Raw genomic sequence first — 72,089 nt, forward strand, 5'->3', positions numbered from 1 at the left:
ATTCAAAGTAAAAATAATAAAGAACAAAAGAGAATTGGTAACCTAGTTTGGTGCAACCTCACCTATGTCTGGGGGCTTCCAACCCAAGAAAGGAAATTTATTATCAATAGAATTAGTATAAAGTTTCTTAGATGAACAAGCCCCGTGTTCAATTCCCCTCTTCTTAATTTTACCCCGTGTATTACTATTTAGGACTCCCCCTAAATATGAGACCTCTCTCACTTTCTCTCAATCACTAACCTTAGTGATCAACAATAATATTTAGAATGATAATGTTATACCCCAAATTTGTCCTACCCCTTCTCAATCCATATGGATTTTGTTAAAATCATTTTCATAATTCATTCAGATCATGCATTTAACATACCAGTAATCACATTTTGCATGGCACAATCATTAGGTCAAAGTTCAATGATTTTGGTTTTAATCGGTCCAAAGTGAGTTTTTAAGGCGGACGCTATCCAATAATTATTCGGGTTTATTTCTCATACTTACTCATAGTGTGTATCATCTCTTTATTTGAGATTCATGGTTGTCAGAATCATCACTTAATTCGGGAATCGCTTGAATTTGAAGAAAATGGCAAAATTGGAATAAAAGGAAATATTTCATTCGTTGGAAATTCAAGATACATTATGAATCTCTTGGGATACAAGTCATAATAGGGGACTACAAGGAAAAAGGATTAACAAAATTACATTTTTGGCACGTTTGACTTTTGGTCAAACAATTGACTTTTCGATCAACTGTTGATTTTCGGTCAAATCTCCACCACCGACTCGATTTTTTATCCCTAATTTTTATAGACATATCCCACAATGATTCAATCAAGCATTCACCATCATTCATGAGAAATTGACTCATGTCATGATTATGTTACATGAAAATTTCCAACAAAAACCAACTTCCATCAAGCCTTCTTCCCATGCCTCTATCTCCACTCTCCGACACCCGTTCGAGTTCATTCTTCCGCCATGATATTCATCTTGCTACAAATAAGAAGACATATCAAATATTCAGCAAGTATCATGAATTAAAGTCATTCAAAAGTTGCTCGAAAGTCAAGGAAAAATTTTGCATTTTACACTTTAAAAAATTTGGCATGGTAAGGTTTGTTTTTGCAACATTCTCCAATTTTTGCTCAAGCATAAAATTAGAGTTCAAATATCAACCAAAAGTGTTTATCCCCAATAAAACCACTTCTCAAACAAAGAATTCATAGGCATGGCTTAATTCACAAAAATTCAAAGCAAAAAATTGTGGAATTCAAATGCAAATTCAATACAAAATCAAGCATTTTCAAGTGATATGTGACCATTACTCTTACATTGAGACTTGATATTTATGCTAAACCCCAACACGTCTTGCCTCTAACTTCCTCCAACTACCTATTTATTCCCAAACTCATACATTTAAGCATTAACCTTTAACCTCCCTAACTAACTTCAACTTCCTTAAAAATTCCAAAATAACACAAAATCAAACAAATTTTCTACCAAATTCTCATGAAACCTCCACCATTGATAACACTTGATCCAAAGGTCTAAAATGGTGATCCGCAACTAATCCCCAAATTAATTTCTAACTATTAATAAAGTGCTTACTTGGATCATAATCCAATGATCCATAATCATCTAAAAAAACTATGTAAACTATCAATTTTTCCAATTTTGGGGGGCTTAACCATTTCTACCATTCTCACCAATTTAACCAATTTTCATTTCTCAACCATTCTTCAACAATTCACAATCTTTCTCTAGTTTCTAATCTTCAACACTTTTCCACCATGTCATCGCCTTCACCAAAGCTCACTTTTCATTACCCTTTAAGATTTCACATTGAAATCCTAATCTTGGGGGAGCTTAGCCCCAAACATTCAACAATTCATCTATAATTTACATTAAGATTCAACATCGAGAATACAACAAGTTCTATTCAATTTCCATCTATTTCAACAATTCAAGAATCATCACATTCATCAATTCAAAATTTGAATTTTATCGATTTTCTATCATCATCAATCTATATTCATCTTATCACCAAGCAAGAATTATTTGGAAGCTTAAAGGATTACCTCTTAAAGTTTTTTGAGTTTCTTTTTGCTTAATTTTGACGGTAAAACTCAACAACAATCGGAGTAAATCTCCGCTCCGTTGGTAAGCCTTGGACCTTCACCTTTTGTCATGCCATATTCATGAATTTTCTTATATGAATAGATTTGTTGATTGCATGTGGTAAAGCACTTAATTTAACGCCAAAAATCACAATTCAAGTAACTAGAAAATCAACCAAAACATTAGATCGAGCACCTCACGTGCGATATCGAAATCTACTTTTCTTCAATTCCATTGGTAATTTCTCTTCGATTTCATCTTCATACGTGATGTGTGCTTGCTAATTATTGTGTTCGAATAAAGATTTCCATAAAAAACATCCAAAATCGTATGTAATTCAAACCCGTAATTATGTCGAAATCGAAAAATGACAAAATTATACCTTAACCGTTTTGCAAGAGCTCATATACCATTTGAAACAATTTTTTACGCTGTTTATGACTATGTAATTAGTTTTGTGTTTGAGTGTGTATTTTTTCCAATCCGATCATTTGTTTGCACGAGTTAGCGCTACTTTTCAGCGCTCTTTTGTTTTTTTTTTCAATGCTTGTTTTGAAAAGCTAATTGCATATTTGAATTCTTCGTAAATTCCAATTTCTATAATATATTAATTTGTCAAATTCGATTTTATTTAGTGTCACTAAAAAGTTGTCCAAAATTAATTTTATTTATACAAATGTGGCTACTATTTCTGTTATTATATATATTATATATTGTAAAAACAAAAACGAAAAAGTAGTATATTATAAAAACTAAATGCTCGTGATATAATTGAGACTTTAGAATCCAACATAATTTTTATTATTACACCACACTTATTTGTGAATACATCTTATAAATTATCTTAAAAAATAATATGAAACAGTCCAGTGTGTTCATCTTTAATTTTTAATAATTAAAATATTTTCAATTAAATTTTGACTTGAATCCATTTTTAGAATAGTTTTACTAATTGGGATTTACTATTATTTTTTAGTTTGAATTCATCTGATTTAACAAGAGCACCTTTTGAGTTTATTTGACCCAACTTTTTTAAGTCTTAAAAAGTACTTTAAAGTTAAAGTTAAAAATAATTTTTTTTTAAAATAAAGTTAAAGTTGTTTGGTTATGATTACTTTTTAAACTTTAATGTTATTTTTATTTTAAAAATTTTATCGTAAAAGTTATATATATATATATATATATATATATATATATATATATATATATATATATATATATATATATATATATATATAAATAATGCGTAATGATTAATTGTAGTATTAACACCTATAATTTAATATATATATATATATATAGTATAAGAAATTAAAATATTATTATTAAAAATCATTATATAATAAAACAGGATATAATATACAAAACAAATAAAAAGTTGGACAATATTATTATCTACAAAAATGATGATGTAAACAGAAGAAAAAAAAACAATAAATAAAACATAACTTTAGATGTTATTAATAGTAGGAAAAATTGAAAAATTGTCGTCTATAAAAAAATATTTGTAGTCCCTATAAAATTACTAAAAATGACTTTTAGTCCCTATAAAATTACTTTTAGGCGCATTTTTAGGTATCGTTTGGCCGAGCTTTTTTCGGTTGTAAAAGTTACGTTTAAGCTAAAGTTTAAAATAAGGTTAAAGTTGTTTGGTAATATTTATAATTTTTCAATTTTAAAAATACTTTTAAACTAAATTGTTTGATATATATATATATATATATATATATATATATATATGAAAATATTTTATTCAATATATAGATGAAATAATATAAAAAGTTTTAAAATAATAAAATATTATTTTTCGTCTAATTTTAATATAATTTTTGCAGTGAAAGTACTGATTTTTATTCATACTTTTAAAAATTAAAAAATATTATATATATGTGTGTGTATTTTACACAAAAATGAGTACAAATTAAAATAAAATACTACTATATTACTAAAAGATATAAAATATGTTAAGAAAATTAATTGAATATTTTTTTTAATAAATATTTGAAAATATGTGAAGATAATGTTTACACATGAATGAATAATTTTTTTTGAATTAAATAAAAAATAAATTAATATGAGAAGAATTATAAAAATGTATGTCGGAGTGAAGAATTAAAAAATTATTTATAATAATGTGATAGTATAAATTGTATTTATCGGTATTCGAAGATATATAGTTATGAAAATTTGAAAAGTTATTATAAAGTAACTTTCAACAACTTTAATAAAAACTCCTTAAATTATATTTTTATTCTTAAAATAAAAATTATTTTTTTTATAAGGAACTTTTTTAAATTATGTTTGGCTCTCCTTCTCATTTAAAGTAGAAGATAAGTCAACAAAAAGCCAGGCCAAACGGTACCTAGGCTCTGTAGAGAGACTAAAACTGCGTGCAAAAGTAATTTTATAGGGACTAAAAGTTGATATTCTTTTTACAGAGACTAAAAATCCAAATTCAGATATTTATAGGGACAAAAAACATATTTAACCCTAATATAATAATATAATGAGACTATCAATTTTTTAATTAAGAATGTCGTCTTATGTCATTTTGTATTTATCAGCTAGTATAACAGTTAATTTATTAAATACTCAAATTAACTTATCAGCTACCAGCTACAAATCATCAGCTACAGCTAGTTTTACTAAACAGAGCCTAAATTTTTCTATAATTTTTAAAATAAAATAAAAATACTTAAATAAAATTTCTATATTTTTAAATGTCTTTTCAAATAGTAACAGTCACTTTTCATCTATATTTTGAAAAATAAATATCTTTGGTTACACAAAATTCATGAGACCATGTATTTTTAATTTTTTTAATATATACGCTCTCTAATGAAATCCTTGACTGAGATAAATAATCAATAAATAGCATTAACTTTTCTATATTTATAAAATAGTAATTCAAACAAATAGTTATTACCAAATAAAAAAATGGTAATAACAAAATCTTACCATTGAATATAATTCAAACTCCTTCATAAAACAAAAAGTTAGTTGATCCAGTTAGTTGATCCTAGATAATTTGTTTTCTTTTTCTTCAAATTCTATTTTTTAAAGGATAATGCTAACTTATATCTAGGTGTATTCATATTCATAAATTGTGAATAACTGTTTCAATTTAATTTAATTTAAACTATTTTATGTTTATAATTTAAAACTAATATTTTAATTTCATAAAAAAATTTATATTAAAAAACAATAATTAAAGAATATTTATTTTCTAAAAAAAATATTTTTGTTTTTGGAAAATTTTTTAATTTTGTAGGGAAATTTTTTTTTTGAGATTTTTTTTTTTTTGCATTTTTTATTTCCAATTTATTTTCGTATAATTTTTGAAAAAAACTATTATGTTTCCTTTTTCAGAATTTTTTAGTCTCAATTGATTTTTTATGAAAACCTAATTTATATAATTAAACTAATTTTTAAAAAGAAACTGATTCTGAATTTGTTTTAAATTAAATAATTTAGTTTATTAATCATTTAAATGGTTTAATTTTTTTATGATGCAATGCATTCTAATTAAATATATAATTTTATTAAGCGTTAACCATATTTTTTATGATGCAATGTATTCCGTTCAAGTATACAAATTGTTGTAAAGACACAAGTTAAAAAACTCATTTATAAAAATTTTATATTATAAAATAAAAAATTAATTTTATATTTTATTAATCAATTTCTTCAATTAATTTTTAACTTATGACTCTATAACAACATTATTTTTTTAAAGAAAAATGCTTATTAAAGAATGTTAAATAGCACTACTCTTTTTTGTAAACTCATATAATAGTATTATTTAATGACACTTTTCAATATTTAATACAAAGAATGTTAAATATTATTAAAGAAAATTAAATATATTCTGTAAAGTCTGAGTTAACCCAAATTGATAAACATGAATATTCTAGAACAGATGAGTGTATGAATTTATAGCTGACTATTAATATTATACTTTTTAACAAAAATGTACGTAGTTTAAAATTCAAAGTAAATACATTTGAATTCTTGTTTAAATTGAGAATCAGAACAGAAACCATCATCACAGAGTCACAGCTGTCAAGTTTTGGGAAGGTAAGAGCTTCTTCCTTACCACAACAGCCCGCTTCAAAATGCAACTGTTCCGCATCTCACCACCTTTCTGTACCTTCACTCTCATCACACTAATTCCACTTTTCGCACCTCTCTTTTTCACGTTGCACCTCACTATTATTTTATTACTACTTTGTTGCAGTATCATTGAATTGTAACGATAATCAATCATGTCGAGCGATAAGAAAGAGAACGAGTTTTTTGTGGACGCTAACGAAGAAGAAACCGATATCGAAGCTGTGAATTACGATAGCGAAAGTAGTCATGAAAATGATGGTGGCAGTTACGATGAACTCGATCGCAATGACGGACAGCCTGAGTCTTTCTCTTCTCAACAATGGCCTCAAACTTTCAAGTATTCTTCTTCTTCATGTCAAATTTGTTTAGGTTTTTTTATTTTTTTGATTATTTGATTTGATTTTGTTATAATGTTTATGATTTTTGTTATATGATCATGATAGTGAGGCTATTGATCCTTTGACGATCAATGCTCCGAATCTTGGATCAATTCTGAGAGCTCCGAGTGTGCTATACTCGAGCTTTGTGAGTCGTTCGTCGAGGAGTTATTTAGAGTTACAAGATGGAAAGGCTTCTTTTCTGTCTGGGAGTCAAATTCAGGAAGGGGTTCCTAGACAGTCGACATGGTGGGAAAAAGCTTCAATTCAAATGCACGTTCCTGAGGAATTGCCTCCTGGTTATGGATGTACCTTCACTCAGACTATATTTAATGGTAACTTACTTCATTTCATTTTAGTAATTCATCTATAATATTTTGATGTAAATTGTAGTTCTGCTAACCTTGATATCGCAGCACGATACAGCGTCCGACTATGTAGCACTGACACCTCTGAAAAAATGTGTTTGTGTCTTACGGACACCTGCACCGACATTTGTGATTATGTTTAATTTATTTATTTTTTTAAATTATTATCGGTGTTGCTGTGTCAGTGTCAGGGCAGGTGGCCGTGATTGCTATTGTGATGTTGTTGGAGAGACCTCTAAAAACATTATATCACAACTGCAATTGTAGCTGCTTGCTGACTGCTGTTTTGAATTATAGTTTCAATGTTATGTACTTGTGCTGAATAGCCGTTTAATCTAAAATACAGCTGCAGCTAATTTGTAAACTATAAAGCACCAACACAACAACACTAATAATTTGAAAAAATTAATAAATTAAAAGTAATTGTAAGTGTCGGTGCAGCTGTTGACTGTTGTTTTGAACTATGATTTCAATATTATTTAATCTAAAATACAGCTGCGCCTATGCCATAAACCTTGATATTGCAAAAAAATTGCCGGAAAATGCGGCTTATGTGGCTGCAATTGTAACTGTGACGTTGTTGCAAAGACATGTGTTTTGCATGAGAACGAAATGATGATCGGATACACTGGATTGATTGCTGCATTGCGGTTGTTCTTTGACTCCGATGTGGTAGACGGAACTGACCTGCAAGGTTAGCACTCCAACGCCCAAATTAGTGCAGGAACTGAACATTGAAATTTCAAATGGAAGTCCAAATGCTTGAAAATGGTGTGCTAAATCACGAGTAGTGATTTGGATCTCAGAGTGTGAGATGCGGACGACCGTATGATAAATCTGATGACCTTTATTGTTTATCTCAAAGGAAGTCACGAGTAGTGATTTGGATTTTCTTTAGTGTCTTTTCCATGCCCTGCCTCCCTTGATGTTGGGGCCTTGTGCCCTACTGGGCCTAGGCGACTGGCCTAAAACAACATGTAAACGTTATATCGCGATTATAATTGCTGGAGCTACGGACAAAAAAAAAGTATTTTGTTATTTGGCATACAAATTACTATAAAATGTGCTTCCTTTATTTATATTTGTATGGGATCATTTTATGAGGTAATGTTGTACTTGGCTAGGGATTAATGTGATGGCTGGAGTTGGGCTCCTATCTACACCTGATACTGTGAAGCAAGCTGGGTGGGCCAGTTTGTTGGTGATGGTTATTTTTGCAGTTGTGTGCTGTTATACTGCAGAACTAATGAAACATTGCTTTCAAAGCAGAGAAGGCATCCTTAGCTACCCAGATATAGGAGAAGCCGCATTTGGAAAATATGGCCGAGTTATTATATCAGTAAGAATGTTTCTTCTTTTTGATTAATATTTGGAGAGAACTTGCTTGTTTTTTTGCATAATCTTTCTTAGTATAAAATTCCTTAAAGAATTGTTTTCTCAAACCCTTGTCTTTTTTAAGGGTATAAATGCTGATTCGAACCCTTTTAAGAGTAAAGTTATGTTCTTCTTTCTGTTATGTTTTTGCTCACGAAATTGTTTTGTTCTTCCTACTTTTGGTTCAGTTCTATTATATCAGTCATTTTGCTCTGTACTTTAGGTTCTTGAATTATTAAGCATGAAGGTCTCTTTAATTTTTTGTATTTATATTTATATTTACTCTTCACACTATTTTTTATCTTTGCAATAGCGGATATGCTGCTAATCACTATACTACTATAGCATTTTAGGGAGTCGGTGCTACACGACGCTATCTGGGATCGAATACATGGATACTTATACAAACACACTCTAAGTTTGTTTCTTTGTTGGAATTCAAGTGTGAAATATTAGTCTTACGTTTGCTAGGAATGGCTAAATAAAGAATATATAAGAGACAATCCATATACGTAATATCTTAAGTTTTTAAGCAAAGAAGTAGCGTCCTAATATCTCTGCGGTCCTGGTCATTAGCTTATTGTTTCTCCTGGTGCACTTTGAACCTCCAACACATGTTTCTTTAAATTAAATTTAAATTTGTTTTGTATTTCTTGTTACTTAATTGGCCATTTTGCTTTCCTCTGTTTTTTAGGCCCCATGATATGATATTTCTCTATTTCATTATTTTCGACCAGTGCTAAAGAATGGTGACATACTATGAATTTTCTATTGCATAGCGTGATTGTTTAAATAATATGTATACTGACATTTTATTTTCAATTTTTATCTTGTTGCAGATCGTTTTGTACACCGAATTATATGTAAGTGCTGCAGTGCATCCATTTCCTTTTGCCTTTATTACTCTGCACAATCTATATGACACATCAATTGTTTATGAATGCAGTCATATTGTGTGGAGTATATCATCATGGAAGGTGATAACCTTACTGGTCTTTTTCCTGGAACATCCTTGCATTGGGGAGGTTTGGATTTGGATGCCAAGCACTTATTTGGAATTTTGACTGCACTTGTTATTCTCCCTACTGTTTGGTTGAAGGATCTTCGAGTAGTTTCCTATCTCTCAGGTTAATGGTTTTGACGATCCGAAAATATGAAGTTGTGGAGACAATAATAATAATAATAATATAATTTATAGTATATGTAGGAGCAGCTAGTTTGAATCTCTCAATGTCTATTGCAAATACCCATCCTTATTTTAAACCTCTTTTTTGCAAGCATTTACTGAGATAACTTTTGATGGTTCTGCAGCTGGAGGGGTTATTGGTTCAACTTTGATCGCTATTTGTGTGGTTGTTGTTGGGACAAGAAATGATATTGGATTCCATCAGCCTGCTCCATTAGTGAAGTGGAGTGGCGTTCCATTTGCTTTTGGTATCTATGGGTTTTGCTTTGCTGGACATTCAGTTTTTCCCAATATATATCAGTCTATGGCTAACAAAAGAGAATTCACAAAGGCAATAATCATATGGTATGCTATGCTAAGTAACTTTCTTTTTAAGTGGCAACCAAGGTTTTATTAATTTTTATTTAAAAAAGGTCCGCGACTAATCTGGGTTGCGGCATCGAATTTTTTGGTGTCTCTGTGACTACTATTCAAAGATCCAGATGTAGCCGTTACCGCAACTGCAATTTAAAATCTTGATAGCTACACATGTTTTCTTATGTGTTTTCATTTACCTCTACACTTTATTCTTGTACAGTTTTATTTTGCCCATGTTGTTATATGGAGGTGTTGGAATCGCGGGATATCTCATGTTTGGTGAAAAGACATTGTCTCAGATAACATTGAATCTACCACCAAATGCCCTTGCTTCCAAAGTCGCTTTGTGGACTATAGTAAGAAATTTTTGGGGCCGCTCTGCATTATTTTTGTATAATTTTTTTTCTTTCTTTCAAGGTACTTTTGCATTGTTTCTAACTTTGTTTGTTTTCTCTTTCAGGCAGTTATTCCGCTAACTAAATATCCTTTTCTGTCATTAAAGTGGAACTATGCTTGATCATATTATGAAGGCATTATAGAATTTCAATTTGCTTTTTTTTCTTTTTTTCTTTTCCTTTTCCCTTAACTATCAACAAATATGCTTTGATGATGAACCCGCTGGCAAGAAGTGTAGAGGAATTGTTGCCTGCTAGCATCTCAAACACCAATTGGTGTTTCCTTCTTCTAAGAACAGCATTGGTTGTATCTACTGTTTGTGCTGCTTTTATCATTCCATTTTTTGGTAAGTATTAACCTCTGTCTCTAACACAATACATTTCTATGTCTTCACATTCAGCATACACTGAAGAAAATTATAACCACCATAGCTATAAATGGTCGGCCCTTTGCAGGGCCATACTACAAATATCCAATACTCGGTTAGAGCATCAATCATGCCGCATCATGTTCAACTACTATACCAACTTTCTATTCCTTCTATGAAACTATTTAAGAATTTATAATGGTTCCCACAACTTCATATAGTTCAAGTCATAGAAATTATATTTTAATATTAAGAACCAACCGATTGTTATGTTCAGATATTGCAAATATGATTAATGTCTGTTAGGATTTTTGTATGATTTTGTCTTGATTATACTTTCTTTTCTTAGTTAATAGTCTCCCTGACTCTTGGGATTGTTTAGGAGGCTCATGCCAATTATACATGTAGATTCTCCTAACATAATTTAGACAAGATATTCAGTCTTAGTTAATCATTTCCCTAACTCTTGGGATTCGAACAGTTTACCTGCAAAATATGAGCACCAAACTATTGCATCATCAAACAATTTATATAGAACCAGTGATATACATTTTACTCAACTCTTTGGCCGCTGTCAAAAAAGCTGGTGAAGCTTTGTCATTGCTCTTTAAGAACCAGTTCTTATCTTGGATCATTGATGACACAGTAATTTTTTCTTTAATTTCAATTTTTTTTCTCATTGTGGGGATGACTATTAGTTCATCAAATAGGTATTGAATTTTTAAATTACACTAATACAGTAATCCTAGAATTAATTTTTCATCTTACAGCTCTTATTGTCCTTAAAAAATCTTGAAGTGCTAATTGCTAAATACTAATTATATATTTGTTTATCTGCATAAGAAATGTGATTCTATGTGTGTATATTTAGATGAAAACAATTTTATTATAAAATCTGTATTAAAAAATCAATACTGGTATAATGTGTCAGATGGATAATATGGTCATGACTCATGACATCTTTTATTATAATTTCAGGGCTAGTGATGGCTTTAATTGGTTCTCTCCTCAGTGTTCTTGTGGTAAGCATATAAGTTAAATATTAGTTGCAGTCAATATCTTGGAATGTGTAAGAAATTGCACTTACTGTTTTCTTTTAAAGGAATAGGATTTAAAGGGAAAATACTACTTTTATGTATGAACGTTAAACATCTACAATTATCTCTTAATTTTTTTTCCTTGCTATTTTGGACTGAAATGCCATCCCCTCACTCTAAACTTTTCTTTAGGAAAAAACTGATTTGTCATCCCCTCACCCTAAATTTACCTTAGAAACTAACCGATTTACCTTCTGTTGTTCTGTATTTTCTTATTTATCATTTTGCTTGTTAGCATTATTGTATAAAGGCATCCATTACTTGTCATATCTGGGGTAAAGTTTCTTGCGTTGTATTAAAGATTCCTGAATGCTCTGCCACACATCGATCTTATGCTAAAATCTAACTTGACTAGCAAATAGGCATGGTATGTATGGTTATAGAATGTTAAGTTTTAGGTCTGGATTTAAAATGGAAGCCTTTGTATGAGTCCAACATTGATAATAAGTAATCGAATAATATGTTTAGCAAAATTTAGCAAATCACAGTATATTGGGTAGTGAAATATTCATATTTGTAGTCTAGGATTTGCTCTTGATTTTTTTGACGTATATACCTTTACAACTACCTTTATTGTCCACATAGATTGGTCATTTGCTTCAGCTAATATTGAACATTTAATTCATGTAAAACTGCTACATAATGTTGCATTGCTATATTTTTCAGGCAGTGATATTGCCAGCTTTATGTTTTCTAAAAATTGTGGGGAAGAAGGCAACAAATACACAGGTATATATCAGTTCTGCTGACCTTGTTAGTTTTATGTTTTTCCCAGTGCAATGGTCTTGTTTATGAAAATTGTTAGGGTAGTAAATTCTATTCACCAGCTTCAATTATTAACTTCAAAAGAGGGTCCTTTAGAGGGCTCACAAAAATAACAGTTGAATACATGTTAGTACACCATAATTATGAATAAATTGTTCATGTTAGCTGGGCATAACACAGCTATGAGTCTATGAAAGTTCTCTCTCCTTACTTATTTTCATGGCATCATCTGCAGGTTGCTCTCAGTATTATAATTACTGCATGGGGTGTAGTTTGTGCTGCTTTTGGATCATACTCATCTCTATTAAAGATTTTGCAGCAGCGCTGACACTTTTTTAATTTCAGCAAGTGGACAGTTACTTGTCTTTGTAGCCATATTGGTATATTCATGTCCCATTGAGTTATACTCATGTGGTGTCTTCTTTTGACTGCACTCATTGAAAATGGAGTTAAACTAAAGTCGGTTAGATTGCTGTTTGAAAGCAATGTTTTTGAGCATTTTCTTTGTGATAAGCAGTTAACACCATGGATGGCAGCTATCTCATTAGAATTTCTATTTTTCTTCTTACTTTGTGAAAGTTCATAATGAACTTAATTTTTTTAAACTAATGTCGATTAACGTTGCAGGAATATTTTATAGCATGTTAGATTATATGAATAGAGTTGTGTTATTTTTACACAAATTTGACATAAAAATTTAACAACAATTTAGATGATAACATAATTTAAATATGTGATTTATTATGTTATACAGATTGTTAATGAATATAACAAGGTGTCACATTCATTGATTATCAACTGAACTCAATTAACTACATTTTTGAGCACCACCAACTATAGTTTTCACTCAAACACATACATATTGTATTTTTTTTTTGTATTAGCAGTATTCGACCCATTAATCAAAATCATTTAGAATATATTTATGCAAATTAGTTCGTGTATTATTTTATAACTTTTGAAATATATTAGAAATGTTTTTCTACATGATATCACGAGTTCCTGATTTTAAGAACATTGCTTCCGGTAAACCCTATTTGTTGTCTTTGCTGCGTTTTTTTGTTCTTTCCAATTTTTTTATCCTGTGGTGTAGATTAGAGAGAATGATAGTGTATATGTATTTGTAATTCTGTTTTATGTTTTTCATTGATTATAATGCTTGAAAGGTGAACCCACCATAACCGCTTACTATTGACAGTGTCAGCCACTAAATAACAAACTTGCTGTGAGTTAGTTATTCAGTGTTACAATGAGATATCTACATACTCTAGTTGCTACTTTACTTTATATCTCTTATACTCTAGACACAATCTCAATGGGGACTGGACTGTGAAGAATGGCTAGTAACATTGAGTTTGTGAATTACTTTTAATTTGTCCTTGAACTGAAGACATTTTGGGGGAGAAAGAGTGTTGGTAAACAAGTCTGGCCACTGATCTATGCTTAGAATTTGGACATAATATAGCATAGACATTATGTCAATCTCCATATGCTTGGTCTTGACATGTTAGATAGGGTCGTGAGCAAATAGAACAACTAATTGATTGTAAAAAAAAAAAAAAACTAGAGGTGTATGCATTAGATAAATATACATGCCACCTCCTTTTTTATACTTAGCACCCTTTATATTTTTTTAATCTAATTTTACCCTTGTTGAAAAATGTCGAGATATAAAGAATTTTCAATATGCACTGTCAAATTTCCGGTAAAACATGACGGAACTTTCAGTTATAAGAAAATTTCCGGTAAATCATACCAGAAATTTTAGTTAATTTGCAATTTTTGGTATACTGGAAATTTCAAATTTATGATATCACAGAATTTTTTATTTTTGCAAAAATTACCAGAAATTACGAAAAATTCTGTAATTTTTTCAAAATTTCCGGTATTTTTTTGAAATATCTGGTAAAAACTCACAGAAATTTTTTAAAATCCGATATTTTTTAGAAATTTCCAGTAGAAACGTATATTTTTTGAAAATTAGTGACTTTAGGCAAAAGTATAATGGTAAAAATATAGCATTGGAGGGGTGACATGTTTAATTTTAAGGGTGGCATGTAGATTCCTTTATGCATTGGTACACACAAATCTTGGAGGAGAGTTTGAATCCTGACATGTTTAATTTTAGGAGTGGCATGTAGATTCCTCTATGCATTGGTACACACAAATCTTGGAGGAGAGTTTGAATCCACATAAAATCGAATGTAACATGTGCAAGTCTCCTATATATTTCCTTAGTAATGAATCTTTCTTCAACATGTTGTTTTCTATATACGAGATTTGTAACACCTCGATATTTAGATTTAATTATCGGTTTAAATAGTCATTTGATCTCTGTAAGTTAGCGTGTTTTTTATTTTTCGTCCATGTATCTTTTTTTTCTTGGGCATGATCCCTCAATGTTAAACTTTTTTGGCTTTAGTCCCTAAAGTTAAAATCCGCAGGAAATACGAAGGAAATTTCGCAGGAAACCTGCAGATTTTTTTGCGGATTTTAGTTTTATGGACTAAATCCAAAAGAAATTCAATATTTAAGGACTTTATCCAAGAAAAATAAGAAACAGGACGGAAATCAAAAACACGCTAACTTACAGGGACCAAAAGACTATTTAAGCCTTAATTATTTAATTAATTATTTAATTAATTATTTGATGTGATTATATGAGTCACGGTAATTTATCGATGATATTATGTGCTGTGTGATGTTTATGTTATGTGTATAGGATAGTTGAAGTAAGGTGTTAGTTAGAAAAATAATAATATAAAGTAGTCTAACTGACATTATTATTATTTAATTAAAATAAAGTAAGATATATTGTGAGATAAGTTAGAAAGGGCAAAAGAGGAAATTCATAATAAGGGTCCTAAGACTAACTAGGTAAAAAGAGAAATAGGAGAACTATTCATTCAACGTAGAATTTTGGAGAAAACGTGAAAGAAGAGAGAGTTAGGGCAAGAAGAGGAGAAGGAGAAGATCAACTGTAGGAATTCAAAAAGAGAATCAATTCGGCTAATAATCTAAAGTAAGGGGGTTATCAGGAGTATTATGTTTGATTTAAGGGATTGATAATTGTATGTTGGGGTTTTGTGTTGTTCTTGATGAAATTGATGATCAATGATGATAGTTTGTTTAATTGTATGGTTAACATGTTGTATGATGATGATTGTTGTATTGGTGATTAATAACCTGATTTAGATTTAAATCCATCATTGTTGAGGATTTGAAGGTTTAGGGTTTGATGAAGATCATTGGAGGTATGATGAATGCTTGTAAATTGGTATTTAAGATGATTAATACATGTTAGAACTAGGATCATACACCTTAAATCGCATAAAATTATCGATTAAAACATGTTTTTGGACAACAGATTGAGACGACTTTGATGCAGATCACGCAGGTATTTTCTACAGAATCGCAGGGCCCGTTTAGCATGCTCTTAAAAATAAAATGAGGCTCAAGTCAGTAGGTATCACGCTTAGCGCGGTACAGGTGGCGCTAAATGCGATTTCCTGAATAAAAAATTAATATTTTTGAAAAACGATTTAAGAATATGGTAACTTATATTTTATGATAATTTCTGAGAATTTTTTGGAATTTATTGTGCACGTTTGGGTAGATTTAGAATGTATTTGGTATGTAACTTGGCTTTGTGAATTATTGTGCTTCAGCACTTGATTTTGGTGAATGTTGTTGTGTTGATTAATAACATGATTAATTGATGATTGTGTGTTGAGTTGACAAAGATGCTTGCGATGTTGTATGTTTGAATGATGACATCACTTTGATGAATACATAAATGATGATGCCATTTTGACTAGCCGTGGTTGTTGATTTTATGAAGTTGAGCATCATGTATTCATAGCATATTTGTAGGATGATAAGTCTAGTGATGTTGTAGGACCATTAATACAGTGACGACCCTTAATCCCATTGTGCGGATTGAGTGCAATTTGTTGATGTGCTCCGGTTCCAAGCAGGAATCGATCCTATGGTGGGGATCTTTGGAGAACGATGACCGAGTCATCAGTGATGAATTGGTACCACATGCATGAGTCTATTGTTGTTGCATTGCATTGTTGTGATATGTTGTGAATTGATGATGCTTGATTATTTGTGATATGAATAACTTAAGTGATAATTGTGATTGAATCATGAGATGATGTTATGAATAGGTGATGATGTGCAGGGTGGGTAAGTATGCAAACATGATGAATATATCGTATCGATATATGTGTGATTGGTTATTTGTTTACCACTACTATATATATATATATATATATATATATATATATATATATTCCTTATGTCTTATATAATATTTATGAAATACTCACCTTTTCTGTTTGAATGTTGCCTCCACGTGGGTAACGCACAGGTAATCAGGAGTAGTCAGTTGAAGTTAGAAGATAGCTTCATGGCGTCCTTTCACTATTTGTTTAGATTGAAAGGAGTCTTACTCCGATACGTAACATCGGGGACGAGGTCGTTATGTTTTAAAGCTATTATGTTCACTTGACTATTTGAATTTGAATTACAATTTGATGAGTTACCTTTCAAAGGATTTTGATGTTTGAGTTATAACTCATGAATCATGAGATTTAATCGAGGTTTTATGAAGATTATTCTAAAGATGTTTTAAATGATGAATTCCGCTACGAGATAACATGTTTTTCTTTATGATGATGAATGAGATATAGTTTTAAATAAATTTTGAGAACCCGTGTTACAGAGCAGGACTATTGTTAGTGACATTTTTATAACAATGTGACACCCTTGTTGGTGGTTTTGTTTTGATTTAATTCCTATTATATTGCGAATATTCTTTGTGAGTTAGAAGGGTTTTACAAGATCAAGTTAGGACCAAAATAAATGGCAGCTCCTAATGTGCTTCTTTCGTCACCAGGATCAACTTCCCAATCAACATCCTAAAAAAACAATGTTCAAAGGTATGGGTATATTAATAGAAATGGGATGAACAATTAAGCCATGATCAATAATGCTATTGAGATAACTAAGGACCATTTTCGCTGCAATACCGTGATTCAGTAGGAGTAGACATGGATTTACACACCTTTTTAATTGCATAGGAGAACTTTGGTCTAATTAATGTGACATATTATAGGGCTCAAACTATTGATATGTATATGGTAGACAATGAGTTGGATCCTACCTTGTTAAGTCTATAAGCGGACTACATAGGAATGACGATAGTGTTGCATTCTAGTATGTTAGTTATTGTGAGCAAGTCTCTAATGTATTTGGATTGAATGAGAATGTGAGTATTATTGGATTGCTTGTGAGCTATAATTTCTAGGAAGTAGTCCAAATTAGCTAACTGTTCAAAAGAGAACATTGTTAGGTTTAGTCATTAGTTGGTTAATGAGAGATGCAAAGCTTCATATGATGATACCGTTCACATAAAAAATTAGGTAAGCCACTTTATAAATTTGAGATAGAGTGAACAAGGAGGGTCACATTTGTTTTCCTTAAAGCCTAGATGACTTAAAGCATCACAAAGTCTCTCAAACCATTGTCTAGGGGCCTGTTCGAGGCCATAAAGAACTTTGTTGGGTTTGCACACTAGGGAAGATTCACCAACCTTTAAGCCTTGTGGTTGTTCAATGTAGATCTCTTAATCAAGTGTGCCATTTAAGAAGGCATTATTGACATCCAGTTGTTAGATATTCCTTTTATATGTAATAGTAAGAGTGATATTAACCTTATGGTTTCGGGTTTAACAACATGAGATAAGGTTTCATTAAAGTCAAATCCTTGCACTGAAAGCCCTTGGCCACTAACCCGACTTTGAACATGTTAACACTACCATATGAGTTTTCTTTCACTCTGAAAGCCCATTTACAACCAATGACTTTCCTATTTAGTGGGAGAGTAATAAATTTTCACATACTATTTTGTTGTAAGGCATCAATCTCAATTTGCATAACTTGCTTTCAATGAAAGTCTTAGAGAGCTTGTTTGAAAGTTTTTTGGTTCTATACGAACAAGGAGAAATCTAGGTTCAAGTCTAAATTGAATAAAGTTTACTTTGACTCTAGTTTGTAAATGATGAGCATTAAATAGTTTAATGGGTACATCGATGGATTTGGAATTCTTGGAATTTGGGTTGAATCTAACTCGTCCCTACAAAATCAACTTGTAGGCTGAGGATTATCCCCACTTATAAATACAACACATGCCATATCTCTGAGCAAGGTGGAACTAAATCCATCCCCTTCAAATCCAACACCATGAAGGTGTTAGGGGATGCAATGAAGGCTAGCAAACCAGCCGCAATTAAGGCGACTAGGGGTAGACCGTAATTAAGGAGGAAAGTCCAACACACCCCTCATGCTTGGGCCTCAATGAGCCCGAAGCGTGAATGACGCGGAAAGCCCAACAATGGATCTAGGATAGGCTCTGATATCATCTCATAATTTAGGTTGGACCAAACTCATTCCTACAAAACCGACTTGTAGGATGAGGATTGCCCCCATTTATAAACACAACACATGCCATATCTCTAAGAAACGTGAGACTAAATCCACCCCCTTCAAAGCCAACACAATGAAGGTGTTAGGGACTGCAATGAAGACAAGGCAAAGAGCCGCAATTAAGGCGACTAGGGGATGCCTGCAATTAAGTCCAACAGAGAGAAATAATAGTAACACGATTAAAAAATTGTATAGTGGAAGATAATGAAGTGTTGGACACAAGTTGAGTTGATTCAGAATCAAAGGTGTAAGTAGATGCATAAGGGTGACTAGAAGCATCATAATTACTGACTATCATAGGTTCAAATGATGTTGTGGAATTGTTATGCATAGGAGAAATGGAAGTAATAGGTTCATGATCATTTTAAGGTGGACTGAAAAAGTGACACTAGAGGTGGTTGACAATGATGGGTGATTGAACTTGTTGAATAACTCATGAAAAGGAAACCTAAATTAATTAAAAAGTACATCTTTGGATATGTACAATATACAATTAGATTATATGAACTTGTAATCATTGTGAGATAAAGTATTCCAAGAAGAATCACTAATGAGATCTATATTCAAACTTATGCCTATTGTAAGGTCTAAGGGGTGGAAAATAAGCACACCCAAAAAACTTTTAAAAATTTCTAGTTTGGGTTCTAATTGAACAACCTAGTGTAAGGTATTTTGAACTGTAGATAAATTGTTGGAAGTCTATTAATAATATATATAACAGTTAATAAGGCATAATCCAGGTGAGAGATAATTATGTTTCATTGAGGAAAACCAACCATAATTCAACAAGATGTCTATGTTTTTTTTCCTATATCACAATATTTTGATGGTATGTGTGTGTGACATAGGTGAGTGTAATTTGTGAGACTTTTCTATACGATAGGCAGAACAAAATTGATAGACATTCTTATTTATCAATGGAATGTTAGATTGTTGCAAAACAAGTTTCAATAAATGGTTGTTAGGATGTTTATAACTTTAGATACCACAAGTATTGAGTTTCATCGAATACATTGGCCATAAGATAGTATTAACATAGGCAGTAATACTAAATGAAGTATTACTGGAAGAGACATAATTAACACTAGAGCTAGTATATTTAGGAATGTTAATTTAAATGTGAGGAAACTTATAGAGGCCACGAAGTCCTACATATTCTTGAAGGAGAACACTATCAGTTTCTTGAGATTTTACAAGATAGTTGTTAGAAGTGAAAACAAAATACATATTGTTGTCATGAGAAATATGACACACACTTAATAGATTTTTCGTAATGTAAGGTTAGCTAATTTTATACACTATACTGTAATACTCCAACTTTGAAATTTTAAGTGGGGGCATAGGCTCAAATTGGGTCATGTGTAGCTCCATCCCTGCTTCCACTTCACCCACACGACCTTAACTCCTCCTTTAGTCTCTAAAAGAAAACGCAAGTGCAAACAAACCAACTTACTACAATCCGATATCTTTATAAAAGACAGAAAAAACATAGGTATCAAGTTCAACACCGAGTTTAATAGAACCACCCTACCACCTAATAGACAAATCTATTCCTACAAAAAGCCAGTCTCTTATTGACAAGGTTGACAAAGGGGTCTCAAGTCCCTTCCTCCTTCGGGTTCACATCCACCAAAAACCCTAAATACTTAAAGAGTAAGGACTCCATCTTACAATCTGAAAATGCCTCTACCAAATTCAAGAAAAACCTCCTCACATTCACCTAAACAAAAAGATATTAGCAAAGATCACTTTGAGATAAAAGGTTAGCTCGAAACTTCTGCTAGAAAGAATAAAGGTGGTTTGTTATAGATTATACTGGTATAAATAGTTTTTAAAATTTTGAGAAAAAATATAAACTATTGTTTAAAAAACATTCTTGTTGAAAAGTTATGCATATTAAAATAGTTTTTTTTACTAATATATTAAAAAATTAGAAATTAGAAATTATGTTTCTCATTCACTCCTATTAAAAAGAAGTTTCTTCCAAAAGTTTTTTTCAATATAGTTATTCATATTAAAATAGTTAAAATAGTTATGCATATTAAAATAGTTTTTTTTATTCTTATTAAAATAGCTATGCATATAAAAGTAGTTACTTTAATAAAATGATTAATTTAAAAACAAAACTTGCACACAAACATTTAAATAATGATTTTTAAAAAATAAAATAAAAATCTTAACCAAATAGGTCATAAAGTTCCAATACATCTTCTGATTGTTCCACAAATTTAAAATAAACTTTTTAAATGATAAATATTAAATGTTAATTATTATTAATAAATTTGAATTTTGTTATGAACTTGTTTGTTTTAGTTTTTTTTTTTTTAAAATAAAATTTACAGTGTTAAAGAATTTACAGTGTTGAAAAATTTACAGTGTATAAAATTTAAAAAGAATTTAAAGAATTTTTAATAAAACTTTAAATAAAAAATAATTTGAATAGTTGTTATTAAAATGTTACTTTAGATATTCCATCATCTTATTAAAGCTTTTTTTGAATATCAAAATTTTAAATAAAAAAAATCACTTAATTTTGAAACTATCTTCTTTTTTTGTTTTTTTTTTGTGTAAGCAATAATATATTAACGGGAGAATTAAGAGTTCTCCAACCTGTTTACACAAGAGAACGGAAAACTTGACAAAAAAAGAAATTAAAAACCAATTGAAATTACGACAAAAATGGCAAGGGGTCTTTGCTAAATTCGTAAAAACTAGAATTGGAATTAATAATTTCTCCTATAATCATCCACTTCCAAACCAAAATCTTTACATTCCAAACCGTATTATCCACATTCCACCCTTCATTCCGAAAGCAAATCACATTCCTCCATAATCAAATGGTCCAAGTTGTTGCTAACCAAACAACATCCAATTTGTTTTCCCTCACCTTCTTACCTTTACAAAATAAGTATCAATCCACAAAATTTGATAGACACTCCTCCTCTATACCAACCGGTTTACCAACTCACAGCGCTATAGCATTCTAAATACTCTTCACCATATTACAATAGAAAAAAGAATGATCTCTATTGTCAAAATCTAAACCACAAAACACACTTTAAAGAGTTCAAAGGAAATACCATACCTCTAATCTTTAAAAGATCTTTAGTCGGAAGTCTATCAAGGAAAAGTCTCCAACCAAAGGCTTTGATCTTGAAAGGAACTTCCATCTTCCAAACTTTATCCAACACTACTTCATACCTATTACAAGGGCCAAAAGGAATACGAAAAGTAGCATAAAAAGTAAAACACGAAGAGACCGAAAAAGCTCCTCCTGGATCCGCGGACCACTCAACTTTGTCAAAAGCGGTTTCCCCCACAACAACATCCCTAAGAAACTCTTCTAAGCTAGAAATACTCGACCGATCAACCGAGGACAAAGATAACCCACTTAAACCAAAATCCCCCACCTCCACTCACCATTATTCCAACACCCATCCCGGCCACCGACACTTCTTTCAAACAAGAGACAAAATAAAGATCCAGAAATTCTTCCCTCAAACTAGTATCACTCCTCCATCGAGCTTCCCGAAAAGGAGTGTTGTAACCATTCCCAATTACAAACTTACTATATGCCACAATAGGATCTCTATGAGAAAAAGATCCTATCTTGAGAATGTCCTTCCACCAAAAAGATTGTGAAGTAACTATTCCTCTAGCTCCTTCCTTGAACATCTTCATAGAAAATATCGCCATAACGAGCTTTCAACAACTCATACCAAATATTATCAAACCCTTGCAAGATTCTCCACCTCCATTTGTTTAGGAGGACTAAGTTGAAATCCAATATATTTTTTATACCTAAACCCCTTTGTCGCAAGGAAGACATACGTTCTTCCAACTCAAACAATGAATCTTCCTCTTATCCTCGTACTCCTCATAAGAAATCTCTATCTTAAATAAGTTTTTATAAAAAATTATTTTTAAAATATAACTTTTTAAAAAAATTGTAATTTTTACTATATTTTGATTTTATGTTATAAATATCAAAATTAATCTTCAAACTTATAAAATAAAAATCATTTTTAAAAATATAAAAAAAAAATCTATTTTGTAAAACATAAACAAATATGCGCTATAGATATCAACAAGCTTCCGCTATAAGTTTTTTTTTTTTGGATTAATATCTTGCAGCTGCTTAAGATAAAACTCTAAATCAACATCTCATATTCATTTAATATAACTAAAAAATATCTAGTGACTACCCTACTAACTCTAACTTTAGAATTTATACTCAGGATATTCTTCTTCTTCCAAACCAACCAGCCAACTTATCATTCATTTATAACTCAAATTCAAATTCAAAATATACTATTACTATTAAACACCTTAACATCTATCTACAAAGTGTAACTTCATTATTAAAAATTTGAATTTATAATCTCAAATAACAGATAATTCAATATCATATAAGACAATTTTAAATATGATAGAGAAATGATCATCATAACCCTACCCTATAGCTGCAAGTTGAGATATAGTTATAGCAATCTAGTTTGCCCCCACCATTAGGATTGGCGAGAGGGATTGTTATGCACATATATGCAAGTTGCAAGTGATTATTGGAATCTTCTTTTCGGATTAGTCCTTAATTTGCATCACATTCCTTCATTTTTATCATTCTTTGCATTTGGTCTAATTAGCATTACATTACAAAAGCAGTTAATAAAAAATTAAGAGTCTTTACATCTGTATTAGCAAATGAATAGAGAATCAATCTGCAATACAGTGTTTTGAATCAGAATATTAAGAACACAAATTAGTCATTTTTGTAAATCAAAGCTCAGCATGGTTTAGTAAAAAAGGATAGTCAAAGCTTTTCATGTTTAAATATATATAGCAAAAAATGGAGATGACATGAACATGAACTGAAGCAATGACAAAGCACAAACCGAACAACTATGATCCAAAATATTCAGAGCACACCAAATTTTTATGCTAAAAGTTAAAGTATACCCTAGGTTACAGACGAATTGCATTGAATAATATGAATACAAAATGTTATCAATGTGATTCAGCTAGAGACTAATGCTAATTCAAACCAAGTTAAAAAAATTCAAAAAAAAACCAAAATATTGAAGTTGACAAAATGAAGAGAACCAAAACACTTACATGACAAGAATCCGAACGGGACTATTGCAATTTTCAACTGTAACCATCAAATAAGACCAAATTGCAGATGAATTGCATCAAGTAACACAACTACAAACAACGATTTGTGTCATTTAAAGCTAAATATGATTCAGTGAAATACGATTGGTAAACCAATTGAAGATGAAGATATTAAAGTATAGCAAAAATTGAATTCAACAGAGTCCTCAGAGCATAATTCTGATTCGAACAATGAATGCAAAAATATTCAAAGCATGTCAATTTTCAACTGTTATCATCCCAGCAGTGTCAACTTACAAGTGAATTACATCATGTAATACAAATACAAACAGCAATTTTCGTCATTTGAAGTTCAATTCAATGACATTCGAATGCTAAAACAATTCAAGTACAAAGAGACCAAAGCGGAGCGAAAATTAAAGCTAACAAAATGAAGAAAAATCAAATCAGTTACAAAATTAGAACATCATTCTGAACCAAACGAATGCAAAAATGTCCGGAGTATATCAATTTTGAATTGTAACAACCTAAGAAGACCAGGTTGAAGGTGAATCACATAGAATAATACAAGAACAATAAACAATTTCCAATCATTTGAAGTTCAGTTCAATGACATTCGAATGCTAAAACAATTCAAGTACAAAGAGACGAAAGCAGAGCAAAAATTAAAGTTGCAAAATGAAGAAAAATCAAATCATCTATAAAACTAGAAAACGGTTCTTAATCGAACGAATTCAAAAACTTCCAATGCAAATCAATTTTCAATTGTACCCATATGAGAGGACCATATTGCAGGTGAATCACATAGTATAATACAGGTGCAAAAAATGATTTCCAATGAGGAAATCATTTGAAGTTCAATACGATTCAATCCAATCCAATCAAATCCAAATGCTAAAACAAAAGTTCAAAAACATTTAAATAAAGCAAAAATCAAAGTGAACAAAATGAAAGAAAAAAAACAAATCAACTACAAAACTATTTCAGAAAAGTAGTTGTCATTCAGTGTCTAATTCAGTTCTTTCTATTTTATATAGCTTGGGGAAGAATTGTACTTCACTATTGGCTCCCAACACATTCCATTTGGTGCATCCCCACAGGTAAGCCATGCTTCCTGTTTTATGCAGGATGTGTGGACACCTTAGACTCTTAAAACCCCATGAGCTGAATTTATATGCAACCAGTACTACCACCCTTCAGCTCACAATCACCAGCGATTCGCTCACGCTACTGCACTTTCAAACTCTGCCGCCTCACTTCTGTCACACCATCATCCGAAACCCCATTCACGAAGCTAACCCACCAGTTCCAACAACCACCACGCCACCTATCCATTTCCTTTCCATTTCTATTTTCTCTCAATTGAACCAAACTCCACCCTTCACAAAATCTCCACCTACAATCTCACACAAACATCATACTCACGTTCCACTCACAACGACCAACATTTTCTCCGCCTTGTACGTTGTTCCCTCCATTCTTATTCCACTGTTTCCATTTTTCCTCACATTACTTCGCGCCATAAATCAATTTCCGCTTGTCCCTCCGTCTTACCTCCTACCTACGTGAAACAACCAAAACACTCACTCAGCCAACCTCACATATACCCAACATTCGCTCCACCTTCTGAACGCTTCCTCCGCCGTAAACCGAAATAACAACAAACTGCTCACATCCTCCTTCAAACCATTACCCTCCATTCACCATCCCATTTCTGCAACCCACTCCCAGCAGCAATATCCTTCAAACCACCCTTCCACTCAGCGTAATTTCATTTGCAGATTCTCTTGATAGAAAGAAACACTTACTAGACAAAATAAAAACAGAAACAACGCAGAAAGATAAAAAAGTACCTGATTCTTGGTGAGACGTCTTCTAATAGCTCTTATCTTTTTAGGACGCAAATCCAAAGGCAAGTATTTCTTCTTCTTATAAACCCTCAATGCCGACTTTTGCTTCTGTGAAATCATAGTCAAATTCATACACAATCAATGAAAACCCTAATTTTACAATTTATAAGATAAAGCAATAGTCTGAGAGAAGAAATATTACCAAATACAAATGAACAGAAAGATGACGGTGGTGAGCTGAGGAAGGCTGAGTCCGGCGGAGATTGAGTTTTCTCCGTTCTTTCTATTCGAGTGGAAATCGGAGGCGAACAGTGCATCAATCGGAGTAAGAAGAGGACTGAGGTAGAAGAACACTAACTGAATCGATGAATCGGAGGAAGAAGAGGATTATCGATGATCCAGAGGAAGAGGAGGACTATGCTAGGTTACTTTGTGCGTTCCTGAAAAGTTTGTCCACGAAAACCAAAATTATCCCCCAAAAAGAATTTTTATTTTTATAATAAATTTTATTTTGTATTATATATTTTATAATTAAATAGCGCTTTCTGCAAACGCTAACATAGGGTAGTCTATTAGTAGCGTTTTCTATAAAGCGCAATGTTAGTGAAGATTAGTGAAAAAAATTAATAGCGTTTTTAAAAAAGTGCTAATATAGTGAAGAATATTAATAGCGTTTTTAAAAAAGTGCTAACATAGTGAAGAATATTAATAGCGCTTTTAATAAAGTGCTATCTTAGTGAAGTTTAATAATAGCGTTTTTTTATGAAGTGCTATCAAAATCACATTTACTATATCCTATAATAGCGCCCGAGAATAAAGTGCTATTATAGATGTGTTTGTTTATTTTTTAATAGCACTTTATTTAAAAGTGCTATTAAATTAGGTGATACAAAATATCAATTTTGGCGTAGTGCCATCATGTGCATCTATATAACTTTATCATAACTTTACAAAATATAATAAAGTGCTGCACCTCTACGTGCCCTTCTGCATATGCCACCGAACAGTGAACCTCCAAAAAATAGAAAGAGATGTAGCAGCTACTTGCATATTCATGTTGTATGAGTACAGAAATTAAATTAATTTTCAACTTCAAAACATTCCAAACACAAAATGCCACTGCAGCTACTTGCATATTGAATGTACTAAATATATAAGTGGTTGATAATTGAAGTGTTATGAGTTGATGTGTCCCATTTAATTTCCACACTTCATTATTTTTTTGGCATCAATTTCATGTCTGCCCACTGAAGTATTAATAAATTCTTCCACCTAGCTATATAGCTAACTAATGTATCTCTATAACTGGACATAACTGCTATGGATCAAGTTCAATATTTGGTTTCAAAAAACTTTATCACAACTCTTTTAAGATAGAAAAATCAAATCAAACCAACCTTCTCTTGGTTTTAAAATGAAGTCTTCTTCTACTATTGCAATTGCAGTTTATGCGACAGTTTCTGCAATGATATTAGACTGTAGTTGAGATCGGATCTTAAATCACTACAAAATATGATTTTGATCATATTCATTCTAATTTTTTAACTATAAAATAAAATTTCAAAACCCTAAATCTAAATTTTCTTCCTAAATAAGTGTAACAATGGATAAACATTGTACTACAAAATTGAAAAACGCAACCGTCACAATAAACATTAGAACAATCACAATAAACATCAGAACAATCATAATTGCAATCTCATATGCAACTCTAATTTAAAACTATGCATTAAGCAACTTTAAATTCCTATATAAAAATCTAATTATTTTAGTCATTATTGTCTTGTATATATAAGTTGCTACATCATGGGAGAATATCCAATCAAGTCATTCAAAAAGTTGAATACAGTATCAACAATTAATTACAGTTAACTGCATCATTCATAAGTTCAGTCACATAAAGCAATAAAATGACATATAATGACACTTCTTGAAATTTATTAAATAGATAGAAGTTTTAAGAAAATATATATAAGCTATTTTGAGCTTACCAACTAATATATATATAATTACACTGCAGCAACAGAATCAATAGGTATCAAGTTGAAAAGGTTCATAAAATGCACTTGTTGGAAGCAGATCCCAAATGTTCTCCACCATCTGAGGAGTTAAAAGTACATCTTCCTCAAAACCCTCATATGAGCATCCTCCACCAGCTTTCACCACTTGTTCATCAGAATCCACCAGAGGAGGCACTGTCACAACTGTGTGATCATATGTATCACAGCCCATTCTAATATTCTCCAATCCAGGGTCAGCAACGCTATTATCGCCGACGAACTCCTGAAATTTTGAAGGATCCGGAGGCGATTCAGCATACTGGCCCGTGAGTTCTTGGACCAGTGCCATAAAGTCAGAAGCACTGGTGTTAACCTTCATAGGGTTAGAAATATAAACTACCTTGATGGGTTTGTTGTTTTTCTTTTTGGGTTTGGTTATTTTTGCTGGTGTCTTTTGTTGTAGAGAGCTAATCACTGAGTTTGTGCTGCTAGTGCTAATGGTGTCCATGGATTTGTTGAAGATAACAAGTGAAGATGAAAAGAAGGGGTATTGGGTGTGGGTGTCCGGGAAAATGAAAGAAGAAAACGATTGTGATTTAGTAGAAAGTTAAATGGGGAGCGAGGGCTATGGTCTAATGCAAGTCACAGCCAACACTAGCCGCGCGTGGTGTGCGCTTTTTTCCCTCATAATTATTTATTCTTTCACAATTCATTGTGTAAGAAGTATTATATATATATATATATATATATATATATATATATATATATATATATATATATATATATATATAAAAGTGTATTTCAGCGGAAGCAGGATCGGAATTTTATGAATTTTAAGGAAGTGGGTTGATAAGAGACAGAGTTATATAAAAACTTTGTTATATTATTGAAAATTGCGTGTTTACAAACGAAACGAAATTCCCTTTATATAGGGATACAAAGGCTTACTATTCAAGCCGGTAAAAGCTACCTACGATAGCCGGTTACAAAACATAGAAGAATTATTAATGCCGAGTACACATTGGGCCCCATCGTCACAATAATAATTCACAAAAAACAAACTATCTTACAAAAGCAGGAAATTTTCTGTTACTATTCCAAAAGATGCTTGCATGGTCCAACAAAAGATGCTTGCATGGGCCTTCTACCGAGATAAGATTCCTTCCTATCTTTGCTTTTGTCTTTAGCATTGTTTTTTCCCATAAGATAAGATTCTCATCTTGACTTGGTTTTTTAAATGGCCGACAAGAAAAGATGCTTTCTTGTCCATTTCTATATGTCTTGAGATTCTACTATCTTTTGGCTTTATCCTTTGCCTTTTGGGCCATGGATTGAATCATGGCATCCCAAAAATCTTCAGCAGTAGGGTCCTCTGCTTGGGTTTCTCCTGCCAAACAATCAAAATTATTGGAATCCATGGATCCCATAGAAGAGCTAGTCTTCATAGATGAATTTTCATCTCTTGATGTTTTTGTTGGAAAAGTGGAGAAGAATTGATTCTTCATATAATCCAGCGTTCTAACCATAATTTCTTCTTCTGTTTCATTTGGATATTTTCTTTGGAAGAAATTCTTCAAATTTCCCATGGACATTTGTTGGGAATTTTGCTCTTTGGCTTTTTTATTTTGATCTTCAGCTATGGCTGCTTGAATCATAATAATTTTATTTTGGATCTCTTCGGAACTCATCTTGTTCCACCATTTATAAAAGAAATTTCTTTCTAAAATGGGAATATTGAATTTATCTTGTGACATGGTGATAGACCATCTCCATATCCAAGGAATCTGAAATTTAGCAAAGAATAAAAATGGACATTGACCTGTGATTAAATTTTCAGATAAAATATTTATGATAAGTGGACTATTATCACACCAGGGGTTGTACAAGTCAAGTATTTCTTTGGGTAATATTTCCAAAGACGGTCCAAATTTTGTCCACCATTCATAAAACCAATTTGGTACTGGTCTATTAATCAATTCTGGATTAATAGAGAAGAACCATGAATGCTTATTCTTAGGATTTTGGTAATAAAAAGCTTGAGTAAAAGCTTGGACATAGTCCCAATAATTAAAGTAAATATACTTTCCTTCAGCAATTCTTATTGCTTTTTCACCATTTGGGTTGAGACCCCATTCTCTTGGTAACAAGATTTTATTAATATGGCATTTACTGAAGTTTATAAAACTTTCGGGGTTATTGTTTTGGTAGTGATGAGTTATTGTTACCGATTCGGTAACAGTCAAAAGAATTTCTAGGTGAGGCCTAGATTTTCCATGAAGACCTGGATATCCTCGTGATTCGAGGTATCTTGTTTTGATAGACCATCCATCATTTGGATTTATCTTAATATCTTCCTCATCAACATACATGATTTTTTCAGTTACTGGATTTTCAAAATAATCCAGTTGTTCTTGAGGTGGGTTATTAACCGCAATTTCCTTGTAGGAAGTATTTTTATTAGATGAGGAAGCAATATCTTCCTTTTTTGAGGAGGATGCAGGTAATTGCTGCATTTTTCTTCCTTTGTAAACTGTAGTCCAATCCCCTATTAGAGGAATGTTTGATTCAGGTTGGGGTAACATATTGTTACTCCCTCTTCCACCACGGCCATAGCCGCGGCCTCTTCCCCTATATGGGGTCATCATTTTTTCCCTGCAAAAATTCACGAGTTAGGTAGTCAGCAAGTGAATTATTTTCACCTTTAATGTGTTGAATATCAAACTCAAACATAGATAATTGAGATTGCCAGCTAGCAAAAATTTGCTTAGCAACAAGATTTTTAACATCTTTTTCAATAATTGATTTAGCTGAGCTGCAATCAATTTTTAATAAGAATTTCTTATTAAGAAGATCATCTTGAAATTTTGAAATACATTTTATAATAGAAAGCATTTCTTTCTTAATAGTAGAATATTTAGATTGAGTAGGATTCCATTTTCCAGAAGTAAATCTAACTAATACTTCTTTTGATGTATCAGGTATAACCTGTTTAAGGATTCCTCCATAGCCTAAGTCTGAAGCGTCAGTTTCAACAATTTTGAAATACTTAGGATTAGCAAGAGATAAACAAGGCAAACATTTGACCTTATTTTTGATTCTTTGGACTGCCTGAGAATGTTCATTAGTCCACGGGCCAGGATTTTTTCTAAGCCTAGCATGTAATATGGCAGTATCTTTAGCAAGATTTTCATAATAATCTGCTATATAATTAAGACTACCAAGGAATCTTTGTAATTGTTTCTTATCTGTAATAATATTGGGGAATTTTGAAGCAAATTCAATACTTCTTTGTATAGGAACTATTGTTCCTTGGTCAATTTCATGACCCAAAAATCTAACTTTAGTTTGAAAAATTTTCATTTTAGGAGCAGATATAACTAATCCATTATGTTTAATTAATCCTTTAAATATTTTCAAATGTTTAATATGTTGATTTATAGTTTTAGAAAAAACTAAAACATCATCAATATAAACAATTATAAATTCTGTATAAGGATTAAAAATATCATTCATAATATTTTGAAATTCCGAAGGGGCATTTTTAAGGCCAAAAGGAAGGACATTCCATTCATAATGTCCAAAGGGTACGGTAAAGGCAGTTTTATACTTATCAGATTCATTAATCTGAATTTGCCAATAACCAGATTTCATATCAAACTTAGAGAAGATTAAAGCATTGTTTAATCTATCTAAAAGGTCTTTTTTATTAGGAATAGGATACCTAATCCATCTTAACACCTTATTAAGAGGCTTGTAATTAATAACAAGTCTAGGGACCCCACGTTCTTTTTCAGCAGCATTGTTAACATAAAAAGCTGTACAACTCCAAGGAGATTTGGATTTTCTTATTAATTTTTTCTCTAAAAGAGATTCTATCTCCTTTTTGCATAGCTCCAAATACTCATGGTTCATTTGAGCTGGCCTAGCTTTGGTGGGAATCTGACTTTCGTTAAAGTCATCAAGATAAGGTAAAGAAATAACATGTTTCTTTCTATCCCAAAAAGCATTTGGTAAATCATTACACACTTCATTTTTAAACTGTTGCTCAATCAATTTGATTTGTTCTTTAATCTCATTTTTATTAAGTTGTTCATTAATATTTAATAAACTAATTTCTTCTCTAAGAAAACTTAATTGTTTTTCTTTATTTAAAAGAATACTTTTAACTTCATTAAGCATTTTAATATGAGGGTCAGTAATAAATTCAAAAGTGACCGTCTTACCATTAATCATGGTAGTGATGCCTTTAGTGTCCACATTAATTAAAGGCATAATACTATTTAAAAACGGAGTTCCCAGAATAACTCTATGAGTCATATTTTTTACTAGGATAAAATGGGTAGGTAAGCAAATATCTTGATTACAGACATATGTATTTGGTAATTTATAATTAACCGTTAATTTGTCACCACTAGCTTGGGCAAGGGTTTGAGTGGTTTTGGTATAATATTTGGTAGGAACAATTCCTTCCTGAAGACAATTAAGGTCAGCGCCACTATCAATAAGGGCAACTTCATTTTCTAAAATAAATGTTCTATTAATAACTAAAGTTATTTTAACAAACCATTTTTGAGAAATTACCCTATCAATAAGAGTAAGAAACCTATCATTAGTAGTAGGACTGCTAGTAGAAGATATTTCTTCAACTTTAAGGTTACCTGTTTCAAGTAAGGAAACCCTTTGAGATAATCTTTGATTATCATTTTTTATCTGAGTAATTTCAGATTTTAAAAGATTAATTTCTCTATGTAAATCAGAGAGGGAAACAGGAATTTCACGAACATTTGATTGGTGGAATCTGGATAAAACCTCACTTAATTGGTAAGGGGCTTCAATAATGATAGGAGATTCTTTTTTAGAATTTTCTTGAATTAAGACTTCAAGCATTTTTCTTTTAAGCTTATGGTCAGAGATAGATTCAATAGCTTTTATGGCTTCATCTTGTTCTGTAGTAAGAACATTAAGACCATTCATGTCCACAATAGACTTCCAGTAATCAATTTGATTACATTGACAGTTATTATTGTCAGAATCATCAGAGGAATAATCTGATGATGATTCATAAATCATGTTAATATCTTCATTAGAAGAATTAGTCTCTGATTCAGACTTAATTAAGCAAACTTTCTCAAGTTGAAAACGTAATTGCTCATCCTCAATTTCATTGAGAGCCTTTTTTGTCCAACATTGGTTTGCATAATGACCAGCTTTACCACATTTGTGGCAAGATACATCAAGCATCTTAGCTTTTCTTTTGCCTTTATGATTAAGAGGCTTATCTTTTGGTCTACTTTTATTAAAGTGACTCCTTCTCTTATTCTTTCTATAAGAATTTTTATAACTATCCTTATTTTGATGAGATTTATTTCTGAATATTTTGCCTTTCCTTTTCTTACTTTCTGAAGATTTTCCAAGATCAAAGGCAAATTGATCACAAAATTCACCCATTTGGTGTTTTTCAGAAAGTTTCTGTTTCTTAAGCTGATTTCTAAGCTTAATATCGTTACATAAGGTTAATCCTTCATTAACACAAGTGCTAATAATTTGACCATAAGTAAGATCATGGTAATTAATATTTATCCCATCATTTTTACTTCTTAAAGAATTTCTCACCTTTTCAGAGAAGAAATGGGGTAATCCATCAATAAATTTGGCTTTCCAGTGAATGGAATTTGGAGTTTTTAATTGGTAAACTCTAGACAAAAAGGTATCTTTATACCATCTAAAATGTGTAAGAGAAGGACATCTTAGATTTTGAAGTAAAGTTTGAAGTTTCTCTCCAATAGGGACATTGTTTCCAACAAAATGTTGAAGGATAGAGAGACACAGTGTATAAACCGCATCTTCTTCACCTGTGGTGGCAATACTACTTGCTCCGGTTCCAGGATTTTCAGACTTAACTAATTTCTTATGGTTAAGAATATCTTTTTTCTGACTTTCAGTAATATAATTATCCCACCAGCCTCTTAATTGACCAACAAATCCAGTTGATATGAAAGAGGCAATTTCGCTGTCAGAATTTCCGTGCTGTTTACAAACAGTTGAATACATAATTATTCTATGTATTGTATCAACTATTTGCTTGTCATTTAAACCATCAATATTCCATTCATAAATGGCTTTTCCAGAATATGAATTCTGGTAGGGTTCAGGTTCCTCAAAAAGTACGTCTTGAGGAGAGGGACGTTTATAATAGTATTTTTCTAAGGGTTTAGAGCTATAAACAGGGTTTATCTCATTAGTATCTTGATTATTAATGTCTAAATCTGCAAACATATTTGCTAAATCATTGATGTCTTCTTCATTGGAAGAGTCTTGGTTAGTCATAACCGTTAAATGTAAATCTTTAAGCTTTTTCTCAAGAATGCGAACAAACTCATTACCATTTGTTTCCATTTTAAATCCTTCTATTGGAATAGGAGGTTGAATTATAGGGACATCTAATATTGTAGATGTAGAAGCTTGTTCTGGAGTATTAGGTTTATTAATAAGGTCAATAATAATTTTTTGACGTGCTATTTGTTTATTTAAAAGGTCTTTAATGGATAAAAGCTCTTTTTCTAGAGAAATAAATTGTTCTCCAAGACAAACAAGGTAGGCATTAGTGTAGTTGTTGGATCTAATTATGGAATTTAACTCTTTTAGAGTAATTTGATTTTGTTCAACCCTTTGTAATTGAAGGGTAAGATAAGGTGTAGCTTCAGTATGAGAACCCAAACTTATTGTTTGTTCTGGGGGAAAAGGAGATTCCATTTTTTCTCCTTGGATACTTTCCCAAGGTTTTTGAAGAACTAAAAGTTCGTTTTTTTTCATAAAAACCAATTCTTCTTTTTGTTTGGTTATATAGTAACTAATAAACCATTTGACAAAGGGAATGAAATCTTGGTTTATAGACATTTGAGTATAGTACTCTTCTTTAAAATTTGCTAACATAGGAGCCGAAAAAGTTTTAAAAAACCATTCTCTAAATTGGGTGTATCTAGTATGCTGAAACTCGTCATTGACAAGGTTTCTTAGATTACTACCTGGAGAATAATCTAACATTATAACGGGAAGTCCATATCTGAGGGAGTAGGTGATTCTACTCTAGGAGGATTTGGTTTTTGATATATACCATGAGGAATTTTGTTTTCACTGAGTCTTATATTTTCAACAACTTCTATTTCTTCTCTTAATTGAGAAGTTGAAGGTCTAGCTAATTGACTGGGAGCAGAATAAAATTCATTTATAGAATTCACAGAATGTCTTCCAGACATGGATCTAGGTATTCTAATCATTCTTTTAGAGTTAAAATTTATCTCTAGATCTCCATCACTTGATTGGATTATTTGATCAACATCCTTATTAAGGATAGGTTCCGGTTCAATGGCCTGAGGGAGGTTCCAGGTTTCTGGAAAATTAATTTCATCCCATTTAAGCAACCTATTAGTTGCAACATTAGAGGTAAGCAGATTTGTTTGAACTAAAGTAGTAGTTCCAGGAAACGATATTTGTTTAGCTTTAGGGTTTAATGTGGTAAGGACTTTGTAATAAACCCTATAACATATAGCCATAATTTCACTACCAGGTTTGAAATTGTAACCATTAGTATGAATAGTTAATTGGAGAGCGTCTAATAGATTTTTATCAGACATGGATAAGCTTATGTTGGGAGAGACATCAAAATAGACTGGTCCATGACACAGACTTGTTTCAATTAAAGCAGCTAAAGATTGTTTAAAATCTTTACATCTACCGTCCCTAATATATCCTAGGATGCTAGTATTTAATCCTAGCAAGGTCAAAGGTTTAACAGCAACTTGTATTAAACCAACATGGATATAATTATAATTTTTAAAAGGAAGTAAATCCTTTTTTGTTAAAAGTTTGATTGTCTGAGTACTTTCAGAAATTTGAATAGTTTGTTCTAAACTTTTTACAGCAAAACGAGATAATATATCTATTTTGCCAAATTTATAAATTTGATTTGAAGGTACTGATGGAATTGTCCATTTATTAAGTTTATCCAAATTTTTTGGATATTCCACAAGTTCTTCATGTTTAATCAAATTATTTTGATGATTATCATCATCTGAATCCATAAATATGGCTGGCTAAGGATGTTGTGGACGATTAGATACCTTAGGTAAAACTAAGTAGGTAAATATAACTCTTGTTCTTAGTACAAATATATCTAGGCAACAAATGATAAGTCATCTTTGCAAACAAAAACATTGTTTAACTATCAACCCGAAGGGATAGAAGGATTTCTCCCAAATCAAAGATGTCCAATGTTTTTCAGCAAAAATTTCTTTTTAAAATCATCTTAACACTCCCTTTCCTGGGAAAAAACGATGAATATAAGAAAACACTAAAAAACATTTTCAGTTTTGAAAAAACTCTTACAACTTGTTGCCATAATATAAATTTACTAATAACAAGCGAAAAACCTACATACTTAGTTTCTTCTAAGTTACCTAACCTTCCCCAACAAAATTTTTAGCCACTAATTTTCATAGACAAAAGTTGAATTCAGAAATATACCTTAGGTTTTAACCAGGTGATGATACCAAGAAGTGTAATTCAGCGCAAGCGGAGTGTATTTCACAAGAAGTGTATTTCAGCGGAAGCAGGATCGGAATTTTATGAATTTTAAGGAAGTGGGTTGATAAGAGACAGAGTTATATAAAAACTTTGTTATATTATTGAAAATTGCGTGCTTACAAACGAAACGATATTCCCTTTATATAGGGATACAAAGGCTTACTATTCAAGCCGGTAAAAGCTACCTACGATAGCCGGTTACAAAAACATAGAAGAATTATTAATGCCGGGTACACATTGGGCCCCATCGTCACAATAATAATTCACAAAAAACAAACTATCTTACAAAAGCAGGAAATTTTCTGTTACTATTCCAAAAGATGCTTGCATGGTCCAACAAAAGATGCTTGCATGGGCCTTCTACCGAGATAAGATTCCTTCCTATCTTTGCTTTTGTCTTTAGCATTGTTTTTTCCCATAAGATAAGATTCTCATCTTGACTTGGTTTTTGAAATGGCCGACAAGAAAAGATGATTTCTTGTCCATTTCTATATGTCTTGAGATTCTACTATCTTTTGGCTTTATCCTTTGCCTTTTGAGCCATGGATTGAATCATGGCATCCCAAAAATCTTCAGCAGTAGGGTCCTCTGCTTGGGTTTCTCCTGCCAAACAATCAAAATTATTGGAATCCATGGATCCCATAGAAGAGCTAGTCTTCATAGATGAATTTTCATCTCTTGATGTTTTTGTTGGAAAAGTGGAGAAGAACTGATTCTTCATATAATCCAGCGTTCTAACCATAATTTCTTCTTCTGTTTCATTTGGATATTTTCTTTGGAAGAAATTCTTCAAATTTCCCATGGACATTTGTTGGGAATTTTGCTCTTTGGCTTTTTTATTTTGATCTTCAGCTATGGCTGCTTGAATCATAATAATTTTATTTTGGATCTCTTCGGAACTCATCTTGTTCCACCATTTATAAAAGAAATTTCTTTCTAAAATGGGAATATTGAATTTATCTTGAGACATGGTGATAGACCATCTCCATATCCAAGGAATCTGAAATTTGGCAAAGAATAAAAACGGACATTGTCCTGTGATTAAATTTTCAGATAAAATATTTATGATAAGTGGACTATTATCACACCAGGGGTTGTACAAGTCAAGTAATTCTTTGGGTAGAATTTCCAAAGACGGACCAAATTTTGTCCACCATTCATAAAACCAATTTGGTACTGGTCTATTAATCAATTCTGGATTAATAGAGAAGAACCAAGAATGCTTATTCTTAGGATTTTGGTAATAAAAAGCTTGAGTAAAAGCTTGGACATAGTCCCAATAATTAAAGTAAATATACTTTCCTTCAGCAATTCTTATTGCTTTTTCACCATTTGGGTTGAGACCCCATTCTCTTGGTAACAAGATTTTATTAACATGGCATTTACTGAAGTTTATAAAACTTTCGGGGTTATTGTTTTGGTAGTGATGGGTTATTGTTACCGATTCGGTAACAGTCAAAAGAATTTCTAGGTGAGGCCTAGATTTTCCATGAAGACCTGGATATCCTCGTGATTCGAGGTATCTTGTTTTGATAGACCATCCATCATTTGGATTTATCTTAATATCTTCATCATCAACATACATGATTTTTTCAGTTACTGGATTTTCAAAATAATCCAGTTGTTCTTGAGGTGGGTTATTAACCGCAATTTCCTTGTAGGAAGTATTTTTATTAGATGAGGAAGCAATATCTTCCTTTTTTGAGGAAGATGCAGGTAATTGCTGCATTTTTCTTCCTTTGTAAACTGTAGTCCAATCCCCTATTAGAGGAATGTTTGATTCAGGTTGGGGTAACATATTGTTACTCCCTCTTCCACCACGGCCATAGCCGCGGCCTCTTCCCCTATATGGGGTCATCATTTTTTCCCTGCAAAAATTCACGAGTTAGGTAGTCAGCAAGTGAATTATTTTCACCTTTAATGTGTTGAATATCAAACTCAAACATAGATAATTGAGATTGCCAGCTAGCAAAAATTTGCTTAGCAACAAGATTTTTAACATCTTTTTCAATAATTGATTTAGCTGAGCTGCAATCAATTTTTAATAAGAATTTCTTATTAAGAAGATCATCTTGAAATTTTGAAATACATTTTATAATAGAAAGCATTTCTTTCTTAATAGTAGAATATTTAGATTGAGTAGGATTCCATTTTCCAGAAGTAAATCTAACTAATACTTCTTTTGATGTATCAGGTATAACCTGTTTAAGGATTCCTCCATAGCCTAAGTCTGAAGCGTCAGTTTCAACAATTTTGAAATACTTAGGATTAGCAAGAGATAAACAAGGCAAACATTTGACCTTATTTTTGATTCTTTGGACTGCCTGAGAATGTTCATTAGTCCACGGGCCAGGATTTTTTCTAAGCCTAGCATGTAATATGGCAGTATCTTTAGCAAGATTTTCATAATAATCTGCTATATAATTAAGACTACCAAGGAATCTTTGTAATTGTTTCTTATCTGTAATAATATTGGGGAATTTTGAAGCAAATTCAATACTTCTTTGTATAGGAACTATTGTTCCTTGGTCAATTTCATGACCCAAAAATCTAACTTTAGTTTGAAAAATTTTCATTTTAGGAGCAGATATAACTAATCCATTATGTTTAATTAATCCTTTAAATATTTTCAAATGTTTAATATGTTGATCTATAGTTTTAGAAAAAACTAAAACATCATCAATATAAACAATTATAAATTCTGTATAAGGATTAAAAATATCATTCATAATATTTTGAAATTCCGAAGGGGCATTTTTAAGGCCAAAAGGAAGGACATTCCATTCATAATGTCCAAAGGGTACGGTAAAGGCAGTTTTATACTTATCAGATTCATTAATCTGAATTTGCCAATAACCAGATTTCATATCAAACTTAGAGAAGATTAAAGCATTGTTTAATCTATCTAAAAGGTCTTTTTTATTAGGAATAGGATACCTAATCCATCTTAACACCTTATTAAGAGGCTTGTAATTAATAACAAGTCTAGGGACCCCACGTTCTTTTTCAGCAGCATTGTTAACATAAAAAGCTGTACAACTCCAAGGAGATTTGGATTTTCTTATTAATTTTTTCTCTAAAAGAGATTCTATCTCCTTTTTGCATAGCTCCAAATACTCATGGTTCATTTGAGCTGGCCTAGCTTTGGTGGGAATCTGACTTTCGTTAAAGTCATCAAGATAAGGTAAAGAAATAACATGTTTCTTTCTATCCCAAAAAGCATTTGGTAAATCATTACACACTTCATTTTTAAACTGTTGCTCAATCAATTTGATTTGTTCTTTAATCTCATTTTTATTAAGTTGTTCATTAATATTTAATAAACTAATTTCTTCTCTAAGAAAACTTAATTGTTTTTCTTTATTTAAAAGAATACTTTTAACTTCATTAAGCATTTTAATATGAGGGTCAGTAATAAATTCAAAAGTGACCGTCTTACCATTAATCATGGTAGTGATGCCTTTAGTGTCCACATTAATTAAAGGCATAATACTATTTAAAAACGGAGTTCCCAGAATAACTCTATGAGTCATATTTTTTACTAGGATAAAATGGGTAGGTAAGCAAATATCTTGATTACAGACATATGTATTTGGTAATTTATAATTAACCGTTAATTTGTCACCACTAGCTTGGGCAAGGGTTTGAGTGGTTTTGGTATAATATTTGGTAGGAACAATTCCTTCCTGAAGACAATTAAGGTCAGCGCCACTATCAATAAGGGCAACTTCATTTTCTAAAATAAATGTTCTATTAATAACTAAAGTTATTTTAACAAACCATTTTTGAGAAATTACTCTATCAATAAGAGTAAGAAACCTATCATTAGTAGTAGGACTGCTAGTAGAAGATATTTCTTCAACTTTAAGGTTACCTGTTTCAAGTAAGGAAACCCTTTGAGATAATCTTTGATTATCATTTTTTATCTGAGTAATTTCAGATTTTAAAAGATTAATTTCTCTATGTAAATCAGAGAGGGAAACAGGAATTTCACGAACATTTGATTGGTGGAATCTGGATAAAACCTCACTTAATTGGTAAGGGGCTTCAATAATGATAGGAGATTCTTTTTTAGAATTTTCTTGAATTAAGACTTCAAGCATTTTTCTTTTAAGCTTATGGTCAGAGATAGATTCAATAGCTTTTATGGCTTCATCTTGTTCTGTAGTAAGAACATTAAGACCATTCATGTCCACAATAGACTTCCAGTAATCAATTTGATTACATTGACAGTTATTATTGTCAGAATCATCAGAGGAATAATCTGATGATGATTCATAAATCATGTTAATATCTTCATTAGAAGAATTAGTCTCTGATTCAGACTTAATTAAGCAAACTTTCTCAAGTTGAAAACGTAATTGCTCATCCTCAATTTCATTGAGAGCCTTTTTTGTCCAACATTGGTTTGCATAATGACCAGCTTTACCACATTTGTGGCAAGATACATCAAGCATCTTAGCTTTTCTTTTGCCTTTATGATTAAGAGGCTTATCTTTTGGTCTACTTTTATTAAAGTGACTCCTTCTCTTATTCTTTCTATAAGAATTTTTATAACTATCCTTATTTTGATGAGATTTATTTCTGAATATTTTGCCTTTCCTTTTCTTACTTTCTGAAGATTTTCCAAGATCAAAGGCAAATTGATCACAAAATTCACCCATTTGGTGTTTTTCAGAAAGTTTCTGTTTCTTAAGCTGATTTCTAAGCTTAATATCGTTACATAAGGTTAATCCTTCATTAACACAAGTGCTAATAATTTGACCATAAGTAAGATCATGGTAATTAATATTTATCCCATCATTTTTACTTCTTAAAGAATTTCTCACCTTTTCAGAGAAGAAATGGGGTAATCCATCAATAAATTTGGCTTTCCAGTGAATGGAATTTGGAGTTTTTAATTGGTAAACTCTAGACAAAAAGGTATCTTTATACCATCTAAAATGTGTAAGAGAAGGACATCTTAGATTTTGAAGTAAAGTTTGAAGTTTCTCTCCAATAGGGACATTGTTTCCAACAAAATGTTGAAGGATAGAGAGACACAGTGTATAAACCGCATCTTCTTCACCTGTGGTGGCAATACTACTTGCTCCGGTTCCAGGATTTTCAGACTTAACTAATTTCTTATGGTTAAGAATATCTTTTTTCTGACTTTCAGTAATATAATTATCCCACCAGCCTCTTAATTGACCAACAAATCCAGTTGATATGAAAGAGGCAATTTCGCTGTCAGAATTTCCGTGCTGTTTACAAACAGTTGAATACATAATTATTCTATGTATTGTATCAACTATTTGCTTGTCATTTAAACCATCAATATTCCATTCATAAATGGCTTTTCCAGAATATGAATTCTGGTAGGGTTCAGGTTCCTCAAAAAGTACGTCTTGAGGAGAGGGACGTTTATAATAGTATTTTTCTAAGGGTTTAGAGCTATAAACAGGGTTTATCTCATTAGTATCTTGATTATTAATGTCTAAATCTGCAAACATATTTGCTAAATCATTGATGTCTTCTTCATTGGAAGAGTCTTGGTTAGTCATAACCGTTAAATGTAAATCTTTAAGCTTTTTCTCAAGAATGCGAACAAACTCATTACCATTTGTTTCCATTTTAAATCCTTCTATTGGAATAGGAGGTTGAATTATAGGGACATCTAATATTGTAGATGTAGAAGCTTGTTCTGGAGTATTAGGTTTATTAATAAGGTCAATAATAATTTTTTGACGTGCTATTTGTTTATTTAAAAGGTCTTTAATAGATAAAAGCTCTTTTTTTAGAGAAATAAATTGTTCTCCAAGACAAACAAGGTAGGCATTAGTATAATTGTTGGATCTAATTATGGAATTTAACTCTTTTAGAGTAATCTGATTTTGTTCAACCCTTTGTAATTGAAGGGTAAGATAAGGTGTAGCTTCAGTATGAGAACCCAAACTTATTGTTTGTTCTGGGGGAAAAGGAGATTCCATTTTTTCTCCTTGGATACTTTCCCAAGGTTTTTGAAGAACTAAAAGTTCGTTTTTTTTCATAAAAACCAATTCTTCTTTTTGTTTGGTTATATAGTAACTAATAAACCATTTGACAAAGGGAATGAAATCTTGGTTTATAGACATTTGAGTATAGTACTCTTCTTTAAAATTTGCTAACATAGGAGCCGAAAAAGTTTTAAAAAACCATTCTCTAAATTGGGTGTATCTAGTATGCTGAAACTCGTCATTGACAAGGTTTCTTAGATTACTACCTGGAGAATAATCTAACATTATAACGGGAAGTCCATATCTGAGGGAGTAGGTGATTCTACTCTAGGAGGATTTGGTTTTTGATATATACCATGAGGAATTTTGTTTTCACTGAGTCTTATATTTTCAACAACTTCTATTTCTTCTCTTAATTGAGAAGTTGAAGGTCTAGCTAATTGACTGGGAGCAGAATAAAATTCATTTATAGAATTCACAGAATGTCTTCCAGACATGGATCTAGGTATTCTAATCATTCTTTTAGAGTTAAAATTTATCTCTAGATCTCCATCACTTGATTGGATTATTTGATCAACATCCTTATTAAGGATAGGTTCCGGTTCAATGGCCTGAGGGAGGTTCCAGGTTTCTGGAAAATTAATTTCATCCCATTTAAGCAACCTATTAGTTGCAACATTAGAGGTAAGCAAATTTGTTTGAACTAAAGTAGTAGTTCCAGGAAACGATATTTGTTTAGCTTTAGGGTTTAATGTGGTAAGGACTTTGTAATAAACCCTATAACATATAGCCATAATTTCACTACCAGGTTTGAAATTGTAACCATTAGTATGAATAGTTAATTGGAGAGCGTCTAATAGATTTTTATCAGACATGGATAAGCTTATGTTGGGAGAGACATCAAAATAGACTGGTCCATGACACAGACTTGTTTCAATTAAAGCAGCTAAAGATTGTTTAAAATCTTTACATCTACCGTCCCTAATATATCCTAGGATGCTAGTATTTAATCCTAGCAAGGTCAAAGGTTTAACAGCAACTTGTATTAAACCAACATGGATATAATTATAATTTTTAAAAGGAAGTAAATCCTTTTTTGTTAAAAGTTTGATTGTCTGAGTACTTTCAGAAATTTGAATAGTTTGTTCTAAACTTTTTACAGCAAAACGAGATAATATATCTATTTTGCCAAATTTATAAATTTGATTTGAAGGTACTGATGGAATTGTCCATTTATTAAGTTTATCCAAATTTTTTGGATATTCCACAAGTTCTTCATGTTTAATCAAATTATTTTGATGATTATCATCATCTGAATCCATAAATATGGCTGGCTAAGGATGTTGTGGACGATTAGATACCTTAGGTAAAACTAAGTAGGTAAATATAACTCTTGTTCTTAGTACAAATATATCTAGGCAACAAATGATAAGTCATCTTTGCAAACAAAAACATTGTTTAACTATCAACCCGAAGGGATAGAAGGATTTCTCCCAAATCAAAGATGTCCAATGTTTTTCAGCAAAAATTTCTTTTTAAAATCATCTTAACACTCCCTTTCCTGGGAAAAAACGATGAATATAAGAAAACACTAAAAAACATTTTCAGTTTTGAAAAAACTCTTACAACTTGTTGCCATAATATAAATTTACTAATAACAAGCGAAAAACCTACATACTTAGTTTCTTCTAAGTTACCTAACCTTCCCCAACAAAATTTTTAGCCACTAATTTTCATAGACAAAAGTTGAATTCATATATATATATATATATATATATATATATATATATATATATATATATATATATATATATATATATATATATATATATATATATATATATATATATATATATATATATATATATATATATATATATATATAACCAAACACCTAATCAAAAGGTGAAAAGTACAATAAACAACCCAAGCAATACCAAACAACCAGCAAAACAAAAACAATAAAACAACATTCAAAAAAGGAAACTCCAATACAAGTCAATTGAAAACTAAAAACACCAAGCAGTGAGATGAAAATTGTAGGAAGGCAAAAATCAAAAGCACTACAAGGGAACACAAGTTAGATCTCTTGTGTCAAAGACCTGGAAAAAAACATCGTCAATATGCACTTTTATGCAAGAACGTTAACACATCAAAAGGAGGCCGAAAACACTCTTGATGTTATTTGGCTCATATGTCAAATAAGATTTTCGAGGCAGAAATTTTCCTCAATCCTACCAAGATACCATTTTCAAACGAAAATGATGCTCACATCTTTCACTAACACCAATTTACCTAAGAACATTATATCATTTCAAGATTTTCTAATAATTGATCAGGCCACAACATGCCAAATCATAAGACATTCTCCCTAAGTTTGGACGGACCACCAATAGAGAAAAACATCTAAAAAGAGTCAAAGAATCTATGGGAAAAACTATAGACCACCCAAACCAATTAAAAGTCATATATCATACAAATATCATTACATCACAAGTCACAACCAGATGAGATGACGACTCTAAAAACCTCACACAAAAAGGGCAAGAGTCACCCTCCGAGTCAATGGAGATCCCCCTCTTAAGTAAATTCATTTACTCTCTAGTAGGAATCAAGTCTTGTAGGAGTTGTCAAGAAAAAAGAATTACTTTAAAGGGGGCACAACTATTCCATATACCGGAGAGAACTTACTCGTTAACAAGATATGATCGATGATCCTTGAGAAACTCACGAGAAAAATTTAATATATATATATATATATTTCAAATAGGTTATATTTTTAAAAAACAGCTCTTAGCTTTTCAGCTCGCATTAATAAAAAAAAAAAATTGCTTTGTAACTGTCTTTTAGCTTTTAGCTTTTTTTATCAGTTTTTGACTTTTTCTCAAAAGCTATTTGGAGTAGAGCTGTCAAAATGGGCCGAAGCCCATGGGCCGGCCCATTAGGCCCGAAAATAATTAGGGCATGGGCCTTATTTTTCGAGCCCATTTACATCCGGGCCTTTTTAAGCCCAGCCCTAAAAAATATGGATCATGGGTAGCCCGCCAGCCCGAAAAAAATTAATTTTTTTAATATAACTAGAAATTATCCTTTCCTAATTCATAAAGGTATGCTATAAACAATTTGCGTATTATGTATTTTAATTTATTTTTAGTATTATAAAGGTATAAATATCAAATAAAAGTTGATGGTTTGACTTAATTTCAAACTAAAAGGTTTCATCCTAATATAATTATGTAGATAATATAGAAAAGACACCATGATATATTCTAATTAAAAATTGAAATGAGATTTAAAAAGTTATGATATAATTTTTTATGGTAGGATAATAATATCCCGTCAATTTAATTATAATTGTTATAAAATTTTATAACAGTTTGTTGTTATGATTGTTATAAAATTATAATTGTCATGAATATTTATATCTTAAAATTTGTTGGAAAAAGTTATTTAATTTTGTGTGCAAAATTAAATATAATTTCTGATGTATTTTGAATAGTTGAAATTAAGTTAATATGTTGTTTTAAATTTTAATCGTAATTTTGGATATAAAAATTGAAGTGTATATATATATATATATATATATATATATATATATATATATATATATATATATATATATATATATATATATATATATATATATATATATATATATATAAGTATTATTGCATGCAATTGTATGGTTATTAGAAAAATAAGGAGATTTTTTTTTTTTAGAAATAGACCCGTTTAGGGCCGACTAGCCCGCAGCTCAAACAGGGCTGGGCCTGGGTAGTAAAAATGGGCTTTTTTGCCCGGCCCTGAAAAGCCCGAGACCCGCATGGGCCGGTCCGTTTAGGGCCGGGTAGCCCTTTTTGACAGCTCTAATTTGAAGTATCTTTTGAGCTTATGATTTTTTTTTCTATTTAAACGTGTCAAATTACAAGATGAAAGATGATGTAATGTTTTATGTTTTTGTGTAACATCTAAATTTTATATATATATATATATATATATATATATATATATATATATATATATATATATATATATATATATATATATATATATATATATATATATATATATATTCAAAATATTGTTGATAATATTTAAGTTACTGAAACATATGAGAAAAATCAATGACACCAAATGAAGAAAATTCGGAATATCATTGCAGTTTTATTGAAAGAATATTATACAATAAATTTATCTTAATATTATTTTAAATTAATATAACTGAATTTAAAATTACAATGCTATTATTTCATGTATCTTGTTAAATTTTACTATAAAATTTTGGCCTAATTATAGTTTTGGTCCTCCTACTTTACTTGATTCACGAAAGGACAAAACTTACAAATAGTTCCATAGGTGTTGTTTTTACTCTTGTCCAATTATAAAAAAACCAAGTGGAGCACTTTCTCATGAAAATAATCAAATTAATTTGTTTTTCTATTAACATTGGAAGTTAAAATACACATGTCATATATTTATACGAAAACAGCAAAAACAGTATTCAAGGCACTGCATATAAGTTTTGTCCTTCACGAAATTGGTCCCTCTATTTTAAATTTAAAGAGTTTAGGTCCTCCTGTTTTAAATTTAAATATTTTTGGTCCCCCTATTTTAAATTTTAAAAAGTTTTGGTCCCTATTTTATACTTTTCACTTAAAATTAACGATGTTTTCTTTTTTTAAATAACAAATTACTTGTGAAACATGATAAATAATCGTATATAAACATATTATTGTACTTTATACATAAAAATATCAGTTAAAAAACGAAAAAAAATCTCATCAATTTTCTATAAAAACATGATAGGGGATTAAAATTGTTAGAATTTAAAATAGGGATCAAAACTATTTGAATTTGAAATAGGGAAACTAATTTCATGAATCAAAATTAGAGGAATAAAATTGTATTTAGCTTAAAATACAAATTTAATATATTTTGATGTTATCTTCAATTTTTCATATATATTAAAATTATTTTGCAGGTTTTTATTAATATATTTATTTTTTTCAAATAAAAATTAATTTAATAATATAAGATAATGAAACCACCAATATCTTAATTAAAAATATCTATTTATATAATTTTGTATTTATCAACTAGTGTAACAGCTAATTTATCAAATACTTAAATTAATTTATTAACTATGAATTATCAACTATAAATTATCAATAGTTATCCGATATTATCAGTTATAAAGCTAATTTTTCGAATGAAATATATATATATATATATATATATATATATATATATATATATATATATATATATATATATATATATATATTTCATTCGAAAAATTAGCTTTATAATTGATAATAATGTTTTTGAGGTACTCTTTAAGTGATTAAAATAGTAAAAAAAAATTAAAATGTGTTAGTTAATATAATGAAAATGTATTGAAAATTATAATATTAACTTTTATAAAAAATATTTTTTTATTTAATATTTTTAATAAATGCTCTAAAGACACTTGTTAGCGGGACCCATATATTTAATACGGTTTAAAGTGCACAACATTTCTGTAGACTGTGTGTATTTCTTTCCACAAAATGCCTAATCCATAAACAGTTTTGATGTGTTATCCACGCGCGAGTAGATTGAAAGAATGTAAAAGATGCATTAGTGATGACGCCGCGTGGCTAATAACTAAGGTGACACATAAATATGATGACGCCAGCGGTGGGACTCTGTATGACGTCATCAGACCCTTAGTTTCCACTTGCTAGAACTTACACTACTCCCTCCGTCCCATAATGAGTGACCCAGCACACCATTTCATACAGATTAAGAAAAGTGTAAAAAAGTAAGAGAGATAATATTATTTTTACCATTGTACCCTTATCATGTATTGAAAATGGTGAACTTTTTAATAATTAGAGGATAGAATAGGAAAAAGTGTATTAAAAATTGAAATGGATCATTCATTTTGGGACATCAATTTATTCCAAATAAGTCACTCATTGTGGAACGGAGGGAGTATCTTCTTTGGACAGTTTTAAAAGTTTATCATTTAAAAATAAAATAAAAATGAGTAAATCATCAAAATGTTGAAATAGAGGGAATATCGAAGTTAATTCACCGAATGGTTTCAATTCAAGTTGGCTTGAACCTATCCTGGCATATCAACATCCTCAATCATTCACTATACTACTTGCTCATTCAATGTACTACTTGCTCAGTCTAAGCATACCAATTGTATCCAACAATTGCCTTCATAATAAGTTATTCCAAAATATTATAAGACTCTTTTTTAGTTTTCTAAATATATTTATTATTATTTTTAAAATATTTCTTTTATTAATATTATCAATTCATTTTAAATATGATACTAAAACTAATTTAAAATAAACATCTACTCCCTCCGTTCCTTTTTAATTGTCACATTTTAATTTTTTACACATATCAAAAAAACTAATAATGATTGTTACTTTTTAAGCTATAATTTTTCCTTTGTCTATAATATCCTTAACTTTTAATCATTTCAATATACTTTTTTTTCTCATAATAATTAGTTATGGACAATTTTGACAAAACTATAATAATTACTACATTGAAATTTAAAAGTGACAATTAAATTGAAACAAATTCTTTTTACATAAGTGACAATTATAAAGGAACGGAGGAAGTAATTTACAATTTGTTTCTAATGAATTCTAAGACAATTCACCCCTAGAAAATGTATTAGTTGTTAGAAGTTTATACTAGTGGCAAAACACCTCCTATAGAAAAGTCATTTAGACAAAAACCCCTTAACAATGCAAAACTAAAAAAAAAAAAAAGAGTGAAATTAAATGTAAGGAGTCATTTAAATTTGAATTCGAATTCGGGATATGCAATATGCTAGGGATAATTATTAAAATATACTTGGAGTAAGTATATTAAATACATATTTTTCAACAAGTTAGATTTAAAATTTGTTATTTTCTAACTTATGTTGCATTTTGATATAGGACATTTAAGGCCTGTTATGCAAGCCGGGTGAACAAACGTCTTATAATCATATAGATGTTTATTTTTCAACATGGCTCAAAAACCAATTATCATACATTGTTGCAACGACTTTAAGAATACTTCATTTGAAAAATTTGTTTGTAGGTTATGTTTAATGTGCAAATGAATGGTACACATACTTTGTGAATGGATATAAATTACACATTCAATCATGGACAGAAGGAAAAACATCATAAATAATGGGATATTCATAAAAGGAGTTATAGAGGATGGAGAAGATGACTTCTATGGCGTTGTTAAACACTTTTTGGTGTTGGTATACAATTATATACTCGGAAAAAAAATAGTGTTATTTTATTGTGACCAGTATGATTCATCTATTAGAGGGACAAAAATATATATAAAAAAAATATAACATTGTTGACATTGAATGGATAAAAGGTAGTACAAACAAAGATAATGTGTTGTAACCAAGTCAAAATCAACGGGTTATATTGAAACTTCCGGTCTAGAGGAAGATGCAATTTATCATGATAAAGTTTCTCCTATTAATGATGTGATTAATACTTAACACATTACAAGTTGGTGTGATATAGAGATCGAGGGTTAGAAAGTGTTTTTGACTATCTTGTTGTCAATAAATATCTTGGATAAAGAGCATGAAAAGTTTGGATATGAAAACCATGTCAAATCAGATGAAAACAGTGGAGATTATAAGGATATACAGTTTGAATATATCACTTTTGTAATATTAATTAATTTTATTTAGTGCACTTTAAGTTAATATTGCCTTAATAAATGTGTTTAACTCTTGATACTTATAATAATCTTTTGGGTTGTTATATTAATTGTTTTGTTTATATACAACTGATCAAATTAGGGCTATACACCTGCCGGTCCTTGATAATTCTGAAGATTTTTTTGATGTTGCTACCATGGAAGATGGTCCCTTAACAGTGAAGAATATGTATCAGCTTTTAGAGGAGGAGCATGATGCGAGTGAGAGCAAGGATTGGAGGATTATTTGGAGAATGAAAGTTCCCGAGAGGGTGAAGTGCTTTGTTTAGTTGATTATGCATGATAGATTACTCACAGGGGGAAAAACCAATTCTTTTGGGCTTGGGAGTGCGAGCTGTAGGTTATGTGGTTGCTACAAGGAAGATACTCTCCATGTTTTGCGAGATTGCAAACTGATGCAGGAGGTTTGGAATCATCTTGTCCCGGGCAACATGCGTCGAGATTTCTTCAGTGGTGAGCTGCATAATTGGATTAATATTAATATGGATCAGACCCTTGTTTGTGTTTTTCAAGTCGAAGATATCTGGTGTCACTTTTGGGCTACTACTTGTCATGCCATTTGGGAGTGGAGGAATAGGCAAATCCATGATGAACACTTTGTGAGACCTTTTTTCACGCAGGATGTTATTGTCAACAGGATTAGAGATTACAAAGTAGCAATGTGTAACAACAATATTATGAAGCTGAACAGAGTTGAGAAAAGGATTAAATGGGAGGCTCCTAGGAGTGAGTTTGTCAAAGTTAATGTCGACGGAGCTCATACTTCGCATGGTGGTTCTGGTTGTGGTGGGTTAATTCGAGATGAAGCTGGAGGTTGGTGTGGAGGTTTTGCGAAAGGTGTGGGAACTAGCAGTCCATTGATAGCGGAGCTTTGGGGAATTTTATAAGGTCTCAAGGTGGTGAGGGAGCTTGGATATCACAAGGTGATGATTGAATCTGATTCGAAGGAACCTGTTGAGCTTTGCAATACTAGCAACAATGGAAGACGGATTAGCTGCAGACTTATATGGCACATTCATGTGGAAATAGCAAAGAAGGAAAGAGTGGAGATATTGGATATGTTTAGGGAGGTCAATGTTTGTGCTCATCAGTTGGCTTTGCATGGGAAATTACTTGGAGGCGATATCAAAGTGTTTATGGAGATGCCTCCTTGGCTTAGTGTTTTTATTAATAGAGATCAACAGGGGATGTGGTACTCTAGGGCTATTTATCTGTAGTTTTTTCTTTTCTTGGGCTTAGGCCCTCCATTCAACAAAAAAAAATGTTATGCATAGGATCAAGCGACCTTTCATATCTTTAATTCCTTTTGTTTGATCAATTTGATTGTTTTTAGCTCTTCATAGCGAAACTTGGATATTTTGCTTTGAGCTTCCTTCTTGACTGGTGATACTTTAAGTAAATTTTTTCTTGTTGAGTTTTCATCATCAAAACCTTTGGAAGACTTTAACCTACACAACAAATAGAACCACAATATTCGCCTTTTTGTTGATAACAATGCAAATGTTGAGGAGGTTTAAAACTAGAAACACATAGATGAAAAAACAACTATCTTCATTAACGTATTCTGTTTCATATGAATAATGAAACACTTGTTTGTTTCTTGTTATAACAGGAGACAAGCAAGTGATACGTACCGTTGGTACTTTTCTGATTAAACTACAACCAGAATAAGAGTACTCAAATAAATAACCAGTCCCTTTGAGGTAGGGGTGTGCATGGTTGGTTATTTTCAAAAACCAAATCATAACCATTTTAAAACCATTTAAATAGGTTGGATTTATAACCATAACTACATTTTAATCAAAACTGGTTATAAAACCGGTTATAAATTTGGTTATGATTATATAACCGTTTTTTTTTTTAAAAATCCAGTTTTTAAATTTTTCTTCCGAATTTTTTTATAAAAAAAAATCATTTATTTTGAGAATTAAAATATTTGTATTTGGATAATAACCGGATTATAACCGAATCCAAAATAATTTAACCAATTAATAACCATTTAATTATATCCGGATTATATGAATAGATAATCAAACCATTGATAACTAAATCGGTTAATAACCATTCAATTATATCCAGATATTTAAAAGTGGTTTGGATTTGGTTATGGATTTGGACATCAGAATCGGATATTTTGCACACCCCTACTTTGAGGTTCCATAAATTTATAAGTGATGTGCTAATTGGTACTTCATAATGCATTTGACCGCAAAATGTGTGATATATTCATTGGAACTTGCTTAAAAACATGCACACAAACAGACAACTAACACAATATCATGACAAGATGCAATAAGATAAAGAAAGGAAACAACCATACCTTAATTTTCCCTTTCTTCAACTACTTTACCTACCTCATCCTTATCCAGATTGCATGGAGTGCTAATGGGAGTTGAGACAGGTTTTGTTTTTTCCATACCAAATCTTTTTAGGGTTAAATATACAATACCCCATGTAATATTGGCGAAGTTCGCTTTATCCCCTTATAAAAAAAATTGGATAACCCCCTTGAAATGTTAAAATTCTATGTTTTTGTCCCCTAAGTACACAAGTTATCCCTGTAATATTTTTTTATTTACCCCTCAAATTCAGTGTTTAATTTTTACACTTAGGGAGAATCCAAAAAAATGGGTGATTCAAAAAAATATATAAAAGGGGTAAATTGATATTAATCCATCTTTTAATAGCTCTTTACTATATTTAGTTTGATTGATGAAAGAATCTTTCTTTGATTGATGACTTTGTAACTCAATAAAATATTGAAACTCTTTCATCATAGACATTTCCAATGTTAGATATACGGTATGATAATCCTGGATATCTTCAAGAATCGTGTTCGTTCACTTTCCGAACAACGTATTTCGACCCTATTCTTGTCTGGGTTCACGAAATCTTTGCGGGGATAATTCTCGAAGAACAATCTGTTTCTGACAATAGAGAACAGATCAGAATGTAGAGAGGAAGTCTGTAATTTCGTGTCCCAAATCGAGACCAAAAGACTCCTTATATAGGAGACCAATAATAGAAACGAACAGACACACCTTTTCGGAAAACAGTTATGTCTGTTGGAACGGGTGCAACTATTCAAACGAATTGTTATGTCCGTTGAGAAAGGGTGCACTACCCTAACTCGTTTCAAACTTAACGCATAATTGCATTAGTCTGTAGTAAATCACATTACTACCAAAATCCATTGATGATACTAAAATCACCAACAAACTCTCCCCATTTTAGTATAATCCTTGATTTACTTTACAGGTATAACGATCAAACAAATGCATAGAAGAAAATGTCTTACGATTGAATTTTCATCTTAGTACAAATACACATTCTAAATATTCGAAAATCGGGGTGTCATAATGATTGAACCCGTCAATCCATTTGAATATCTAAAGATATAGTACACATATGTTTCTTACAATACTCTACTATTCATACTTGACGCTTTACAAGCCATGTGTCCTTATCCATTAATAAGCATATAGGAAGCCAAGTCCAAGCTTCTTGAAGCGGCAAAACTTCATGCTCACATAGGTGATCCTTTTAATCTTGCACCTGCATTAGCAATTTTTCAAAAGAACCATTAAGAAGATATACTTCAACCTAGCCATCACTTGCAGGTCTGAGCACATACCTTGGGAAGATAAACACAATTGCTCCAATCTTTAACTATGATCTTTCCACATTGAATTCTGCTTCTAACGTTGTATTAGAAGGGAATTGGGTATACCATAACTAATAGATTTAAATGGACTTTAATCCCATCCCAATTACCGACTTCTTCACTAAGTCTCTAGCTAACCCCTTCGTCAAGTGGTCAGCTAAGTTTTGTTGCGACCGAACAAACTCAATAGATATCACCCCATTCATGATTAATTCCCTAATCATACTATGTCTAATACCCAAATGTCTAGACTTTCCATTATATATTTGACTATATGCTTTAGCGAGTGTGGCACTGCTATCACAACGGATAGAAATTGGTGATATCGGTTTAGGCCATATCGGAATCTCATATACCAAGTTCCTTAGCCATTCTGCTTCTTTACCAGCAGCTAATTCTACAAACTCAGATTCCATTGTGGAACTAGTTATACATGCTTGCTTCTTGGAAGCCCGTGAGATGGCACCTCCCCCAAGCAAGAACACCCATCCACTTGTAGAGGATGAATCTTCAACATTATTTATCCAACTAGCATCCGAATAACCCTCTAACACCGAAGGAAATCCCATATATGACAATCCATAATTCATAGTACCCTTCAAGTACTTGAATACCCTAGTTATCGCATGCCAATGATGTATACTAGGATTACTAGTAAATCTGCTCAACTTTCCAACCGCATACGCAATATCCGGTCTAGTGCTAATCATAGCATACATCGAAGAGCCTATAGCTCTTGAGTATTCGAGTTGATCCACAGGTTTACCTGTATTTGGCATAACCTTTTCTCCCGGATCCATGGGAGTACTTACTGGAGAACAATTTTCATAATTGAACTTCTTGAGTATTTTCTCAATGTAATGAGATTGCGTAATTACAATCCCCTTATTTTCCCGTTTAATCTTAATACCAAGAATAACGTCCGCTTCTCCCATATCCTTCATGGAGAACTTTGATGACAAGAAATTCTTTGTTTTATCAACTTGATTTTGGTCGGTGCCAAAGATCAACATGTCATCAACATATAGACAAATGAAAACTTCTTTACCGGATGTATCAAATTTGCTATATACACATTTGTCAGCTTGGTTTAGAATGAAACCATTAGACAAAACAACCTCATCAAACTTTTGATGCCATTGCTTCGGAGCTTGTTTCAGCCCATACAACGACTTAACTAGCTTACACACTTTGTGCTCATTACCAGGCATTACAAATCCTTCAGGTTGCTTCATATACACTTCTTCTTCCAAATCACCATTCAAAAATGCTGTTTTGACATCCATTTGATGAATCACTAGATTATGAATAGCCGCCAAGGCAATCAACAATCTAATAGTAGTGATACGGGCAACAGGAGCATAGGTATCGAAATAATCAATCCCTTCTTTTTGTCTGAAGCCTTGGATAACTAATCTAGCTTTAAACTTGTCAATTGTATCATCGACTTTCATCTTCCTTTTGAAGATCCATTTGTAACCCAATGGTTTGCAGCCTGGTGGTAAATCAGATAATACCCAAGTATTATTTTCCATGATAGAACCAATCTCTTCATCAATTGCTTCTTTCTAAAAAACAGAATCTCGAGATTTCACAGCTTCATCATACGTTCTTGGATCCTCCTCTATACTATAGCAATAATAGTATGGAGTCTCAATCTGATCTTTTGATCCCTCAACTAAATATATTTGAAAATCAAATCCATAAGATCTAGATTTTCTAGCTCTTTTGCTTCTACGGGGTTCAAGTGTCTCACTTGGTACATCATTTGAATGATCATCCCTTAGAGATTCATCTGAATTAGGTATAGATATCTTTGGTCTAGGTATAGAAGAGAAACAATTCTCATCAAATATGGCATCTCTTGATTCTATAATCGTGTTAATAGAAATCGAGTCATTAGGTTCTATAACATAAAACCTATAAGCCTTGGAGTGTTCAGCATATCCAACAAAGATGCAACCTACACCCTTTTCGCCCAAAGTTTTCCTTTTTGGGTCTGGGAGTCTAACCACGACCCTACAGTCCCAAACACGTAGAAATGTTAAGTTGGGTCTTTTCTTATACCAAAGTTCATATGGGGTAGTCTTGTTCCTTTTATTAGGAACCCTATTTAACAAATAACAAGCCGTTAACATAGCTTCTCCCCAAAACCCTTCACTCAAACCAGAGTAAGATAACATGGCATTTACCATTTCTTTAAGAACTCTATTTTTCCTTTCAGCCACACCGTTTTGTTGAGGTGTATAAGGTGTAGTAGTCTCATGAATGATTCCTACGGATTGGAAAAATACAGGATCATAATATTCACCACCTCTATCGGTACGTAATGTTTTAATCAGCACATTCCGTTGCACTTCAACTTCAGTTTAATAAATTTTGAATTTATCTAAGGCTTCGTCCTTAGCGTGCAACAAATAAACATAGCAGAATCTAGATGCATCATCTATGAAAGTGACAAAATATTTTTTATTTCCTAATGATGGAGTAGCATGCAAATCACATAAATCACTATGTATTAATTCAAGAATGACAGATTTCCTTGTTATACTTTTAAAAGGTTGCCTAGTGATCTTTGTTAACATGTAAGTTTTACACTTTTCGTTATTTTCATCAAAAACAGGAATTAAATCGTTTTTAGACATTTCATGCATTCTTTTATAATGTACATGTCCTAGACGAGCATGCCATAACGAAAAATTGATAACATTCGAAGAAGACATAAATATAGAACCAGAATCTTTAGGAACTCCATTCAAATTCATCATAAACATTCCATTATTATAATAACCAAATCCTACAAACACACCAGACTTCGATAAAATATATTTATCGGATTCACACACTTGCTTGTATCCAAGCTTATTCAATACAGGACCAGAAATTAAATTCTTACGTAACTTAGGAACATACAATACATTAAACAAAGTAATAGTCTTTCCAGAACTGAATTCTAGCACCACGTTTCCTTTGCCTTCAACGGGAGCAAAATGATCATCTCCCATGTATAGAACAGAACCATCTTCCACTGGAACAAGATTCTTGAACCAGAAACGATCCTTGCAAACATGTGTTGTGGCGCCAGAATCAATCCACCACGCGATAGCATCATCCTTGGTTTTCGGATTGGTCCTTAGACCCCATTCCTGAACCACTTGCATTCGCGTTGTCGTGCTTTTTTCCGAAACGACAATCCTTCTTGAAGTGGCCTGTTCTGCCGCACTTCCAGCATTCTAGTTTCGGTTTCTTGTTAACACCGAAATTGCCCTTTTTGTTATTGAAAGCACGTTTCTTTCCTTTGTTTTTGTTGTTATCGTTCTTACCACACTCTTCGATCATATTAACCGAGGGTCCAGCAATTTCTTTGCCTTTTCCTTTGTTATCCTCATGCGCTCGTAGAGATTCCTCTATGCGCAAGTGACTTCCAAGTTGGATCGAAGACAGTTCGTATTTTCCATGTTTCAGATTTGTGTTTGAAATTCTTCCATGAAGGAGGCAACTTGTCTATGATGCTTGAGACAGATATTGTTTCATCCATCTTCAATCCATGTAGTGTGAACTGTCCAAGGATTCGGAGGAGTTCATTGAATTGTTCCATGACAGACCTCGATTCAACCATTTTGTAATTGTTGAAATCGGTCACCAGGAACTTTTTACTGGATGAGTCCTCTTCCATGTACTTGGCTTCGAGACAATCCCACAATTCCTTTGCAGATTCAACATTTTGGTAAATATCAAATAAGGGATCAGACATACCGTTAAGAATGTGCCCTCTGCATATGTAGTCGTCGTTCTCCCACTTTGATCGGCGTCTCAGATTTTCTACCGTGTCATCTTCCTCAAATTCTGGAATTGGTGTAGACAGGACGTGCACCACCTTCAACGTTGTCAACATGAAATGCATCTTCTTCTGCCAACGCCTGAAGTCTTGTCCTTGAAACTTGTCCAATTTTCCGAAACTCTTAGTCATCTCCTTGACGGTGCTTCCTCCTCCAGCCATGATTATCAGAATAATACTTTGTTCGTTTATTAGATATACGGTATGATAATCCTGGATATCTTCAAGAATCGTGTTCGTTCACTTTCCGAACAAAGTATTTCGACCCTATTCTTGTCTGGGTTCACGAAATCTTTGCGGGGATAATTCTCGAAGAACAATCTGTTTCTGACAATAGAGAACAGATCAGAATGTAGAGAGGAAGTCTGTAATTTCGTGTCCCAAATCGAGACCAAAAGACTCCTTATATAGGAGACCAATAATAGAAACGAACAGACACACCTTTTCGGAAAACAGTTATGTCTGTTGGGACTGGTGCAACTATTCAAACGAATTGTTATGTCCGTTGGGAAAGGGTGCAACTATTCAAACGAATTGCGGGACAGCGCGCTGCCCCTTGGACCCCGGCAGGGCGCTGTCCCGCACCCCGCCAGGGGCTACGCCCCTTGGAACCCCGTATCTATTGTTCATATTCAATTACACGTTTGGCTCGACGAGCGTGCACTCCGCACTACCCTAACTCGTTTCAAACTTAACGTATAATTGCATTGGCCTATAGTAAATCACATTACTACCAAAATGCATTGATGATACTAAAATCACAAACATCCAATTCATTATGCATCTTATAAAAAAAATCCTTGTACAAAGACCCGTTAATAGAACCAAAAATAATATCATCAAAATATATTTTAATCAAATTCATTCAAATTTTTTCACTAAAAACAAAATTTCAGAACCTTATATCTAAATTTTCTTCCTATCTAATAAAAATGTTCACTTTTAACCATCTCTCAACCGACTTGGTATTTTAAGCCCTTCTCAATCAATATTAATAGAATAAATTGAGAGTGTAATACAATTGATAAACGGTGTAGAAAAAATTGAAAAGTCATTTCACATCACAATAGTCACAATGAACATTAGAACAATCACAACTGTAATGTAATCTTATCCATGACTGCAACTCTGATTTAAAACTATGCATTAAGCAACTTCAAATTCCTATATCACAACCTAATCATTTTAGTCATTATTGTCTTGTATATATCTGCGATTTTTTTTAAATGCCACACATATGAAAAGAAAACACCACAATACCACTAGTTGTAAAAAAATTTTATAAAATGCCCCTTTTTCATGATTTGGTTCGTCCAAGGTCTGGACGACATGATGAACCTTTTCTTTTTCAGTTGAGGTTCGGCCAGAGGTTGGCCGACCCTGTACTGGGTGTTTGTTTTTTGCGTTTTTTTTAAATTTTAAATAAATAAATAATATTTTTGTTTATAAATAATATTAATTATTTATTTAAATTATTAAAATTTATGCCTTTTTATTATACTCGTTTCACCGGATTGACCATTTTAACACTGATCTTATTATGCTAAATTAATTTAATTTATAAAATATTTTATTAATTGATTTATTATAAAACAATAATTCAATTAAATTTTTTATTAATTATTTATTTAACTAAAATAATATTTTAATTTGTCTCGAATTATTTGTCCTTTTAGAATATCAATGTGATATTTATTATTTATTTCCACTAAGTTGTCTTTATTTATTGTATTTTAATTCATATAACTATTCAACTATCTGTTATTAATAAGGTTATTTTAGTAAATGATATTCATTCTATCATTAAAATCAACACAATTAATCATTATTTTAAAAAGTGTGAAAAATTGCAAAGAGGACACCTATTGTGAGACGGAGGGAGGAACTTTTTAAAAAAATATTGTATGTATCCTATGTAATATTTTCTTTATTTAGAATTCTTAATCAGTGTCCGCGGCACTGGTTAGCATGAGCGTTATATTAAATTCACTTAATATTTTGAATAAATAATTAATATTATTTATTAAAAAATATTATTTATTTATTTATTTATTTATTTATGTTTTCAATACATTTAATACACATATTTTTAGAATTAATTTATCTTTTCAATCTCTTAAATAATGTTCAACTTACATTTTTATTCTCTTAACCAGTGTCCATATAACATTCGTTAGCATTTCTCTTAATATGATATTAAAATAGTATTTTAGTAAAATAAATTATTAATAAAAAAATTTAATTGAATTATTGTTTTATAGTAAATTAATTAATAAGATATTTTATTAATTAAATTAATTTAGTATAATAAGATCGGTGTTTCAATGGTCGATCTGGTGAAACGAGTATACCAAAAAGACATAAATTTTAATATTTTAAATAAATAATTTATATTATTTATAAACAAAAATATTATTTATTTAAAATAAATAAACGCAAAAAAACACCCGGTACAGTGTCGGCCAACCCCTGACCAAACCCAGCTGAAAAAGAAAAGGTTCACCTGATTGTCCAGATCTTGGACGAACCAAAACAATGAAAAGGGATATTTTAGAATTTTTTTTACAACTAGTGGCATTGTGGTGTTTTCTTTTTCACTTTGGATCTTCTTCTTCATTTTTCTCTCCTTCCCTCTCCATCCTCTCTATCTCTCTCTTAATTTCATTCTCTCTCTTGATTATATTTTGTTTTTTAATGATGAATGAGAGTGAAATTAAGAGAGAGATAGAGAGGATGGAGAGGAAAGGAGAGAAAAATGAAGGAGAGGATCCAAGTCCTTTCTTTTCATATGTGTGGCATTCTCATAAAAAAAAATCTATATCGGTTGCTGCATCATGGGAGAGTATCCAATCAAGTCATTCAAAAAGTTAAACAAATCAACATTTAAGGTACAGTTAAATGCATCATTTCATCATCAGGTTCGTTCACATAAAACAATAAAATGAAACATATTGACACTTCAAAATTTTTATTTAATAAATAAGAAAACGTATATATATATATATATATATATATATATATATATATATATATATATATATATATATATATATAATTACACTGCAGCAGAATCAATAGGTATCAAGTTGAAAAGGTTCATAAAATGCATTTGTTGGGAGCAGATCCCAAATGTTCTCCATCATCTGAGGAGTCAAAAGTACATCTTCATCAAAACTCTCATAAGAGCATCCTCCACCAGGTTTCACCACTTGATCATCAGAATACACAAGAGGAGGCACTGTCACAACCGTGTGATCATTTTCATCACAACCCATTATAATATTCTCACACCCAGTCCCAGAGTCAGTAACACTATTATCCCCATCGTACACTTGAAATTTTGAAGGATCCGGCGGCGAATCAGCGTACTGACCAGTGAGTTCTTGGACCAGTGCCATAAAGTGAGAGGCGCTGGTCTTAACCTTCATAGGGTTGGAAATATAAACTACTTTGATGGGTTTGTTGTTTTTCCTTTTGGATTTGGTTATTTTGGTTGGTGTTTTTTGTTGTAGAGAATTAATCACTGAGTTTGTGCTGCTAGTGCTAATGGTGTCCATGGATTTGTTGAAGATAACAAGTGAAGATGAAATGAAGGGTATTGGGCGTGGGTGTGTGTGTCCGGGGAAAATGAAAGAAGAAAATAATTGTGATTTAATGGAAAGTTAAATGGCTGGCGAGGGCTATAGGCCTAATGCAAGTTACAGCCGACACTAGGCGCGCGTGCTGTGTCCCTCTTTTCCTCATTATTTTATTTATTCTTTCACGATTTATTTTTTGTAAGTCATCTATCTTTAAACAAATAAAAATAATAATGCTTGAACTGACCCAACATGTATAGAAATTTAAGATAAATTATAAATAAGTTTTTGAAAAAAAACAAAAAATTTTACTTTTTCTTTTTAAGATAAGAATTTATTTATTATATTATAATTTTCAAGAATACATTTTTTATAATTATAATATGAGAAAAAAAATGTACACTGACATTGTAAAATAATTTTACACTGTCAGTCAATCACGGCCATGTTAAATGTCAAGTCATACTGTTATTTTTCAAAAAAATTATGTGACATGACTCATTGATGAATCTCAAATGACAGTTTAAAATTATTTTACATTATCAAGACACTACCATTAACCTCTTATTTTATATATATATATATATATATATATATATATATATATATATATATATATATATATATATATATATATATATATATATATATAGTTTTTAGTTAGTCCCTATAAAAAAATTATATTTTAATTTTTATAAAATTAATTTTTTATTATGTTTTAATTCTTCTAATAGAATAAAACTATATGGATAACTAATTTTGTGGGAGTAAAACATAATTTTTTTATAAAAATTAAAACTAAAAATTAATAGTGTAGGAATTGAAAAACATATTTAATCCTATTAAAAAACTCTAAACTACAAGTTTAATAACACTTACAAAGCAGAATTTGCTTTATTAAAGTAAAGTTTAAAGCTCTTTTTCTAAACTCACCATACTTTAAATTCTTTCTAAAGAAAATCCACTTTAGAAGCTCAAGATTGTGCTTAATCCAAAAACAATCAATGTGAGTGAAAAATAACACTCCAAAATCCCAACAGTTTAGATGTGTTATCCACGCGCGGGTAGGATGTGAGAATGTAACAAATGCATTAACGATGACGCCGCGTGGCAAGTAATTAAGGTGACAGATAAATATGATGACGCCAGCAGTGGGACTCTATATGACGTCATCAGACCCTAGTTTCCACTTGCTACTTTATTTATTTAAAAATAAAATAAAAAAGATTAAACCATCAAAATATTGAAATAGAAAATATCGAAGTTATGTCACCGAACGAACGGTTTTCAACCCCAAGTTGTGTTGAGCCTGGCATATCAAAATCCTCAATCATTCAATCAATGTACTTACACTTGCTCACTCTAAGCATCGCAATGGAAATCCAACTATTCATTCTTAATAAATAATTCCAATATTCCAAAATGTTAGTATTTCTTTTTTAAACAGCGAAAAATATTAATATCAAAGCGATGCCACAGAAACAGCAATAGTACATAATACTACATAATTAAGCATGTACTGCACTAACAACTAGATGCACCAGCCACTAAATACATAAAACTACATAAACACATCAATTTCTGACATAATTAAGCCTTTAAAAAAAAACAACCAATTACACCAACAATTTGAAGTAAATCTTAAGAAAACTCTAAAAAAAATGCAAACTCTAAATGACCCTACTCGGGAGTCATGCCAATTCGACTAATGAGTATAATTCTGAAATTGAACCGAAACATTTAAAACCATCGAGACGAAATTTTAATACCTCCAAATATATCCCAGAACTACCAAAACAAAAACGAGATTATTCAGTAGTAGGAGAAAAACTTGGTGCATTTGGAAATAATATTTTAAAAATTGAATCGAATTGATCGGTTCAACCGGTTGGAGCGCGAACAGGAACTGAATTTGGTCCGGTTAATCTTTCAAAACTGTTAGGGGATAAAAACTAGAATAAAATTGAAAAAATTGGATTGAACCGTTCAAAACCGTTCGAGAAAAAAAAATCAGAGCCGGTTTTATAAAAATGTCTGGTTCAAAATTGTTCTAGTAAAGAACATATTTTAGATAATCTTCCTGATGGAGATCACACGAGACCACAATTGTACTATAAATGAGATAATTGATGTGTTTTTAAGGAGAGATAGGTGGTGTCAGCCATTGTTGGACTGTCCCTCATCCTTCACGATTATACTCCTTTTTATGTTATTCATGTGTTTTCTTCTCTCTCCCTTACAATAACCTTAAGCCTTCTTTTATAACCAGACTCCTAGATGCCCAAAAATTGTGGTGTTTTAACAGGGTTTAATAACCATTAACCACTCGTAACTATCCTAATTGTTAATCGTTTGTAACAGATCCGACCAGTGTTTTAAAAACTGGACCGAACCGGCCGGTCGAACCGGTTGAACCGGGACCGGCCAGGTAGCCGGTCTGGTTCAATAGTTGGATCGGGAATGTCATTGAACCGGTGTGAACCGGTCAAAACCGGTATAACCCGCTAAAACCGGGAAAACCGACGGTTTTTGTGAACTGGTGGTTTAAATGCATTTTTTAATTTTTTTAATTTTTTTTAATTTTAAAAAATTAAAACAATGTCATTTTGACTATTTTAATTAAAAATTAATATAAAAAAATAAAATTAAAAAAATAAAAAAATGGTTGTAGATGCGGTTGATTTTGTTACAGATGATTTTGATATTGAAGAAGGAGATTCCAACATTGAAACAATTTTTCTTTTATTGAAATTAAATTTAGTAGACAATGAAATTATTTTGTTATAAATTATTCAATTAAACTATGGAATTTTTTTAAAAAATAACCATGTATTAAAAAAAATTACGCAAATAACCACGTTTCGAAAAAAATTACGCAAATAACCAGGTTTCTGAAACCCTTAACACCAAGGCGCCATCTCACTTGGCTTATTCCCTTTTTTTTACTCCTAGGCGCCATCTGACATGGCACACTCAGTCCCAATAAGCCATGTCAAATGACGCCTCCCTTCAACTTTTAGGAGGAGGAGCCATCTCATATGGCGCCTCCTTGTATATTTTTGTTCAATTTTCCATTTGAAAATGCACCAAGGCGCCATCTGAGATGGCTTATTGCAGAAAAGTTGTACATAGGAGCCATCCCAAATGGCACCTCCCTTCATCTGATACAATGGTGGCGCCATCTCACATGGCGCCTTGGTGTCAATGTTTTCTGAAACTTGGTTATTTGCGTAATTTTTTCCGAAGTATGGTTATTTGCGTAATTTTTTTCTAATACATGGTTATTTTAAAAAAAAATCTAAACTATGTTGTAATTAAACTTTTGTTTATATTTTATAATTATGTACTATTTGATTGTGTGTGATAACTATGTGTAAAATTTGAATTTAAATTATGAACTTGTGAATTTTTTTATAATATGATATTTTCAAAAAATTTAAGTACTAATTATATTTTGTAGGGACTGAATCATCTGGTTCGACAGATTTTATACTTATATAAGTTTGTTATAACGACCGGTCTATTCAACCGAGTTATCCGGTTTAACCCGGTTTAGTCATGCGGTTCGACCAGTGACCCAGTGGTTCGACCAATAAACCAGTGACCCAGTACCCTCACCGGTTTGATGTCCGGTCCGGTTTTTAAAACATTGGATCCGACCATTAACAATTTGGAACAAAATCGACCATTTAATTTCTCATAACGGCTCCGAAAAGTGGACAATTCTTCAAGAACCCGACCCCTTGATCCCGAAATGAGCTCAGAAATTGTCGTCCGATCTCATAAATTTTTTGGGATGCACAAATATCCAAACTTAAAACCCGGCCCCTACAATCATACAAACTTTTTAAATTATATCACTCTGTTTTGGTTTTTCTTTCAACCACGCTCCATCATCATCATCATGTCGTCTCTTTCAAACATACTCACGTGTTCAACTCAGTATTGGTTGTCATTGAACTCAACATCTCTAATCTCTCATACATGTTCTTAAAAGCATTGTACCACAACTCACTCCTTTTTGTATTAATTTTCCACTTCCATTTTCATAAGAGAGGGTTGTTGAAATTTTTTAAATTTCTAACTCCCAACACCCTTCGCCTAAAGCCCTACACTTCTTCTCCCAATGGACCCAATTGATTTTCCTCTCGTTCCCTCTCCCACCCCATAAAATTGTTTGAAAATAGATTCAAGCTTAGAGATAATACATGTCGGAGCCTTGAATAATAAGAGAAAGTATACCAGAAGCTCATAAAGGTATGATTTTAATATCACCACTTGACCACCAATATATAAATGTTGATTCCTCCGTCTAGATAGTCTTGTTCTAACAGCTTCAATCACTGGTTACCAAGTTTCCAATCTCTTTGGATTAGCTCCGATTGAGTGTCCAAGATATTTTAATGGAATTGAGTCTAAAAACTAAAAAGCTGAGTGCGCATATAAACAATCAGTCATTTGGAGTACCATAAACTCATAAGTGATATGCTAGTGAGGTACCTCATAATATGTTTGACTACAAAGAGGTGGAATTCATTGGAGTTTACTTGAAAACATGCACACATACAGACAACAAACACAATATCAAAACGAACACAATATCAAAATGAGATGCAGTAAGATAAAGAAGGAAACAAAGCATACCTCGATACTTTCTTTCTTCAACTACTTTGCCTACCTCGTTTTTATCCATAATGCATAAAGTCCGATGCCCATGGGAGTTGAGAAATGTTTTGTTTTTTCCATACTAAATCTCTTTAATAGCTTTTTACAATATTTAGTTAGATTGGTAATATTCTTCTGATCAATGAATTTGTAACCCAATAAAATATCAAAACACCCCATCATAGACATTTCGAAAAAATTATACATTATATTAAAAAAATCCTTGCACAATTACTAGTTAGAAGCACCGAAAATAATATCATCGACAGTATTATAAAAATCAAAATTCAGAACCCTAAATTTAAATCGTCTTCCTAGCTAATGAACCTTTTTAACTATTAACAATCTATCAAAAATGTATTTCAAACTCATCTCAATCAATATTAAAAGAATAAATCAAGATAAACAGTATAATGAAAAATTATTTCACATTGCAATAGTCGCAATGAACATCAAGAGTAATCGCAATTGCAACCTCAACTGCTACTCCAACTCCAATTTAAAACTATGCATTAAGCAACTTTAAATCCCTATATCACGACCTAACTATTTTAGTCATTAATCTTGTATATATATAATCTGCTGCATCATGCGAGACTATCCAAGTCATTAAAAAATTGAACAAAGTATCAACATTTAAGGTACAGTTAACTGCATCATTCATAAGGTTTAGAAGCAATAAAATGACATATACTGAGATTTCTAGAGATTTATTATATAGTTACTATGTTTTCAGAGAATATGTAAATATAGGGTATCTTCTTGAGCTTACCAATTAATATATATAATTATACTGAAGCAACAGAATCAATAGGTATCAAGTTGAAAAGGTTCATAAAATGCACTTGTTGGAAGCAGATCCCAAATGTTCTCAACCATCTGAGGAGTCAAAAGTACATCTTCATCAAAACCCTCATATGAGCATCCTCCACCAGCTTTCACCACTTGTTCATCAGAATCCACAAGAGGAGGCACTGTCACAACAGTGTGATCATTTTCATCACAACCCATTATAATATTCTCACACCCAGTCCCAGAGTCAGTAACGCTACCATCCTCGCCGTACACTTGAAATTTTGAAGGATCCAGCGGCGATTCAGCGTACTGGCCCGTGAGTTCTTGGACCAGTGCCATAAAGTCAGAGGCACTGGTCTTAACCTTCATAGGGTTGGAAATATAAACCACCTTGATGGGTTTGTTGGTTTTCTTTTTGGATTTGGTTATTTTTGCTGGTGTCTTTTGTTGTAGAGAACTAATCACTGAATTTGTGCTGCGAGTGGTAATGGTGTCCATGGTTGTTTGCAGCAAAGCTAGTAGTACTGTATTGGGTTTGGTTTTGTTGAAGATAATAATGATTTAGTGAAGATGAATGAAGGGTTATTGGGCATGGATGTGTGTCCGGTAAAATGAAAGAAGAAAATAATTGTGATTTAATGGAAAATTAAATGGAGAGTGAGGGCTATAGGCCTAATGCAAGTCACAGCCGACACTAGCCGCGCGTGGTGTGCACTTTTTTTCTCATTATTTTATTCGTTCTTTGACAGTTTTTTTGTGCAAGAAGTCAACGTGCAACTAAAAATATTAACCTCGGGAATTGAAAAAAAATAGTTGTTTCAATTCATACAAAATTGTCACAAAAAAATTGACAACATGGTTTACATAATCTTTTAGAGAAAAAGGATTATGCACTCTAAAATATTTTTACACTGTCAACCAATCACAACCATGCATTCAATTAAAACACAATTTTAATTTAAAAAAATTAATATGACATGGCAAGTGTGAAGATTTTGATTGGATGTATGTGTAAAATTTGTTTACACTGTCAGTGCACTACCTTTAAACTCAATCTTTTATAGTACTTTAATGAATAATATGTAAGTGATTTTGTATGTGTTTTCAACAAATGGATAATATTTTAAAATGTTACTTTGATTAACTCAAATTATTAAATAGCTTTTGAAAAATAATAAAAAATTTACTTTTTCTTTTTAAGATAAGAATTTATTAATTATATTTTAATTTTCAAGAAGAAGTTTTTGTATAATTATAATATATAATAAAATAAGAATTTATATTATTTTGAAATAAGATTTTTTTTCATATTAAATAGATACATAAAGAAGTATATTTCCATGTTCATTTGGCTTGTTCAATATTTGATTGGATAGAAAATGTTATAGTTTTTTGTTTTAAAGATAAAATTTTAGTGATTAATTATTAATGTATATTTATACTATAGTTAAAATTTGAACCCTACACTTTCAATTTCTTTAAAACTAATATATATATATATATATATATATATATATATATATATATAGAGAGAGAGAGAGAGAGAGAGAGAGAGAGAGAGAGAGAGAGAGAGAGAGAGAGAGAGAGAGAGAGAGAGAGAGAGAGAGAGAGAGAGAGAGAGAGAGAGAGAGAGAGAGAGAGAGAGAGAGAGAGAGAGAGAGAGAGAGAGAGAGAGAGAGAGAGAGAGGCATGTTTTAGTGATATATAAAGGCATGTTTGATTGCTTTGTGTCAAATAAAATGTACAAATTAATGTGGTATTTTAAGCTAAAACTAATCATCCTAATTATACTAACAATTCCTAATTATACTAACAAATATATTGTGGTATGTAGAATCCAATCTCAAAGTTGCAATTCTTGTAAATAATATGTATTTATTTATGGTACTTGATTTACATTAAAAAAATTAATTAAAAATTAGTGGTCTTATTATCTTATTATAGACATAGTTGTTAGGTCCCTTAACTTTAAGTGAAGTTCTACTTTGGTCCCCTAATTAAAAAACGTTACGTAGTGGTCCCTTAACTTCACTTCTGTTAAACTATTTGACCCTTTTCGTTAGTTTGGGTGAAAAATTGTTAACTATGTCCGAGGTGGCATGACAGGTATATGCAAACAGTATAATAAACACTCAGGTATTCTGTAATAAATGATTCTAGGGTTTGTGGCTTCCCATTCTTCATCTTCCTTCTTTGTTTTTCATTATTCATCCATCTTCTATTAGTTTGTGACTTCCTACGCTTCCATCATCTTCTCCAAACTACTCTTCCATCTTCTTTGGTACATCTGGCTTTTTGCTTCGTAGAAACAAGAGAATGGAGTGTTTTTTCCAAGATGAAAGTGTTCTTCGTGCTGTTAGAGATGTGAATAGTGTCAACTATGGGAGAAAATTTTGGAGTTGTAGATATTACATAAATCACATGGATAAGGGCTGTAATTTCTTCAAGTGATTAGGTTGTGAATTTATTGATGAAAGGGACTTGAAGATTGAAAGGCAGAAGAAGAAAATTTTGAAATTGAAGGATGAGATTGTTTACACAATAAGATGGTTGAAAATGTCCTTTGTGGTTGGGATGTTGAGCTTAGGGTTAAACTTTGTGTTTGTGACCATATATTTCAATTAGTATTAGGGTAATTCAATATTTTGTTATCACATTATGAATGTACTCTTTTGTTGGTTTAATGAAGAATGTTATATATTGTCTGTTTTAACATATTAGCAATGTTTGTTCATTATTCTCTATTTTAACACTGATACATAAGTGCTATAAATGTTGAAACAAAATGTAACATGTGAAACATGCAGCTAAAGGGACCTTATTGTTACTAATCAAAATAATTAATAGACCAATGTGCAACAAATTATAAAGTTAGAGGACTTAATGGAAATCTTATAGAAAGATAAGGGACAAAATTGTAGTGTATCAGAAAAGAGCAGAATATACTACCAGCAGAGATTTTCACATAACTTGGCATTATAAGCCACTTCAACATTCATTAACAGACCAGAAGATAATTACATATGAATTGGCATTAGAAGCTTAAACAATATTCAATAATAGAAGGTCATTATAAGGCATATCTATAACATTCCAAAAAGTGATAAAAAAACCCATTATAAGTCATTGTCAGTAAGCCATTATAAGGCATATAAATAACATTATAAAAGGGAATTATAAGCCATGTTAGTAAGCCATTATAAGGCATATCAAAGTGATATTACAAAATGTGACCAACATCATATCAAACATTATAACAAACATCATAACAGACATCAAGGTTGACTTGAAATAGGCTACTCACCCTTATGACGTTTTTCTTTTTGGGTGGTGGCTGACTTGAAACAGTTGGTTGTGGTGGCTGACTTAAAATAGTTGAAACAAATGGTTGTGATGGTTGTGGAGTTGTTTCTTGTGGTTCCTAAGTTGAGGCTCCTTCTGGTACCTGACTTGGAGGTGTTTAGGGTTGTGGTAGTTTATAGGTGGCTTTGTTGTGACTATCCTTGTGGCAATGACTGCACTTGATTCCATGTTTTTCCCGTTTCAAGTGTGTCTCGTTCCTCACAATTTCTCCAACTTCTCTATTCCTCTTTTTCTTGGTCCTTCCAGGTTGTCTCTTTATTGGTGGTGGCTGGAGATCAATAGCATCGGATTTTGTCCATAAAGTTCCCCTATTGATTGGATAAATAATTGGTGCATAGAAAGCTTCATAAAGTTTCTTTTTATAACAGTCGGGTACAAAATTATCAATTTATAAATGTTGATCCTTCATGCATGAGAATTCTTTCTTGGAAAGATTAACATCATATTTTTCTCCATTGAGTGGTATATGCTTAACCTTATAGTCATATTCACCTGCACGCCTATAAAACAGGATGAATATTCAACATAAGCCAATTTAATGTTAGACATATAACAGAGTGAAAGGAAAATAAATTAATCTTATTACCCCATAATCCAATGGTTTGTTTTCTGTGACTCCCTAGCCGTCCTCTTTTTGATTTTTGGTAGTATTGTGTCTTTATATTTGTCAATATTTTTCGTATTTGATTCCCATTTTTGCATTAGATACACTCTAATTTCTTCAAGCATTCTCACAATTGACTTGGCTCTAGCAGCTACAAACATAGAACTGAATGCCTCAGACATATATTGACAAAAGTGTCACAGCCTATCCTTTTCTTGAACCTTGATTTACTCCAGAATCTTGGTGGAATCTTGATGAGATGTTTGAATGCCTCTTCATTAAATCCCTTGACTTCACACATTATTTTCTCCCAATCATTCACATGACTTGCAGTTGCAGCCCTCCACATCAATTCCTTCCATTTTAGGTCAGGGAACTTCTTCCTAAAGTTGTTATATAAATTCCTGCAACATTATTGAAGGGTATAAAGTAAAATCTGTAAACAACTTCAGGGACTATAATGCCACAATGCCACAATTCAAACAATTTATACAAATCAGTAGCATACTTAAATGCAAACAAATAAAGGTATACCTAACACAAAACCTTTGGTCAACATCCCCAAGTAACTCCTCAATAGATGGAAACAAACCTTGTAATCAGAAAAAAATTGTTAGGTGGATAAAACATATGTTGACCTTTAAACAATTGTGAAATAAGTAAAATTCAAGGTGAGAGTTAACCTTTTGTTGATCACTTATGAAGGTATAGGTTTTGCACAATCTGACATCTCCCAAATCAACTATCAATAATTCTAAAAACCAGCTCCATGAATCTTTAGTTTCACCCTTAACAACAACATATGCAACTGGAAGTGTTTTGGTCATTTGGGTCCCTCCCAATGACAACTAGTATTTTTCCACCATAGTATACCTTTAAGAAACACCCATCCAATCCTATAATAGGTTGATTTTGAAAGAAAAAAAACTTTGAAAGCTTTGAAGCATATATACATCCGCTGGAAGTCAGGATTCATTGGGCTATCAGGGTGTTAAGTGTTGTCCCATTCACCTTGAAATGGTTTACTTGTAATGTTAACAGTTGATCTAAGGTTTGTACTTAACAGTTCATGGCCATAATCATGGATTCTTCTATATTGCTCTCTAAATGGACCATCCACAATATCAACAGAAAGTGTCTTTGCTCTATATGCAAGTGCCTTGTTAATCCCTACATTCCACTTTTCACGTGTCTTCTCCGTAATATCACTCAACTTCAAATTTGGATTCTCTTTAACACTGCTTTGAATCTTTTTGTCTAATCATTTGGAATTAAGGAACCTAATCTTATAATCCCTACCACATGTAT

At 31.6% G+C, this 72,089-nt stretch overlaps 5 protein-coding genes and 1 long non-coding RNA gene across 7 annotated transcripts; 1 reads left to right on the forward strand and 5 right to left on the reverse strand.

Moving 5' to 3' along the window:
- The first annotated feature begins 6,100 nt into the window (after positions 1-6,100).
- Positions 6,101-13,119, forward strand: LOC131622141 (amino acid transporter AVT1A-like). Of its 2 annotated transcripts, XM_058893175.1 has the most exons (13): positions 6,101-6,191; positions 6,352-6,564; positions 6,671-6,939; positions 8,097-8,311; positions 9,186-9,209; positions 9,293-9,473; positions 9,658-9,877; positions 10,110-10,245; positions 10,350-10,367; positions 10,484-10,631; positions 11,631-11,674; positions 12,416-12,478; positions 12,750-13,119. In XM_058893175.1, the coding sequence occupies exons 2-13, from the start codon at positions 6,380-6,382 to the stop codon at positions 12,840-12,842; spliced, it is 1,596 nt and encodes a 531-aa protein (XP_058749158.1). In that variant the 5' UTR covers positions 6,101-6,191; positions 6,352-6,379; the 3' UTR covers positions 12,843-13,119. The 2 variants fall into 2 exon arrangements, with proteins under 2 accessions (XP_058749158.1, XP_058749157.1); XM_058893174.1 differs by lacking the exon at positions 6,101-6,191 and having other exon boundaries at positions 6,219-6,564.
- A 10,510-nt stretch (positions 13,120-23,629) lies between these two features.
- Positions 23,630-26,429, reverse strand: LOC131622142 (uncharacterized). Its single transcript, XR_009289768.1, has 3 exons — positions 26,170-26,429; positions 25,971-26,075; positions 23,630-24,207 (listed from the first exon to the last, which is right to left on the reverse strand). It is a non-coding gene; the product is annotated as an uncharacterized LOC131622142 (long non-coding RNA).
- Positions 26,430-27,722: 1,293 nt separating this feature from the next.
- LOC131622143 (uncharacterized) lies at positions 27,723-28,634 on the reverse strand. Its single transcript, XM_058893176.1, has one exon. It carries the CDS (start codon positions 28,473-28,475, stop codon positions 27,996-27,998), a length of 480 nt encoding a protein of 159 aa, XP_058749159.1. The 5' UTR covers positions 28,476-28,634; the 3' UTR covers positions 27,723-27,995.
- Positions 28,635-30,034: 1,400 nt separating this feature from the next.
- On the reverse strand, positions 30,035-44,274 carry LOC131622196 (uncharacterized). Its single transcript, XM_058893220.1, has 2 exons — positions 36,491-44,274; positions 30,035-30,619 (listed from the first exon to the last, which is right to left on the reverse strand). Exon 1 carries the CDS (start codon positions 42,808-42,810, stop codon positions 38,395-38,397), a length of 4,416 nt encoding a protein of 1,471 aa, XP_058749203.1. The 5' UTR covers positions 42,811-44,274; the 3' UTR covers positions 30,035-30,619; positions 36,491-38,394.
- Positions 44,275-60,756: 16,482 nt separating this feature from the next.
- LOC131622145 (uncharacterized) lies at positions 60,757-61,437 on the reverse strand. The gene has a single exon (XM_058893177.1). It carries the CDS (start codon positions 61,331-61,333, stop codon positions 60,848-60,850), a length of 486 nt encoding a protein of 161 aa, XP_058749160.1. The 5' UTR covers positions 61,334-61,437; the 3' UTR covers positions 60,757-60,847.
- Positions 61,438-64,605: 3,168 nt separating this feature from the next.
- Positions 64,606-67,415, reverse strand: LOC131622146 (sigma factor binding protein 2, chloroplastic-like). The gene has a single exon (XM_058893178.1). It carries the CDS (start codon positions 67,310-67,312, stop codon positions 66,827-66,829), a length of 486 nt encoding a protein of 161 aa, XP_058749161.1. The 5' UTR covers positions 67,313-67,415; the 3' UTR covers positions 64,606-66,826.
- Between the last annotated feature and the right edge of the window lie 4,674 nt (positions 67,416-72,089).

Source organism: Vicia villosa, unplaced genomic scaffold (genome assembly GCF_029867415.1).
Source record: "Vicia villosa cultivar HV-30 ecotype Madison, WI unplaced genomic scaffold, Vvil1.0 ctg.000025F_1_1, whole genome shotgun sequence".
Lineage (NCBI taxonomy): Eukaryota > Viridiplantae > Streptophyta > Magnoliopsida > Fabales > Fabaceae > Vicia > Vicia villosa.

Bases quoted from the DNA above. Each gene is read 5' to 3' on its own strand.
- LOC131622143 (XM_058893176.1), bottom strand. From the start codon at position 28,475: ATGGACACCATTAGCACTAGCAGCACAAACTCAGTGATTAGCTCTCTA.
- LOC131622196 (XM_058893220.1), bottom strand. From the start codon at position 42,810: ATGTTAGATTATTCTCCAGGTAGTAATCTAAGAAACCTTGTCAATGAC.
- LOC131622146 (XM_058893178.1), bottom strand. From the start codon at position 67,312: ATGGACACCATTACCACTCGCAGCACAAATTCAGTGATTAGTTCTCTA.
- LOC131622145 (XM_058893177.1), bottom strand. From the start codon at position 61,333: ATGGACACCATTAGCACTAGCAGCACAAACTCAGTGATTAATTCTCTA.
- LOC131622141 (XM_058893175.1), top strand. From the start codon at position 6,380: ATGTCGAGCGATAAGAAAGAGAACGAGTTTTTTGTGGACGCTAACGAA. The intron at 6,565-6,670 runs GTATTCTTCTTC...TGATCATGATAG, and splicing joins CAATGGCCTCAAACTTTCAA to TGAGGCTATTGATCCTTTGA. The intron at 12,479-12,749 runs GTATATATCAGT...CATCATCTGCAG, and splicing joins AGAAGGCAACAAATACACAG to GTTGCTCTCAGTATTATAAT.